At 41.4% G+C, this 71832-nt stretch overlaps 2 protein-coding genes and 1 long non-coding RNA gene across 3 annotated transcripts; 1 reads left to right on the forward strand and 2 right to left on the reverse strand.

Moving 5' to 3' along the window:
• Nucleotides 1–9383: 9383 nt before the first annotated feature.
• Nucleotides 9384–13908, reverse strand: LOC122904722. The gene is made up of 3 exons (XR_006384250.1): nucleotides 13494–13908; nucleotides 12130–12252; nucleotides 9384–9531 (listed from the first exon to the last, which is right to left on the reverse strand). It is a non-coding gene; the product is annotated as an uncharacterized LOC122904722 (long non-coding RNA).
• Nucleotides 12997–38925, forward strand: SYPL1 (synaptophysin like 1). The gene is made up of 5 exons (XM_044245823.1): nucleotides 12997–13177; nucleotides 28895–29016; nucleotides 30655–30862; nucleotides 35844–36029; nucleotides 37472–38925. Exons 1-5 carry the CDS (start codon nucleotides 13109–13111, stop codon nucleotides 37604–37606), a joined length of 720 nt encoding a protein of 239 aa, XP_044101758.1. The 5' UTR covers nucleotides 12997–13108; the 3' UTR covers nucleotides 37607–38925.
• Nucleotides 25205–25757, reverse strand: LOC122904720 (40S ribosomal protein S24-like). The gene is made up of 2 exons (XM_044245824.1): nucleotides 25337–25757; nucleotides 25205–25296 (listed from the first exon to the last, which is right to left on the reverse strand). The coding sequence occupies exons 1-2, from the start codon at nucleotides 25729–25731 to the stop codon at nucleotides 25290–25292; spliced, it is 402 nt and encodes a 133-aa protein (XP_044101759.1). The 5' UTR covers nucleotides 25732–25757; the 3' UTR covers nucleotides 25205–25289.
• Nucleotides 38926–71832: the final 32907 nt, after the last annotated feature.

Genomic DNA, 71832 nt, shown 5'->3' on the forward strand with positions numbered 1-71832 from the left:
CTAATTTGAAAGTTAAAAGCAGGAGCACCTCTGTTGGCAAGAGAGAGGGAATTTAATGTCAAAATATCACTAGCCACCTGTAAGTAGGCCCTGGATGGCTGCTATCAAAGTGGAAGCTCTCTTTGGGTCTTGAGCTACATAATTACAGCCTCTCTTCCTCCTCTGTCCTCCAGCTATCCTCAGCGCCTCTGCTGACACAAGCTGCTCCCCATTCACATTAAAGATAGAGATGACTCAGGACACCCTAAAATGCCAGTCTTCTAATACAGTGTTCTTTTAGGAACATTCAAAATGTAGCCAAAGGAAAGAAATTCTAATAGTAGAATTCCAGGCTTTGTTTTGGGGGGCCCAAGAGGTACTATGGGAGCAGGCAGAAGGTTATTTCCCCAGTAATACTTGCAGTCTGTGGTATCAAGTCTTTAGATGACTTCCTAATTCCTTGCCCACTGTCCACTAGAAAGAAGTTGGGACCAACTGGATCTGTGGACATTGGGGGAGGGGGAAAAAGAAAATTTGCAAAGAGGGCACAGGAATGCCACTCCTCCTGAATTGTTTACATATTTGTGGAGGACACAGGGATAACTCAAAGGGACGAGAGGCAATCTAGTGACAGGAATGTTCTCTGTCCTCAAAAGGGCTCCTATGGAGGAGTGTCTTAGAGTTGGGGGGTGTGTGTAAAATATGCACCACTGATAACAGGGCCCCTTTTGAGAGCTTTCTTCCAATCCCCATATAATTTCATTTTGTCCCCAAATTTGACAACAAATTAAGGTCAAGAAAAGAAAACTTCAAGTCCCTTGTTCAGATCTGCAAAACCGAAAGCCCTGCTTATGCAATACTACACTTCACCAGTCAAAACAGCAGTCTGCATTTATTTTAGGACTTGGCAAGAATTCAAGCATAGGAACCTGCGAGGTTAAAACTGGCACATAATTGGGTAAGGCAAAGAACCAGGAAATGGATGTTCTGAAAGGACAAAAAAGAAAGAGGATCTCGATTAAAAGGACAGCCACCAGCTACCAAGAGGCCTAGTCACCCTTTGAGGGGCTCTAGACGCGTAAAAGAAGGACCAGCTCGGCAGGTTGTAAGTCACCAGTGACCCAACACATCCCTGAAATGAATGGAAACCTGCATCTGTAATGTCCCATCCACAGGCCCAACGCCAGACACACTGGGAAATAGGGCCCTCTGTCCTGCCGGGGCCAGCTCTGCCCCAACCAAAGCAAATATTAGACAAATATTTGAAGAATATCATTGCAAGGGGGGTGGGGAATTATTTGCCTGCTCGAAGCACCCATCTTTGTTTGGGGTGCCTCTTCACTCCCCATAGCTGCACAAGCCAAGATCACAGGGGAGCGGTACAGGCCAGGACTATCAACATCAGAAAAGGGGTAAACATTGTCTTCTCTCTTTCATCCTCTAACATAGGTGCCTGGGGTCCGTGGGCTGCGCAGGGTCAGGACAAGGGTGAGGTGGGATGAGGAAAAGAGAAGGATAATGAAGCCAGGGCTGCTCCCCCATTGGGTGCTGTTTCACTTACGCTTCATGGCCTGGAGTGGCACAAAGGGGAATTCCATTTTTTTAAGGCCTTCTGAGGGGCCAAAGACTACTGGTTGCATTATAGACATCATCTCTTTCAAACCCTCACCACCCACGGTGGTAGCTTTGACCATTCACACATTCCCAGTGTGAGGCGAGGGAAATTACGAAATGTATCCCAACTCACACAGGGGTTCAAAGCTGGGTCTGACCTCCCAAGCCCCCCGCTCGTACAGGACACATTTGAGGCTCCTCTTCATTTCCCACGGTGTCCCCTCTAGCCTGGACTGTCAGCTCCCAGCCCTGGCTCTGTGACTTCTACAGTCCAGGAACTTTCTCCCTCTGGGGCCAGCTTGAGTCCTGCCTGGGAGAGTCAGGACCTTCCCCTTGCTGCTGTGGAGCAGCTAGGCCCATACCTTGACATTGTGGCTTCTCCTACTGCTTCTAGCCTCAGGTAGAAGGTCTCACACACACAGACTGTGAGATCTGATTTCCCCAGAAGTGGTGCCCAGGGGTAGCTATCTCTGTGCTGCAACGACCCAGCCCGACAATTGTCTTCGCCCTCCTCCCTTGCAAGGACGACTCCAAGGCACCATCTCTTGAAACATAACCCCTGAAGACCTGCCATGTGGCTGAGCAGACACACCTGCCCACCTACCAGCCCTGTGTCTTCAGAGCTCTCTGTGAAGCAAGCTAAGGCATCCCTAGCGTTATTCCCTGGAACGTTCCCTACCTCACTTCACTTTTCCCTCATCATCATGGCCCAAAGATTGCGCTTTCTAAATCAAGCAAGCCTGGGACCCAGGCTTTCCAGTTTTGTCTTGACTTATTAATTTTGTTGTTCTTAAACATGTGTTTGGTACCCACAATCCCAAACAAAAGCTAGAAACTTGACATAAACTTCATCTAACCATGTGGTCCCCCAGCCCACTCCCCTCATGTATCCACCCAAGAAAACCATCCTCCAGAATTCCTTTGTTTTTTTTAAATAGGTAGTTTTATTGCATCTATATGTATTTCTATAAAATATATTCTTTTTCTAAGTTATGCTTTTATTCGTGTATTTAATCCACTTAAATAACAAACAATTGTTGAACTCTATTTATTCATGTACCGTGCCAGGCTAGGGGGATATAAGGATAAATAACACACAATACCAGCCTTTAGAAAGTTCACGGTCTAGTTGTACTCTTGAAGTGTCATCTTTTTTTTTTTTTTAAGATTTTTTTTTTTTTTTTTTTTTTGACAGAGAGAGATCAGAAGTAGATGGAGAGGCAGGCAGAGAGAGAGGAGGAAGCAGCCTCCCTGCTGAGCAGAGAGCCCAATGCGGGACTCGATCCCAGGACCCTGAGATCATGACCTGAGCCGAAGGCAACGGTTTAACCCACTGAGCCACCCAGGCGCCCCTATAAAGTATATTCTTATATTAATTGTTTTCAACTTTATACAAATTATGATATTGTATACTTTAAGGACAGCTACTTTCTTCACCTAATGTTTTATTGTTTCATTTCTAGGATTTATCCACACTGTAGTGAATTAGCATAGTTCATTTGTTTTTATTGTTATGTGATAATGTTATGCAGCTGTATTACATTTCACTTATCCGCTCTCCTGGTGATGGGCATCTGGGCTGTTCTCAGGTTTTCACACTGCGAAACTATGAACATTCTTGCACATGTCTCCTGTTGCAAATCTGCATGAGTTTCCCTCGGGTGCATCCCTCAGAATGAATTGTTGGAGCATATCCACACAAATGTTCAACTTTAGGAGGGAGACCAAACTGTTCTCCAAATCAGTTAACCAAACTTGTGCTCTTTCTATCATACTTGGACTATTCTCTAAAATCCAGTGTTTGTGTTTCCTCTTGTTCTGATAGCTGCCAAAAATGAGAATTGCTGGGCTCCTCTTCATTAAGGGCAGTACCTTACGTTTCCTCTGAGTATTTGGATTTTTTAAGAGGATGCTTGGAGAGGCAACACTTCCATCCAAAGCAATGACTTTCTCAGGCTGAATACTACAGGGCCTCCATCTCTACAGCCCCTTCCAGATTCACTCAAGTTCACTGACATGCTTACTAAGTCCTGGGGCTGTGTAAGACCTTGACCATCCAGGAGTGGGAGACACAATCTTGCTTTCAAACATTCTAAAGACTGATGTCTGAGAAAGACAAGAAGATTAATTATGATGGGTTTGGATGCTATCTCAGTCTTGCTTTTTCTTCCTCACTCTTTTTCCCCTAGGTGAATGGTAAGGCAGGTTGATGGAAGGCAGTGGGTTTGAGATGAGAACAAGGATTGGTGGAGAGGGGAGTACAGTGCAAGGGAAGGCTTGAGAGAGCAGACAGGTATACACTAAACTAGGCTACCCCAAGGCAAATAACTTCAAATAGTCCCACCTCATTATTTGCTATCATCAGTCCCCTTCCACGATAAATGTCCTATGAGAAACTGTCCCCCTCTAACAAGGATAGCTGGTTCTACAGTGAGTCAGAGAGCAGGTTGCCCCATTCCTAGAGACTGGAAGAAACTTGTCCTTCTACTCAGCTTCACCCACACAAAGATCTTACAGAGTGGATACAGTATAGGTTAGGACCTCTCCGCCCTCACTCCCTATCCCGTTTGCCGCTGCTTGGTTTCACCTTCAAGCTGACTCCATGCGTCAGTCAGTTGGACTCTGGTTACCTCAGACCTCCAGAGTTCCTACAGCTTATGATCCTGGAAAAAGGGGTATTTTTTTTGGATAGCTGGTGAATAAACACAGAGACTTCTGGGTAACTACTCTTTCAGGAACTAATCACTGTGACTAGAATGGCTGATTGACTGAGTCTGGACCACATACCCAACCTTAGGCCAAACCACCTGACCAGGAATACTTTGGAATGTGGGTGGGGGACGTGTTCCCCCAGAAAGGATGCCGGGCAGATTAAAAAAAAAGGGGGGGGTGTGCTTGAAGGCTCAAGAAGGTAGCAGTTTTACTTGATTACTCCAGTTCATATTCCTCTTATTACCTCTTTCACTAGGGAGAGGTAAGGCATAACTATATTTTACATTCTATCTCGGCATTCTATCGACTGTAGCACAATGATCCTTGTAACAGATAACTTAAGCCCTCTGCTTGACTTCTCCTTGCAGTGGCTTTAGTAATCACATGCATAAAAGAATGTTTAAGACTGCACAGGCAGCCTGGCGTAATACAGATTTATAGTCCCCTCTAACAGTTGAGCAAGCAGGGACTTCAAATGGCTCCCCACTTTGCCTTTAAAGTTTAGGATGAATTCTGTTCCCCACTCTACTCTTGACCGGGGTTTCTGATCTGGAAGTGTCGTGAGTTTACTCTCCTACATGAAGCATTTTCCATCAGTTTTCTCAATACCTTTTTTCCTGGGGCTCTGGGTATATTCCTTAAGCCTCTCTCTTCTTATCACTAGCAGCTCCATAACTTAACCACCTTTCCCTTTGTTCTTGTCCTTAGGCCAGTCTATTAGAATTCTCAACCCTGGAATTTCTGAAGATGCAGCTGAAGGTGGACACTGTGTTAGGGTGGGGAGAGCAGACAGCAGCTAAATCCTAAAGTCGAACCTCACAGACAGCAGTTCATCTCACCTACTTAATGATCATAGTTGGCTCTGGGGAGCCCCTCAGTGCTTAGAATGTTAAGTTTAAAGAATTTCCGAGGGTTCTGAGAGTGCCATAAGATTATCCCTAGAAGTCCTCCATGGGATTTCTTACATGGGACCTAAGTCAATAATAGTTGATGTTGTAAATTATGAAGATTGTAGTCATTGCCAACTTATCTCTGTTGTACCACAGATTTTGCAAGGTACTCAAATTATAGAGTGGAACACAAAAAAATACAATAGTGTAGGTTTTGTATTCTTCATTGTACATATCACAACTTGAAAGTACATTTTCCTTAGTTTTTTATGCTTTTGGCCCTTCCTTTTAGAATATAAATTCTCTGAAGACAAAAATACCTGGTTCTCTTCTGTGTGATGAGCACTTAGCAAAGTGCCTGGTCCATATGGGTGATCGATAAATATTGGAAAGAAGTCTCTATTCAGGTCTCTCTTTCTTCTCAAATGGTTGGCAACTACTGAAATTAAATGTGTTGAGAAAATCCAGTCTTCCTTAAATTCAGTTGTGCAGGAATCCAAGTTTACTTTAGTTCTGCTTCCCATTTTCCTTTTCTTCGATACTGAACAGCTTCTCTAGCATACTTCCCAGGCATGCTAGAACTTTTTGGCAGCTTGGAACTTTTTCCTTTGGTTAAGCCTGTCTTTCTAGATGGTGCCCCAGATTCCAAGATTACCCTTTTGTCCCCCCTGCACTCCCACTAAAATTCCTAGGTTTCTCACTGCCAGGAGAAAAATAATCAGATAATTTTCCATTAGAGTGTTATACTGTAAAGATCATTTAATGCAGTAAATCTCCAGGGTGTTGGTATTTTAAAATGTGAAGCTGTAGGGGTGCCTGGCTGGCTCAGTAAGTGGAGGGTGAGACTCTTGATCTCGGGGTTGTGGGTTCAAACCCCATGTTGGATGTAGAGATTACTTAAAAATAAAACCTTTTTAAAAAATAAAACAAAATGTGACATTGTTAACATAAGTATTAGGGTGGCATTTCAAGATCCCTGTGACAAGGCAGCAGGATGCATATATATTTCTATAGGCAGGTGGTAGGGTGATTGGGGCTGTCCTCTTCTCAGGGTTTTGCCTTGATTAAAAAAAAGTCAAAGTCAATAAATTCTCAGATTTCTTATCATATGGTCATTCTGGGAAATGAAAAAATAATAATAATAAATCAGGGGATTTTAACCACAAACAAAACACCTTACTTTTATCTAAAAAAAGGGGAAAAAAAGAAAAGACCAACGAAATTGTTTCAGAAAGCCAAGACCAATTTATTTAGCTTGTAAGACAATTACAATTAATCGTCGCTTTAGAAAAATGGGATGGGCAAAGAGTACAAAAAATACAAACTTATGAAGAATAAAGAATGATCACAGGGAGGTTCTCCAAAAGAATCCTTTAAATGGCTAACTCCTGAAGTGCATTTAAAGTAAAATTCCACTTGCAAAAATAACATGTACAGTTAACTTTCTAGAAACCATGCTACTGTATAAAATACTTTCTTCTGCCTCCAAGAGAAATTGTAAACAAACTTCCATTGCCAAAAGTTCGTGGTTCGTCAGCATCAGAATTTCCCTGGCCAGCTTTTACTCAGGGATTTCTCTATTTACCCTCTTCATATGATGTTAGAAATTGATTTTTTTGCTGATAAGATTACAGACCTCCTGGGTGTGTGACTGATCAGCTTTGAAAGCCATCCCCTGTGGTAGCCTGTTCTCTCTTAATAAATGCTCAGAAGATCATGGTGGTCCTGACCCAAAGTCCACAGGCCCAGAATCAGGAGGGAAGGGCATTTCTTTGGGTTTCCTATGTTAGATACAAAAAGTTCAGGTCCTGGGGTGATCCTGTCCAGCATGCTAAAAACAAAGCACTTCATCTGCTCAGTTTACTGTCCCAGATCTATCACACCCTGTTCTCTCTCTGGCAGAAAGTCAGTTCTCTGGACTTGCAAACAGAATAAACAAACCATCCATACAGAACTAGTGGACATTTGTTTTGTTTCCTGGCAGGTTTCAAGAGAGACCCCTGGGTGTAATACAGTATTAAACTTGAAATCTCTGTATCCCTTTCTGGGGCCACTCTACTTTCCAGGGAGACAATAAAACGTGGAGGTCCTTTGAATCATTACTTATAGCAGCGGCGCAAAACGGGATACTAAACTCTCCATAGCCACCCTGCTGCATAGCTCAGGCCGCCTGCTGAACCCTCCAGCCTGGGTAGGATTGGGGGACCAGCCTGAGACATTTTCACATTTGTCTTCATCCCCCAGTCCTGATTTGTTGTTGGAAGTACTCCACCCATGTTAATTGACATACTTCAGTTGATGCTCTACAAATACTACACTCTCATTACCAGAGAGGTAAGCAAACGGAAATTAAATGGCAATGCTTCGGGAAAATTTGTAAGTCTGATAAAGCCAGAGCAGGACCGAGTGGTTTCTGCACCTAAATCTCATGCTTTTGTATCAGGCAGTGCTCTGCTGCTGGTGCTGCTTCTGCTCATTGTCACCCGTCTGGGACCTGAGATCCCATGACCAGCGGGTTTAGAAAATCTCAGCTCTCAGGGTCGCCTGGGTGGCTCAGTCAGTTCAGCTTCTGTCTTTGGTTCAAGTCATGATCCCAGGGTTCTGGGATCAAGTCCTACATCAGGCTCCCCCCTCAATGGAGAGCCTGCTTCTCCTTCTCCCTCCCACTCTGCCTACTTGGTGCGCTCTCTCTCTCTCTATCCTTCTGTCAAAAAAAAAAAAAAAAAAAAGGAAAGAAAAAAGAAAATTCACCTCTCTTGAACCTACCCACTAACTATCTTTTGAGCTTATCTTTTATTCTACCCGCCATAGTGATATTCCTAAACTGAAACCTGATCATGTTATCGTCCTCTGTCTCAAAGCAACTCACTGCCAGAGAATCATGTCTGAACTCTTAGGCGGGCACACAAAGACCAGCTTCTACACTGGTCCCCTTAGTCAAAGCATCAGATATATTGAGATATTTGGTCCCATAAAAGAACTCCCCTCTCCATTCTCATCACTCCCTACCTTCTTCTGCACCTCTATCTCGATGCCCCTCCCATCTTCCTGGAGAAGCTCCTTCACCTCCCTCAAGCTTTGGTGCTGTGTCACTTCTGCTGTGAGGTCCTTTCCAATATGCTTTCATCCCTCTGAGCCTCTGTCTCTACAAAATGTATATCGTAATTCCAACACCCTCCCTTAGTTCAAGAGTCACACGAAAAAGGGAGTACAAAAGGTCTCTGAAAAATGCCAAACGCCATGCAAATTCTGAGTTATGTTATTATAAAAGTTATATGCTTTTTTTCTTTAGAAACCTAATTGAAGTGCTCATGATGGTCACTATAAAATTAACCTCTACAAATTAGGGCATCTTTCCTGTTTATTTTGCTTAAATTTGAGCTAAGCTTAAGATGGTGATGAGAACTGTGCTCACTTCAGCCACAAATATATTAAAATTGGACCCACACAAAGAGGATTAGTGTGACCTTTGCCCCGCATGATTTACAGTAGTGAACATTTTCATTTTCTTTGCTTTCTAGAATCCTATTACCAAGTTTCATATTTCTTTCCTTTTACCAATGGAATGGTCTTCCTTACAACTCTCATCCTCTTGTGGACAATAAATAAAAGTTTGACTTCCTTATGCTTTTGCTCTACCATTGAGTCTTGGTTATTTCTTGACCACCCAGTTGGAGACTGAGCCACCCACGGTTTCTGAAACACAGTGATAATAACAGGTAACATTTACTAAACGCTTACTCTGTACCGGGCCCTTTTCCCTGTGATGTCTGACAATTATAAAATGTAAACCTCACTACAGCACTCATTTCCTCTCTGCAAAATGGGAATGAGAAAAGGGAAACTTAAAGGTGAAAGCCTTTGCTGAAATTCCCAAAGTAGAGGCAGGTTTAAACCCAGGAATCTGACAACACAGCCCTGCTTTTGACCACCAAATTGTAACCACTGCTCTAATGGACTTGGGAGCAGCAAGAGGGCTCCCCTGCGCTCAAGAAACTCACATTTAGTGCAACAGGTGTGGGGCCCATGGCTATGAGAGCAGACACCAGGCTTTAGGTGTACAGCTGGATCAATCATATGCCACAGTGGGTCACTGCCACCTGCTGGGAAATGGACAGTGAAGGGAGACAACCAAGGGGAAGCAGGTGCTAACACCAGATAGTTAATGAGCAGGACCAAAAGGGATCAAAGACATTTGTCATTTACCGAATCCTCGTGCATTTTGTTCAGTCTTCAAGAGAAAGGAAAATGATTTTGTCTTTTTCATTTCCCTCCATTCCTGAAAATCCCTTCAATAAAGATCTCACTAGTTTAAAGTGGTATCCCAGATTGGGTCCTGGAGTGGTTAAAAAAAAAAATAGTGGACAAGTGGTGAGGTTTGAAAAATTCTGTAGCTTAGTTAATATTAATACACCAATGTTAATTTCCTTGTTTTAACACATGTCTCTTGGTAATAGAAGATATTAGTAGAAGCTGGGTGAAGTGTATATAGCAACTTTTCTATAAATCGAAAATTATTTTTAAAATTAAAATTTAATTTTAAAAAAGTTCAGTTTAATTATTTTGAGATTAATTTACCGGGCTCTCTGAGTTAATCTATTGCACAAATTAATAAATGTAGAGTGATTTTTACATTTTTCTAAAACAGTTTAAAAGATTTTTTATTTACTTATGTGAGAGAGAGCACAAGCAGGGGAGAGGAGCAGAGAGAGAGGTACAAGTAGACTCCCCACTGAGCAGGGAACCCAATGTGGAGCTCAATCCTAAGACCCCAAGATCATGACCCGAGCCAAAAGCCAAGATCATGACCGCAGCCACTACCAGCTTAACTGACTGAGCCATGCGAGGACCCCAATTTTTACATCTTCCTAATATGATTGTTGACTACATCAGTGAAAAGAAAAGAACTGTGTTTACTAACGAAGTTCAGTTTTGAATTCAGCAGTAATAAACACTTTCTTTTCAGGAGAAAGACAATATTGAATGAGAATGAGTTCGAAGTCTCATCTTTCTAGTAAAATGACCAGCACTTGGTATTACCATGGAGAAACACAAAGGAAGTTAGCCAACAATATGATTTCCCTAACACGGGTTCCTTCTCACCTCTTGACATTCTTAAAGCCCAAGTATCAGAACCTGGCACATGTTTTATAAAGAGCAAAGAGAAAGTAAAATAATGACAAGTTAGGCAGACAAATCAGCCATAATTATACTACCACGGATAGGACTCAATAATACTACCTCAGGGGGCACCTGGGTGGCTCAGTTGGTTAGGCAACTGCCTTTGGCTCAGATTGTGGTCTCAGGGTCCTGGGATTGAGCCCCACGTCGGTCCGGCTCCCTGCTCAGTGGGGAGCCTGCTTCTCTCTCTCCCTCTGCTACTCTGCCTCCTTGTGCTCTCTCGCTCTGTCAAATGGATAAATGAAATCTTAAAAAAAATAATGATAATACTACCTCAGACAGGACAATTTTGCCTTACAAGTACTATTTTCCGTAACAGCCCCAGTAGAGAGTAGAACACGCTGTTCCTAGGGCTACTGGCTCTTAGCTCAGATTTGAAGAACAAATCAGAAAATGACCAGTGTTGCAGTCAATGTGATAGTCATCTGAACATTCTTCCCAGATTTTGAACAGTTGTGCCTTCAGTGAAGACGCTATTGTTTAAACACTCTTGTTTTTCCAGGATCAAAAAAATTTACAACTATCTGGTTGCCTAATTAGATCTCACTTGCTCTGCCAGCCACTACCAGCTCCTTCTCAGGAAAGTGGGCATTCCTCTGAACTGAGATGATTGGCAAAAGTGGTGCTAAGCTCTACATAACGCAAAGTAACTGTAGTAATTCACTCCTGCGTTATGTGGCCCAGTCAGATCCTGCGAATTAGTCCCGACAAGTGACCAGATACTGCTCTTCTGCTCACCTTGAGTGGTCTCTATCTTTTCAGAACCAGTGGCACATAGCTAAGGATGAGAATTTCTTAAAGTTCAAGGTGCAAACTCTAGCACTAAAGGCTTTCTGGACAGAAATAACCGTACCTTCCACTTCTGGGACCAGAAGCAAGAGAGAAAGCAAGGAGGAGCACAAAAGTGAAAACACAAAATCAATCTTCTCAGAAGCCGAGAAAGCGTCTGGCCAATTCTCATTTCTTAGACCTTCAAAAAATGAAAAACTAAATGCCAAAGCTGAGTCACTAAATTACAAATATTTTAGATTTTTAAAGGTAATAAATAAAACTGCAAATTGAACAGCGCTCAGATCTGGCAGTGTATAGCTCATTCAGAAATGTTAAAGTCTAGGGGCGCCTGGGTGGCTCAGTGGGTTAAGCCGCTGCCTTCGGCTCAGGTCATGATCTCGGGGTCATGGGATCGAGTCCCGCATCCGGCTCTCTGCTCAGCAGGGAGCCTGCTTCCTCCTCTTTCTCTCTCTCTGCCTGCCTCTCTGCCTACTTGTGATCTCTCTCTGTCAAATAAATAAATAAAATCTTTAAAAAAAAAAAAAAAGAAAGAAATGTTAAAGTCTAATCTAACACTGAATCTTTGTGACCATGAAACCCGAAAGAGCACTACTATCCATAACCCACTCCCAGGTCTCAGCAAAACAGGATTAAAAGTTTGGAAAAAATGGACTGAAGAGAATACAAAGAGTAGAGCATCAGGAGAAGCAGAAAGGAGATCCATTACATTGGAGCTCCGGTGAGTGCCAGGAGAAAAAGTGCAGAAACGGAAAAGAGAAACAATAAAGGAAGCAGCGGAAGACTTGGACTACCACTTAACAGTGGTCTCAGGTGCACTCAGAAAGATGCCCAGTAACAGCTGTCAAACCCTCCTACAACGGCAAGGAACCTAATTCATAGGCAAGTGCTTGCAAGGTGGTACTGGGAACCTACTGTGCTAATTCCTTACTTACTAAGTGTTAAACGGTGCTAACCATCTTACCATACACGGCAACAGGCCACCACTCCAGCTCTCCAAGGACCCCAAAATATTGGGGAAGCCGCTAAGGAGGTCACAACAAGGAGTCCGATAACTGGGTGCCCAGAAGCGTCACCTAAGCCGAATCTTGAAAAGGAGCAGGAATTAGCCTTCTGTAGAAAGACACCTAGAGCCCCCCAAGTTGAGGACACGCCGGATAGGGTAGGAAGTAGGTAGGTGAGTCAGGAGGAGGCGGTCCGCCCACGCGTTTTTCTATTCGATATACATCCTTCAACCCTGCCTCCAATGATGATAATTTTCGCAATGAACTCAATTTCTGTAAGTATGTGTGATGCATAACGCTTTCGACTTGTTCTGTTAACAACTTTCCATTTTGGCAAAAGGCCCCTAACACCAGCGTTGAAAAGTGGCTTCATCTATAATAATATTTTATAAGTCCGTCTACAAGTTGGGAACTGCGAACGCAAGCGGCTGGAAGAAAGCCGCGCCCGGGGACGGACCGCGCGGGACTAGCCCCGAGCGAAGGTTTTGCGCGCGGCGGCGCCCGTGCTGCGCAGGTGCGGGGTGGGCGCGCACATGCGCGGGAGGAGACGGAGCGCCGGGGGGCTGGACCTCAGGGAAGGGGGCGCGGCGCACGCAGCATGGCGTCCAACATCTACTTGGTTCGCCAGCGGATCAGCCGGCTCGGCCAGGTGCGGCCCGGGGAGGCGCCTCCCCTTTCCAGCCCCTGCCCAACCCTCGCCTTCCGCCGCCGCCCCTCTCGCGTCCCCGCCTCAGCGCCTCCTCGAGCGGCCCAACCGCCGCCCCGCCCCGAGGCCTCCCGGGCCCACCTCCCCGAGCCGCCCCGCCCCACGGTCTCCCGGGCCCACCTCCCAGAGCCCGCCCCGCTTGGCCTTCCTCGCGGCCCTGCTGCTCGGTCTCGTCGGTCCCCCTCCTTCTCCACCCCGCAGTCCTGACTCTCTCTCCCTCCTTCCCTCAGAGGATGTCCTCCTTCCAGCTCAACATTAACCCGCTCAAGGAGCCGCTGGGCTTCATCAAGGTCCTCGAGTGGGTGAGTGCAGCCCGCACCAGCGAGGCCTGGAATCGCGCCGCCGTGACCGTGACCGCGCCCGCGCCCGCTCCGGCCAGGCCGGCGCCCTCGGCTGGGAGGCCGGGGGCCCCGGCGGGAGCGAGAGCAGGGACGTCCGACCCCGCGCGGGTCCCTGAGACCGCCGCTGCCGCCCTCGGGAGGGTCGGGACAGCGGGGAGGGGACGGGAGGCCGCGGGCTGGGCCTGCGCGGGGCGGGGACGCCGCGGTCCGCGTCGAATCACGAGTCCCTCAGCCGCCTCGGTCCCGGCCGAGGCCCCCCTCCCACACGCAGGCTCACCTCTGGGTGCTCCCGCGGGAGTGGGAGTTCAAGTTTCTCTTTGGTTGCACGGCTTCCCGCAAGGGAAGAGAAAACTTCCTGTTGCGGTCTAACCGAAACCTGGGGGCCCGCGCTGCCGCCGCTGGTCCTACGGAAAGGGCCAGCCGGTGCCTTCTGCCCGGTGCTGACTGCAGGCCGCGCTCCGTCGAGAGCTGGTTGTGCCTTCTCCAAGTGAGCTGCCGAGCAGTCCGTTCGTGGCTTGCTTTTGAGACGGCTCCAGGTTAAAAACAGACAAAAATAAACTGCGGGTCAGGCAAGCGGCTGGGGGGAGGGGGGCGTCTTTTACAAAACGCGTCTAAGTCGGTCCCGTCCGCTCAAACACAGGCTAGGAGTCGCCATCAAGTTCGTTTAGGTATTTCCAAACAGTGTCCTGCAGTCAGCTTTCCGTCCTTTCCGGGGAACCTCTCAATCATTAACATCAAAGGAGACTTATTAATTCGACCTTGGCAGAATCAGTCACTTGGAGGAGTTAAGCGAATACATCAGGCACTGCACATTTGCTTCAGATTTCGTGGCCTCGTACATGTTTCAGGGCTCATTATCAGGCCCGGATTAGTAGGCAGCTGGCATCTGTCCACTGTGCCAGCAGGTTGTTTTTATAGCCAGCGACATGTACATCCGTAACTCTTTAACCCTATATTTTAGTGATCGAGTGGTGACGAGGAAGAACTTCCAGTTGCCTGTGTTAAAAGACTGAGGCTGTTTTTTTAAAGTCACACAGAAACTGAAATTCCCACATGGGTACTCAAGAAGCTGATTTTCAGAAAGAAAATCAGAGTTTTACTTGTTCTCTGAAAACTGAAGTAGTGCTGATTTCACACAAATGTTTACCTTAAAGACACATAAATATATGTTATATATATGTGTGTATATATATATGTATTACGCACACGCACTCACTCTTAGGGTTCTATAAACCCATTTTCAAATATAAAGAAAAATTTTTGAGTATATAGAAATACGGAATTGCAGGAGGAAAATCATGTTTAATTGGGCTTATCAAATATAAAGGTTAAGAAGAAGTCTTTGAGGGTTTTAATTACATCTGTAATTAAAGTTTTCACTTAATAAATGATGCCATTTATGTTTGTGCTTACATTATTTGTCAGTTTTTTGTTAAAACACAGACATAAGTTTTTTCCTTTATATTTTAAAACAGGATAAGTTTATTGGTGATCGTAGATAGGTCTGATGTATTTTGAAAAATATCCTGTTTAAGCTTTTTGAAAAAATACTACTTTCAGTGTGAACAACATACCATTACATAAGAGATCCCAATAAATACTTTAATAAAAATATAAGCAAAATGTATTGGGTGAAAGAGAGGAGAAATCAGATGCTTGCAGGAACTAGGGAGGATTTCATAGATGAAAGAACATTTGAGGGATGAGTATTTGTTCACTTAGGGCAGATGTAGGGCGTGGCTTTCCAGGGAAAGAGAAACTTGGGTTCAACATTGTGAAAAGTTGAAGCAGCATAGCCCTGTTTGAGAACTTAAAATAGTTGGGGTTGGCTTAAACTTATACTGGAAAGGAAGCTATAGTTTGAGATGATTCTGAAAGGTTTCATAGGGCTTATAGAGAGTTAGGAGTTTATACTCTGGGGTTAATCTTTGATAGCTTGGGTTCTTTCTTTAGGAAAATACACATTTTGTAGGTACAGAATTTGGAGTTATTGGATAGTTTCTTCTTAAGCCCAGAATTCCTACCATTTGGAGTGGGAACTCATTTAAGGTTTTTAAACAAGTAAATAATATAATTAGATTTACTTTTTAGAAATTTTCATTTTGTCAGTGTAGAGGATGGATTAGAAAGGTCATAATTGAAGGAAGGGAGATATGTTGCTTGAGAAATTATGAGGGCCTAAAGTTAATTGCAGTGGGAATGGAGAAGAGAGGCATAGAAATTAGAATGTACTTGGACGGTGAAGAAGCTGGAGGACTCCATATTTGAGTTGACATATTTAAGATGACTGCCATATTTCCGACAGGTTGGTAGTGGTATCTCTGTCAAGATACATCACTAAGGAGAAAAGCAAATTTTTGGTTGAAGCTCAGTACAGTTTTGAGTGTATTGAGTTTGTGGTCTCTAGGTCACGGAAAGGAGGTATCTTTAGGCAGTTAGCTGTATGGCTATAGAGGTTAATAAAAAGGCAAGAATGGGCTGGAAATTCAGCAGATCTCTGCCAGCAAGGGAGAGAAGAAATGGTTAAGAAGATGCAAAAAAATAAATAACATCTTGGCATCACTGTTAGAATTTAAAGAAAAGAGTAATTGAACAATATCAAGAAGTGCAAGAGAGAGGTTAAGTAAAATAAGGACTAAAATGCACACCTTGGTTTTGGTAATCCAGAGACTATTGGTGGCTTTTTAAGAGCAGCGTCAATAAATTCAGAAACCAGATGGTAATAGGCTAGGTAATAGGATGTATGGTAAGAAAGTGAAGACAGTGAGAGTAAAGCACTATTTGACCTTGAAGGTGGGAGGGATTTGGGTGGTAACCCATCTGAAAGATGGGAAAAACTGAATGTGTTTGTGGGCTGGAAAGAAGAGGCGGCCAGTAGAATTGTTGGAGGTTGAAAACAGGGGGAGAGAGGGAATGAATAATAAAACAAGGTTCTAGAGGAGAAGGGCCCATCATAGGAATTTTTAAATCTGTTTTGAATGAATTGGTCAAGTTTCATAACGCATTGAGGTGTGGCAGGTTGCTTCTAAAAACAGTTAATAAATAAGTTTATAAACAAATCTAAAATCTAGATAATGGCTGTTTACCGTCTGTGTAACTAAAAAAGTAATTCCCTCAATCAGCTCATCTCTAGCAAGTTTCTAGAATATGTTAGATTAAGATATAACCTGATGATATAGAACTTTCAAGGGATTAGATGCCAGTAAATATTTATTGACAGACTAAAACTGTAATTGCCAGAGCAGAAGTATTTGCATTTTGCTTCTAAACTGTAGCCGCCATCTTATGCGAGTTGTATTCCTTCTCTTTTCTTTCTTTCTTTCTTTTTTTTTTTTTCTTTGAACTACCCTGGCACCTAGTTGCAGTGCCTGGCAATGACATTGTCTTATTTCTCTATGTGTTGTAAGTACTCAGTAAAGTTTGAATTTTTGTTGTAGTTGTATGGGAATAACAATACTTCGTAGGGCTATTGGAATGATTGAGTTAATATTTAATTATGTGAATGATTATAATGTACTTGTGTAGTTCTTAGTAGGTTCTTCAGGACTGAGATGCTGTGTTTGTAAGACTAGACCCAAACAGTGGATAGACAACTATGAGCTCCATATGACTAACTACGTATCTCCTGGTCCTTTTAAGATTGCTCAGTTCCCTATCACATATTTTAAACTTTAGAAAAGATAAATTGTATGCTTTTCATTTGTCTGATAGGCCTTTAGAAGTCTGTCAAGGTGACAGTATAAAATTTAGGTAAGAATAAATGCTCCATGTATAGAAGTAGAGCATAGAAGTAAAAGTCAAAGATTAATTTTATCAAAGCAGCTTTTTAATGTATTCAATATTTCTGTGGTAAATTTTAACTTGGTTCTTACTTTTAGTCAAATATCTTTAATATTTAGGTAAATTTTTTCATTGAAATGATTTTATCCTTTTTTTTTTTTTAAAGATTTTATATATTTATTTGACAGAGATCACAAGTAGGCAGATAGGCAGGCAGAGGGGTGAGGGAAGCAGGCTCCATGCTGAGCAGAGAGCCCGATGCGGGGCTCCATCGATCCCAGGACCCTGAGATCATGACCTGAGCGAAAGGCAGAGGCTTTAACCCACTGAGTCACCTAGGCACCCCAAAATGATTTTATCTTTTTAAAATATTAAACACTGTGTGGGGCACCTGGGTGGCTCAGTGTTAAGGTTAAAGCCTCTGCCTTCCACTCAGGTCATAATCCCAAAGTCCTGGGATTGAGCCCCATTGGGCTCTCCACTCATCGGGGAGCCTGCTTCCCTTCCTCTCTCTCTCTCTGCCTGCCTCTCTACTTACTTGTGATCTCTGTCAAATAAATAAAATATTTTAAAAATATATATATTAAACACTGTGTTTTGGACTTTCTTGTTGCTGTCTTGCATCGGTGGATGCTGAACAAATATTTAGCCCTTAATGAATCTAAGTAATATGCTTCCTCATTCCACAGACATGGAATTGTGGAAGAGATACTGTTTGAGGAGTATAGAAGGAATTACAAACTAAGTTGAATTTTTAGGATTATTAACCATCTTTTAGTATTTTTGTCTGTGCTAGTCAAATGTGTTAACATATTTATTGAGTAGACATGTATGTGCTAGGGCTTTATTTGTGTTTTCTCCTTTAATCCTCTGACAACCTATGAGTGTTGTTATCTTCATGTTAGAGAAATGTAGTAACTTACCAGTGTCCATGGTTTATGATTACTACATTCAGGACTCTTAACGCTCTCTTCTTAGTCATTTTGATAACTACCTTTGTGTTTCTAATTGTCTTTTAATACATTAATAAAAAAGAGTATCAAAGGCTTAAAAAACAAAAGCTGAAGGTATCTGAAATGATTTTTTTTTCCTTGTTTGTTAGATACTATTTATAATAAGATCCTAGGAGTTAAAAACAAGTAGGATGTTCTTGATTCTTTTATTAAGTTTGAATGTTTTTTCTAATTTTATATTTACAATTAATGAACAGATTCAGAAGACACCAAGACATTCCTTTGGGGCAAATTATTATCCAAGAAAATTATGTGAAAAAGAGGAAATAAAACATGTAATTCTTTGAGTATTGCATATATCAATATGTTTAAACAACAGACTTTCAAATATACACAATAGTTTTTTAAAAAATACTTAAAAATTTAGTCATCACAAGTAACATAAAGTTATTGCAAATAGAGACCATGTTTTATCCTAATTTTATCATTCAAAAATAGCACAGAGGAGCACGCTAGAAAATACAAATTATTTGTATTGCACAGTGGGTGGGACAGGGCATATACAGACTGATGTTTTGTCCATTTGCTTTATTTTTACATTTTTAGGCTATCAGTCTATAAGAGCCTGCTCTTTAGGAAGCTTACCTTTCTTTCCGCCCTGCCATTTGGGTACACTTCCTCTTCCCACCCCTACTCTGCTCCCATAATGGAAAAGATTTCAAATGGCATTTTATGCCTAGTAGGACTCTCTGTACTTTGAGCTTATTGATAGACTTACAGACTCACTTCTATGCCTTTACTCTCTGGCTTTTCTACCTGATTCTCAATTATTTATCACTCTTTATTTAGCACTCTGGTAGGTACATCAGATATAATTTTCATAGACAACATATATGTGTTGTTAAGTGCTTTGAGAACACACACACACTCATAAACACTCACCCCACACATACAAATAGCAATCCCTGATAAAATATAAAAGGGAAATTTAAGGGGAAATTAAGCTAACAGAGCAGGGTCTAATACAATGGTTCTCAAACACTTTGGTCTCAGAACCCTTTTATGCTCTTAAATATTGAGGACCTCAAAGAGCTTTTTGTTTGTGTGGGTTGTATCTACTGATACTTACCACATCAGAAATTTAAACAGAGGCTTTTAAGGGAACATTTATTTATTTTAAAACACAGTAATAATTCACTTAAAAACTTCAGTTGCACCAATGCAACAAATGCTACCTGTTTTCCGAATCTGCCAGATATCCACATCTGAATAACTACTTTTTGTGTATTATTCTTTCAAGTAAAAAATGGTGTTTCATGAAAAAAAAAACCAAAAAACAAAAACTAGTTCAGTGTATAACTCAGTTATTTTAAATGCTTTCCCTGGAGACGACCATTATGTGCGGTTAACGTATTTGTACCTCCTGTTTCATCATACAGAATATTAAGGCTCAAGGGTCAGGATTTCATAAAAATTATAATTTTTGCTGCTTCATCAAAGACACTGTCAAGTAAAACTTGCCTTTTTTTAACTGTAAGGGCAGGACAGTGAAATAACCCTGATGCTATTGTTTATTCTTTCTAAAGCCCAACAGTTTCACCCATGAATGCTTTTGCTCAAATCAGTGCAAATGTCAACATGTGTAAAAGGCAAATAATATCTTAATAATACAAAAATATTTTTGACCTCATGGACTTTCTGAAAGAGTCTTGGGTACTCCCAAGGCACCACAGACCACACATTGAGAATTGAGAACCATCACTGGGAACCAGAAATGAAACAAAATATGGGTAGAAGAAGGAGTGTCCATGATCTTGGTAATATATTCGGAAAAAAGCTTCAACGTATTGTTTGGATTTATAACTTATAGAGAGCCAGTTACTTAAGTATGTGGAAAGAGAGAGATACAGCCTTCTAACTTAAGACCTGAATCAACCTAACCACTAGCTGGAGATCTGAAAGTGAACACTTCAGTATTCTCACATGTTGGTAGTTTGGAGGTCCCATTGTTAAGATGTGGTATATGCAGCCATGTAGAAATGACTGTAAAACTATTAGACAGGGACAGAAAAAGGGGGGGAAACTGTAACTTCGAGCCTACATCAGATATTTTAAAACACATGAAGAAAACTAGTTTTCACTTAAAAGTTCAAAAATCAGTGGCACAGATGCACTTCAGGACAGTCAGCCAGGTCAACAATCAAGATACAGATTTACTCCAAAAAAACGTAAAAGTAGTACAGTCTGAAATGATTTTAAAATAAATATATTTAAGTTCCTCAGAGATTTCTAGTTCCTTATTCACTAGCTTAACAATTATTTAAGGGTGAGAGTGCCATAACGGTACCCGCAACAGGATCACCTGCCTGGCTCAGTGGGTAGAGCGTGCATCTCTTGATCTCGGGGTTGTGATTTTTGAGCCCCACATTGGGCATAGAGATTATTTAAAAATAAAATTTTAGAAAAGATATTTTCAACATGTAATAGTTAGGAGTTAGCAAAAAAAACCTTCCGTTTCCTCCAGCAGGAACAGTTAATTTCTCATGATACAAATTCTTAAGGGTTATGGAACCATACTAGCAGGCTATTTAGAACTTTCTAGGATTGTACTTTACAAGCAGAGGGAGATCATAGAAGAATGAAGCTGAAGCAGTTTGTACCGGACTTAAGTACTTGGTTCATAGTGGGAATAAATTGAAATAGCAGCATCGATAACAAAACATTTTTAAGAATAAATGTCTTTTGGGGCTCCTAGGTGGCTCAATCAGTTAAGAATCTGTCATCCACTCAGGTCATGATCCAGGTTCTGGGTTAAGGTTAAGAGCCCCTCATCAACCTCTCTGCTTAGCAAGGAACCTGCTTCCACTCCCTGCTGCTCCCCCTGATTGTGCATGAGTGCGTGCATGCTCTGTCAAATAAATCTTTTTTACAATTTTTTTAAAAAATAAAAATGATTGGGGGCGCCTGGGTGACTCTGTGGGTTAAGCTTCTGCCTTTGGCTCAGGTCATGGTCTCAGGGTCCTGAGATCAAGCCCCCACACTGGGCTCTCTGCTTGGCAGCGAGCCTGCTTCCCCCTCTCTCTAACTGCCTCTCTGCCTACTTGTGATCTCTCTCTGTCAAATAAATAAAATCTTTAATAAATAAATAAATAAAATGAGTGTCTTTAGTAAATGCATGAGGACTTTAACTCATAAAAATCAGTGCTTTGGTTCTAAGCATCTAAGCTTACTGATTGTAAAGGCAAACATGCCATGATAGTTCATTTTCATCACTGAGTGGTTCATTTAGTAAAAGAGCATACATTTGATTTGCATATAAACACTCCAATACAATGTACTTTTAGGCCTATTTCTGAAGATGTCAATTATGTCAGTTTCTAGACTAAACCTTGGGCAGAAATTTAAATAAATGACATCATATTAATGATAAAACCCAATAGCAGTCAGAAACTTGTAAAAGATACCCATATATAGAGGAGTGCTAGTGTTGTCTGAAGAAGCATTAGTGAGTTGAACAGGGTCTAGAAATAGGATTGAGGACTTGAACTCTGACTATAGGCTAAATAACTCACTGAAAATACCAGGGGTCTCCAAACTTCTTTTTATCATGAATCCCTATCTGTAAAATTTTATGCATAGAGCCCCAATATGCATCCATAACTTAGATGGATATTTTACTGTGATAGTATCTTTTTTTTTTTTTAAGTGAGCTGAGGGCTTGAACTCATGACCCTGAGCTAAGATCAAGACCTGAGCTGAGTTGGACATTTAACTGACTGAGCCACCCAGGCACCCCAGTATGTCAGTATCTTAAAGGCGTATTATATGCTTCGGGTAAATTTCATTCGTATTTTTAAATCCTTATTTCAACACTCACCTGATATATAAATATGTAGATATATATGCCATCTTCTTGTGATCTGCTTAAGTAGAATCTGTTTTTCCTTGGAATGTGGCTAATGAATATAGCACATATAGGGGTTTAATGCTTCTATTTTCTCTTTTGGGTGTGAGTTTTTGTATTATTAGTCTGTAGTTTCTTTGAAGACATTTTAAAGCCATTGGTCTGGCCTGGTCTGGTTAAAATTAGATAACTTACTCCATAAACTCACTTAGGCACATTCACATTATAATACATGAACACTAAAAGGGAAAGAATAAGTGAAGGTATCACTGTTCTTGCATGTCATGGGACTTCTCCTGCCTTCGAGATATCAGTGTGTGGTACTGACATGTGACTCGGACCCGCAGATCCAGCATGGGTTGCAGTGATGTATTAACTTTAATAAGACTTTAATTCCTTAAGTCTAATGTAAATAGAAGTTCAAATATTTTCTTCTCATATACCAGTTAATTGACTACTACCGTTTATTTTGGAGAGTAAGTAGTGTTCTAGAGAACCAAGCTGAAATGTTAACTTCAAAGTTACAAACCTCAGAATTCTAGTGTCTGTGTCTGGTATTGGTCTGGTGGGTAGTGTTAAGTGGCGCTGTTTCTTGGGCAGCTTGAGGCTGTCATAATGAAATATGGAACCGTTTGACCGGAGTAGACGCTTGCTGTCATTCTGTCCTTAGATACTTATTAGTTACTCTACATAGAGAATTTCATGCTAGCAGTTTTAGCCATTCTTCATGGGATGGAGAGGAATGGGAAAATGCATTTCATAAGTGGTGAGGCAGTAGAAATGAGCATGCCAGTACTCCCTTGTTTGGACGAGGAATACAAACTGAAGCGTGCATAGGAACCAGCCACATAAAGTAAGTGAGTGAAATAAGCTGCTTGGAAGAAAAACAATAGTATAAGCTCATTGATTCCTGGTAACTAACATGCATCCTGAGGATTGTTGAGACCATAGAGTGGCAACAGTCTGGAAAAAGCACATGCCCCGTCTTACATGTCATCTGTCACTCAGTTCCACGTGGTTGTTGCTTATGGGAATATGGGTCTGATGGTGCTGTATTTTTAGTTTCCCCACAGTAAGGGTAAGCAGTAAATCAAAATTTTATGTGCGGTGTGCTGGTATTAAAATAGACAATAAATTCCTTTTTTTTTTTTTTTTTTAATGAATTCTGGGAAGATCACACAAATACTATCTGTAGGCCAGGTTTTACCCTGGGCCGCCAGTATATAACTTCAAATTTAAATCAAAACAGCAGTAGAGAAGAGGGAGAAATGAGACAGATCCTTTACCCTTAGGTTGTTTTGTATTCATATAGTAAAAAGTGTGTATCTTTTCCCTTTTTCCCATGAGATAAAGACCAGAATTGCAAAGATGACATTTATTTATCCTTGTAACAAAAAGATAGCTTTGAAGTGACCTGAAATACAATTTTATTTGTATAATATTGGAATTTGGTTTTTTCTTTAATTAAGCAGTTATTTAATGAGCATTTGCTACGTGCCAGACCTCCTTCTAGGTAGGCACTGAAAATCTTGAGTAAGACCAAGTGCAAAGACATGACAGTCTGCCAAGGGACAGGGAAAGGCATTGTGCTTAAGAGCAGTAAGTACAGTATGCCATTTATTTACTAATTTTTTAAAAAGATTTTATTCATTTATTTGACAGAGAGAGATCACAAGTGGGCAGAGAGGCAGGCAGGCGGGGGGCGGGGGGGGGCAGGCTCCCTGCCAATCAGGGAGCCCGATGCAGCACTGGATCCCAGGACCCTGAGAACATGACCTGAGCTGAAGGCGGAGGCTTAACCCACGGAGCCACCCAGGTGCCCCTACTAATTTTTTTGTATTTAGTTAGAAACTAGTTTTAATTTTTATTTTGGGTTTTGTTTTTGTTTGTTTTTTTAAATAAGGCAGGACACCAGAAAAATGCCTATAGTGGAGTTAATGAACCCAAGTCTATGGCAGCCCAGGAGACAGAATAGTTCTACCATAAGAAACTGGGTAGGGCCTTTAAGGTGAGCTTGTCAGAGAATAATTGAGGGTGTTGGGGGGGACAAATCCTGGCAGAAGAAATAAATACACTGTAAATACAGGATGTGTTTGAGGGGCAGTAGTAAGTAGTAGTACAGTGCGACAGAGTTGTACAGTACCTTGGCCGGGAGTATAGTGCGTAATAAATCTGGAAGGATAAGGTTGAGTGTACCTAAGCCATGCCTGTTAGGCCAAATGAAGAAGTTTGAGCTTTTTTTCTTTTCTTAAATTTAGTTCTGGAAAGTCACTGAGGAAATCCTTTTAAACAGGGGAGTAATGTGACCAGATCTTCATTTCAGATCAATGTGACATCACTCTAAAGCACCTGTTCAATAGAAACAATGCAAACTACAAATGCAAGCCACATAATAATTTTAAGTGTGCTGGCCACACTGAAAACATGAGAAGAAATAGGTGAAATTATCTTTAATATTATATTTCATTTATAAATCCAAATACTGTTTTAACAGGTAGTCAATATCAACAGTTACCAATGAGATATTTTACATTTTATATACTAAATCTTTATAATTCATTGTCTTCTTGACACTTACAGGTATCTTAATTCAGGCAAGCCATTTTTATTTTATTTTTTGAAAGATTTATATATTTTATTTTAGAGAGGGAGAAGGAGCATGGGGAGGTTTGTGGTTTGCAGAGGTGGAGGGAAAATCCTAGGCAAATTTGCCGCGGAACACAGAACCCTGCACAGGGCTCAGTCTCACGACCCTGAGATCTTGACCTGAGCCAAAATCAAGAGTCAGATGCTTAAAGAACTGAGCTACCCAGGTGCCATAAGACAATCCATTTTCAAAATGCTCTACAGCCACATGAGCCCATGCTACGGAAGAGATTAGAAATGAGAGGAAGAGTCTGTTGGTTAGTCCCTGTGAAAAATGGTGAGGGCCTAAACAAAAATAGTGTAGTGGCAGGGGTGGTGTAACCAAAGCTTTTTAAAGAATGGCATCATACTGTATGAAACGTAAGCAACTTTTTTTTTTTTCCACTCAACATTAGGTTTCTAGGTTTTATCCACATTGATGTGGGCAGCTGTAGTTCCTGTATCTTTATTGCTTTAAAACTTCCCGTTGTAAGTGTATACTATTATGTTTTATCCATTTTCCTTTTGCTCCACTTCTTCTCTATTTTGATACTATAAACCATGTCACTGTGAACATTCTTGTGCATGTTCTGTAGTACACATGGGTGAGAATTGCTCTCAGATCTATATACTAGTAGATACTGATCCTTCGTGACATTATGCAGATACTTTGACCTGGTTTGTAGCTTGTTTTATGTTCAAAAGCTGACTTGGTTTCTAAAGTTCTTTTTTTTTTTTTAACATTCTTAGTTTATTAATCCTCTCATGAAAAATCTGCACAATCACCACAGATAAAGCCACTGCAGCATCTTTACTCCTTCTGTTGTCCAATCTCCAGCTCACTGCTAGACACTTCATTTCTTCTTTTTGCCAGCACCAACATTGGCTTTTGCAGTCCCCCTGACTTTCTTCATTCTGTTCTTGCGTTCTTTTCGCTGTTTTCTTGAGGTCTTTTTCTTCTCATACAGACCATGTCTTGCAAGTCTATGTTTGGGTTCATTTTTCTTTGCATAATCCAAGGAATCATAAATCATGCCAAAGCCAGTTGTCTTGCCACCACCAAAATGGGTTCTGAATCCAAATACAAATATGACATCTGGTGTGGTCTTGTACATTTTGGCTAGTTTTTCCCGAATTTCTGTCTTAGGTACTGTTGCCTTTCCAGGATGAAGGACATCAATAACCATTTGTTTGCGCTGAAGTAGTCGGTTGGTCATGAACTTCCTGGTCCGGATAGTTACTGTGTCGTTCATGATGGCGGCCAAACCTAAAGTTCTTTTTTTTTTGGTTGAATTTAACCATCTTTTTATTTTTAATTATAAGAAATTTTTCCTTTCTCTGTGGTCACAAATTTTCTTTTACATTAAAATTTTTTTAAGACTCGCATTTTGCATTTGTCTTTAGCCCATCTGGACCCCTTTTCTTCCCCCCCCCCACCCCCATTGTGTTTTGTTTATTAGAGAAAGAGCAGGAGCAGAGGGGAGAGGGAGGAGTGGGCACGCAGAGCAGGGAGCTCAGCATGGGGCTTGATCCCAGGACCTCATGACCTGAGCAGAAGATACTTAACCAACTGAGGCACCCTGGCGCCCCTGGACCATTTATTGAAGTCCTTCTTTGTATTAGTTATCTATTGCCACATAATAAATTACCCCAACCTTAGCTCTTAAGACAGTGGATCAGGAATCTGGGAGCGGTTTAGCCTGAGGGGTTTCAGCCCAGAGTCTCCCTGTTTGCAGTCTAGCTGTTGGCTGGGCTTGAGTCATCTCTAGCACCCAGCTCACTCACAGGGCCTTTGGCAAGCCTGGGATGATACACTTGCAGACTCACTCACATGGTTGCTCATCACAGGAGTCTCACTGTAAGTTGCCTAAGTATCCTCCCAGCATGGCAGCTGGCATCCCCCAGAGCCAGTGATTTCAGAAGAGAAAGGAAGACAAATTGTATTCCCTTTATCACCTAGTCTTGGAAAGGATGGATGTCTCCCATTCCTTAGACCATATTCAATTTACTAGAAGCCATCCACACTTAAAGGGAGGAAAATTAATCTTTGCCTCTTGCAGGGAGGAGTATCAGAGTTTGTGGACATATCTTTAAAAACCACCAAACTCCTTTTCTTGGTGATCTGCAGTGCCAGCTTTGTTAGAATTTCTCTGGTTACACATAGGTCTCTTTCTGGCCTCCTTATTGTCCCATTGGTTAAATTTGTATAACCTGTTTCTGTTTTCTAATCCTAAATGGGTATATGCCCAATTTTGTGGCCTCTGTTTTCATTCATGAACATTTCTATGTAGAGAGTATCCATTCTTCTGTCTTTACCTATGAACGCTTAACTGAAGATTCCAAACTGTGTAGTGGACATTACCTCAGACTCTTCGTATCTGTAACCAGACTCCTTTTCATGTATCTCTGCTCTACAGAAAAAAAAATCTTGATAATTGTGATCCTGGTTATGGCCTGATTCAAGGCCCTGTATTAATCCGTGAGAGGCATTGTATCAGTGTTTAACAGTATAGGCTTTGGAATCAGACCTGCACTGAATTTTATCTGTTTGCTAGATAAATGTGACCCTGAGCAAAACAAAGTCCCTGCCTTTGAGTTTGTGTTCTAGTGAAAAACGGACAAATACTTGAGTACTAATAAACAGTGGTAATTACAGTGGCGGAAAAATAAAGCAGCATGAATTAAGGGAGCAAATACTATGGGTTAGGGCATTATTACTTAATGTAGTGTGGTTAGGAAAGGCCTCTCTGATAAAGTTCTTTTGGAACAGGGAGCTATGAAGTAGGAAGTATTCCAGTCAGAAAGAGTAGCCAGTGCAAAGGCTCTGTAGGAGAAGTTTACCCCTTATCTTTAAGGAATAGCAAGGAGACCCTTTCTTTTTTTTTTTTTTTTTTTTAAGATTTTATTTATTTATTTATTTGACAGGCGGAGATCACAAGTAGGCAGAGAAGCGGGCACAGAGAGAGGAGGAAGCAGGCTCCCTGCTGAGCAGAGAGCCCAATGTGGGGCTCGATCCCAGGACCCTGGGATCATGACCTGAGCTGAAGGCAGAGGCTTTAACCTGCTGAGCCACCCAGGAGCCCCAAGGAGACCCTTTTATATAGAGAAATTTGATAAGGGGAGAAGTAGCAGTCTGATCAGAATTAATAAGGGAAGAAAGGATCTGGTAAACCATTATATGAACTTTGATTTTTATGCAGAGAGAACTCAGAAGCCATTAGAGAATTTTGAGCGGAGGATGTAAAGTTTTCTGCCTTGTATTTTTAAAAGATCACCCTGGTTGATATAGTGACAGTAGACTGAAGGAGGGACAAGGACAGAAGTGGGATTATTTAGAAAGCTGTTGGAATATAATTCAGGCAAGAGGTAATAATGGTGGTTTACATCAGTATGTTGCGATGATGTTGATCAGATTCCAAATATGTTTTTTAAATAGCACCATCAGAATTTGCTGAATGATTGAGCTTTTGGCCACTACACTGTATATTGGTTTTTTTGTTTTGTTTTGTAGAAAATTTAGAAGATTCAAATAGAAAAAGAAATTATTTTTATTTTCTGTTGAGAGCTGACCACTGTTGAAATTTTGATACATTTTTGCCGTGTACATCATATGCCTAGGCATAGACACAATGCGCAATGCATGTGTAAATAAACTTTTTAAAATTAAGCTCTACCCCCAATGTGGGGCTCGAATTCACAACCCTGAGATCAAGAGTTGCATGGTCTACCAGCTGAGCCAGCCAGGCACCCCATAAACAAACTTGATTTGTAATGAATGCTTTTCAGTATCATTAAATATTTGCCAACTTTTTGAAGACTGCATAATGTTCCATCCTATGAATGAATTACATTTTATTTGATTTCATATCAACATTTAGGAAGCTTCCAGTTTTTTCCTGTTATGTATAGCATTTACAAGAACATTGCATTCTTTTAAGTATATGCATGATCAGGAGAACAAATTTCCAAGTACTTTTTGAGACCTGAAAATACTGAAATACTCAAATGTGAAATTGTACAAACTCTTGAAATAGCGTCTCCTCTTTGCTTAAGAGTCTCTTGCCTTAAACAGTTACCATTAAAAATAGTTCTGAATCACCCCCTTTTGATTTTGATACTAATAATACTTCAAGTGAATTTCATACTAATTTAGTAGGTACACTGCAGTATGAACAGAAGTATTATTATATGGGCTCTTATACTAGCTTCTGTATTATATACTCAGGGGAAAAGGAAATCATTTGTTGACAGTTGGAAGTGAAATTTTAAGTGTTTTTCAGCATCTGCATTTAATTTGTAATAAAGAATTTCTAGAACGTTAGTGAGCCTGTTTTTAGTACTATATTTAGGTTTTAATGACCCATGTTTTGGGTACAATAATGCTTCCTCCCCCCTTTTTGGTCTCACTTTGTTTAGATTGCTTCTATCTTTGCTTTTGCCACCTGTGGAGGTTTTAAGGGCAAAACAGAAATTCTGGTGACTTGCTCTAAACTTCATGAAAATAAAACGATTACAGCTGCTTTTGGTTATCCATTCAGGTAAGATATTTGTTTGTTTTTATAGTTGAAAATATTTACTTTCATATTGACTTCTTGAGATTTCCAGCAGTTTGTGTGGGGGGAGAAAATTTTAAATTGCACATATGCTCATTTGGAAGTGGTGATCATTGCTCTTCAAAATGTGGCATGTGGACCAGTGTCTGTCTGCAGACTGTGTCCCTGGCCTGTGAGGAATTAAGTACAGAAAACAAGAGGAAGCATTTAGAAACTTTCATATGACCTTGCCTTGACATTTTTATTCTGTCATCCCACAGTGAATTGAAAATTTAAAAACAAACAGTGACTGCTCCATCACCTTAGCATGAGAGGCCATGATGTGGAAGCAGTCACAGCTTAAGAAAATTTAAATTTCTCGTGTATTTGCAATTACTAAAAAAATAAGTATCCTTTATATAATTTTAAGACATGTATTTAAAGCAAGGAGTTTGTGTTTCTTTATTTTCTTACTCAGGCGAAAATGAGTATTTTGTGAATTCTTCTGTTTAACTTAAGTGTTTATTGAAAAGCTTATTGAGTATGTCCTGTGTTTAAGCCATGGTGTAAATCTTCTTCCATGTACTACTTACCTGACCTCTCTAGGACTCGAAATCTCTAGCCATTGAGTGAGAACTTTTACCTTTTTTTTTTTTTTTTAGATTGTATTTATTTATTTGACAGAGATCACAAGTAGGCAGAGAAGCAGACAGAGAGGGGGGGGAAGCGGGCTCACCGCTGAGCAGAGAGCCTGATGCGGCTCGATCCCAGGACCCTGAGATCATGACCTGAGCCAAAGGCAGAGGCTTTAACCCACTGAGCCACCCAGGCGCCCCAGAACTTTTACCTTTTAAGGTTGTTTTGATGATTAAATATACCCTTAAAGTAAAAATACATCAGATAGTAAGGGCCTGGTAATGAGTCATTGCCACTCCATTTCCCAGCTCTTCACTTAAAAAGTTCCTGTATGAGGAACTGTTATGGCACATTTAGTGATAAGTGTTTTTGCAGTTTATAGATAAGGAAATTTGAAAACAATCTCAAGTTAGCAGCTAATTAATCTAGGGTTAAAATGTGAATCATAGGGGCGCCTGGGTGGCTCAGTGGGTTAAGCCACTGCCTTCGGCTCAGGTCATGATCTCAGGGTCCTGGGATCGAGTCCCACATCGGGCTCTCTGCTCAGCAGGGGGCCTGCTTCCCTTCCTCTCTCTCTGTCTGCTTCTCTGCCTACTTGTGATCTCTCTCTGTCAAATAAATAAATAAAATCTTTAAAAAAAAAATGTGAATCATAATTGACTCTCCTGGTGCTAGTCACATAGACTCTGCCTCCTAGAACAGAATATCATGTCTCAAATTGCAGATTTTTGTATCAGCTCTCTTAATCTGCTAAATTCTTATTGCAGAAAGATAGTTTCTGGGTGTGAAAGTGTTTAATGGAATCTATAGTCTGTCTATCATAAACCAGTTGTAAGGCATAGTTTATGTATATTTCTTAGGAAATTTTAAATTTAAATATTTGAATTTTCTCCTTTTTCTCCCCAAAGGAAAATGTCTGTGATATATTTTGGGAGTGTTTTTTGAAATGTCGTTTTAGTATTCTAGTCCCAAGTCCTTCACAAATTTATTTGAGCCTTTTCTTAATAGGTTGAATGAAGCATCATTTCAGGCATATCCAGATGCAAATGTGTGTGATGTAAATTGGAAAATTTATGTGCTTATCGGAGATTACTCTTCCTCCGCACAATTCTATGTGACATTTGCAGTCTTTGTCTTCCTTTACTGCATTGCTGCTCTTCTGCTCTATCTCGGTTATACGAGCATGTATCGGGATAGTCGAAAACTTCCCATGATTGTAAGTAAACACTTTCTTTTTATTCAAAACTTGTATGTAAGTTATATTTGGAGTTGATGTAGATTTTCTTAGGCTGGAAATGAAAGTCTGTGACATAAACCAGGTAAACGTGTTTTGATCTGTGTTTACCATGAGGTTGAGCTTTCGCTGGTTGTCACGTTGCGCCTGATTCTTTGCACCAGTTTGCAACACCTTCTCTGTACTCTAGGACATTCCGAGGTCTGTTTGTTTCTCAGTCTCACTTTAACCTGGAAAGATCTCAAATATACAGAGTATATTACGTTGCAGGTAGAGAAATTAAGTGGAAATTAATGCCTTTAATTTGGGGAATTGCTGACCATAGTAGTAGTCTCATGATGGTGTTCTACTTTTTTCTCTTTTCTCAAAGACCTCCTTTATGTCTATGCAATGTTTTATTGAGCTTAATAGTCAACATCAGAAATCAGCAAACTGGCTCACAGCCAAATCTGATTCATCGTGGGTTTTATTTATTTTTTTTTTAGTTAATGAAGTTGTTTTTTTGTCATATAACACAGCCATACCTAAACATTTCCATGCTGTCTATAACTGCTTTTATAATACAGTGGCAGAGATAAGTAGTTGTGAGAGAGACCAAATGTATTTACTGTCTGGCCCATTTCAGGAAATGTTTGCTGACTCCTGATCTATATCCCTAAATTCTTTAATTTAAAATCTGACTCAGATAATTATATAAGAATTAGAGAATGCTCACTAGTGATGTTCATGAGCTAATTTCGAATCTTGGAGATGGAAACAAAGGATTCGGAATTGAAATCCTCTAACATCTTTCTTGGCTTCAGGGTCTTCTGAGCTAGAAATAAAAATAATCTCCGAGATTTAAGTAGTAGAATTTCCTCTGGATTATTGGTGCAAATACACATAAGCCGTTCTTTTAAGCTAGAAGTCCATAACAATAGAATAACTACAAAGTCAGTATCAAGTGTTATTGACTTGAAGGGAGAATAGGGGTGCTTTTGAGATACCAGTCATTTATATCTTGAGAAAACTCTGTCATCTGATTATTTGTGAAGTTACTTTAAAGGGAAGGCTAGTTGGGTATGAAAAAATTATTAAATAAGATAACGGGTTTTATTTCTTATTTATTTTTAATTTTTGCTGCCTGGATCATAAGAATACAAATGGTAAGTAAGGAATAAAACAATCTGCTAAAATTATTATTTATTTTGTTTCTTGTAACTGAGAAAAGATTCTTAAACCTGACGTTTTAATAAAATATTTTCTTGGACGTCTTTCAAAAAGATGGGCATCAACTATTTTAATTTGCAGTGCTTAACCAACAGAAATTACATATGAAGAATCTGTAACCTCTGTAGACTTTCCAAGACTTACTTAAAAAGGAAAGGTAGAGGGGCACCAGGGTGGCCCAGTCAGTTAAGCCTCAGCCTTCAGCTTGGGTCATGATGATCTCAGGGTCCTAGAATCAAGTCCCATCTCAGACTCCCCACTTAACCAGGAGTCTGCTTCTCCCTCTCCCTCTGCCCCTTTGCACCATTTGTGCTTTCTCCCTCTCTTTCTGTCAAGTAATTAAAATTTTTTTAAAAAGTGTGGGGGGTGGGTGGAACTGTGGAGCACCTGGGTGGCTCAGTCATCTAACTCTTGATTCAACTCTTGTGCTGATCCAACTCAGCATCCAGCTATTGATCTCAGTTCCGGTCTTGATCTCAGGGTCCTGAGTTCATGTCCTACACTGGAGGGGTATTCAAGCTCCCTGTGGAGCCTACTTTGAGAAGTAGAAAAAAAAGGAATTGTGATTATCATATAGATACTATCTCCTGTTAAAATTCTTTATAATTTAAATACTAAATGAAGACAGTATTTAACTGTATTTAATGACAGTATTCTTGCCATTTTGTCATTATCCCGGAAACTTTCAAGTAACTCTAGAATGAGCCTTTTATTTTTCATATTTTGTTTAGTGAGCTTTTAAAATCACACTTTCTAAGGCAGCACCTGAATCTATTTTTGTAGAGGGTTTTTCTATTAAAACTGTAAAACTGATCTAGGTGCATCATTCAGAAAATCAAAAGAAATTTTCCATCTTGGAGTGATCAGTTAGTGGTTATAGATAATCCAGAACTAGCCCTTTAAGTATTTTTGTTGTTGTTGATACAGTATATAAAGGATGCTTGTCTGTAAAAATTCAAGCTTCTAAATTAAATTTTGAATTCTACTTTTAATTTAACCATATAAATGTAAAACAAATTTTCTTGAGAAACCAAATTTAAAATATAGCCAAATAGGACATTTTTTTAAAAAGTACACTTTGTTAATGAGGACATGCCTTTTTCGCAATGTTCTCAATTCTCTACTAAAGGTATTTCTAGGAGCATTTCAATTGTGGCATTTTAACTTCCCTTTTTAAGTAAATATAGCTTTTTTTTTTTTTTTTTAAATAGCAGGAACTTAAGGGTGCTAGGCCATGTGGAGAATCAGAAATATCCAAAAACCTGAAACCAAACAAAGATAAAGTATCCCAAATCCTAAACACCTGTCATGAATCCTATCCCACCTCGTTGGTGGGACCAAGGCAGCTACCGTTGGTGCATTGCAGAACTGTGGCTGGGCCGCATCCTAAAAAGAGAATCCTGAGTAGGACAGAGATGATCTTCAGAGGCCTTCATTTCTCCCACCTCTCCCTCACCCTAAGGTGACTGTGTGCATCATTTTCAGAAAAGTTCCCCTGCTTTTGAAGTATAAGAATGTCATGCGAGCAGCAGAGAAGGTTTTTTGTTTTTTTATTTTTATTTATTTATTTTATTTTAAAGATTTTGTTTATTTATTTGTCAGAGAGAGAGTGCTCAAGTACACAGGCAGACATAGTGGCAGAGGGAGAAGCAGGCTCCCCGCTGAGCAAGGAGCCCTATGTGGGCCTCAATCCCAGGACGCTGGGATCATGACCTGAGCCAAAGGCAGTCCCTTAACCTACTGAGCCACCCAGGCGTACCGCAGCAAAGAAGGTTTAAAGAGCATTGTCAGAAAAACATCAAGAGTGTTTTTTAATTAGGAAGTTGGAAGAAAGAAACCTGGAAATTAAAAGGACTTGACATACATGGGCCAAAGCTATGAACTTCAGCCCAGAGGGAACTTGTTTAAGGTGTGATAATTCTATACTATTTATCAGTTTTCCAAAAGGCACTGTGTTTCCAGCACAATTTCTGTTTCTAGAAAATACCTACCTGCAGCGAAAGTACAGCTGGGTGCAGAAGTGAAAAGCAGAGTACTCCGACAGTGCAAAACATGGAAGTCACATTTCTGTCCTTTTTTCTTTGATCTACATGGGTTTTTTTTTTTTTAGATTTTATTTATTTATTTGACAGAGAGAGAGAGATCACAAGTAGGCAGAGAGGCAGGCAGAGAGAGAGAGGAAGGGAAACAGGCTCCCCGCTGAGCAGAGAGCCCGATGCAGGGCTCCATCCCAGAACCCTGAGATCATGACCTGAGCCGAAGGCAGAGGCTTAACCCACTGAGCCACCCAGGCGCCCCTGATCTACATTTTTTTTAAAAGAGTATCGGGAGCAGTGGAAAGCTCAAATGCAAAACGCAAATACCTCCTTGTAAAATTAGTCATTGTTTTGGTTTTCTGATCACAAGCCATTTATTCATTGCCATCTTGACCTGGTGGACAAGCTATATATAGTAGAGTTTCTGTATGTCATAAGTGGTTACTCGTGTTTAGTCTCAATAAATGACTAAAAGCTGGTTGGAAAAAGTAATTAAAAACCAATCAGATTTATTTGGGATGGGGGTAGGGAACCACTTTTCTGATAAGCTCCAAAACCCATTTCTGAGATTTTTGCTGCAGATGTATAAGAACTTGTAGCTCTGGGTGTACCTGAATGCTAAGAATATGTAACATTAAAAGATAGCAATTTTACATTATTCCCACTTTGGTGGTTCATTTAAAGGAAGTATTATATTATACAAATGCATTATTTAAAAAGTCTTTAGATTTTTGTAACCAATGCTGGTCAACAAAATTTTAGTTCCCCAGCAAAATAGATTGAGTAAAGAGAAAACATTTTTTTCTTTCTTCATCTTATTCAATAAGAAATTGTCCAGAATATTTAGAACTTTAGTCCTGTTCTTGAAAATGTAATAAATAGCAAAGACTTTAGAAGGAAATTACTAGTGAGAAGATGCCTTGAGAGATTATTTTTTGTGTCCTTAATATAATGAGTATTCTTAAAATTTTAGGGTCATGAATTTCAAAAGAAATAAGTCATCCTAGATTCGTGCTTTTCACCATTTCATTATCCAGCTCATAGACAGTTGGGTTTTTTTTTTTAATTTTTTTATTTGAATTCCTTCCAGTCATGGGGAATTGGATTTAACTGAAGTTAGAGTTTTGCCAGAAAAGTACGAGAAAGCAGGAGAAGTTGAGGGAGTTGAGTGTGTGCAGGGGGTTGTAAGATGGACCTTAGAATAGAAATTAAACGGGAAATGAGAGCCTGAGTGAGGTTGAGAGACAGTAAAGTGGTAAAATAAGATTGTAGTCCCAGCGGAGTCCAAGGATTTTTGAAGTTGGGGTGCCTAAAGGAGCATGCGCTGGAAAGAGAGATGAGACTAGGAAGTGGGTGAGGTGAAACTGGGATTATGAGGGGAGAGAGTTCTTGGTGATAACAGGGTGTGCGGTGTGATCCTGGCAGTGAGTGGCTTAGTCAAGGCTGTGGTAACGGCTACGTGAAACTAAGTTCTAGTGTCAAAATCTGAGACTGCTGAGTAGATGACTGAGTTTTGTTCACTGCTCAGGCAGTATGCTAGTCATGCTAAACAGCGATGTGTCCAATGCTGACTATGACCTTTTTTTATAAAGTATGTCATGTAGACCATTTCTCAGTACCATAGAGTTCACTGTGATCTCAGTTCCATCATGAATTTGAAGTATAGTATTTTTAAATTAACTCTTCATCATTAACTCATACTTTTTTTTTTACTTTAGGACTTTGTTGTTACTCTTGTTGCCACTTTTCTGTGGTTGGTGAGCACTTCAGCCTGGGCTAAAGCTCTTACAGATATTAAAATAGCTACTGGTCATGGCATTGTAAAGGAACTTAAGCCTTGCGTTGGAGAAGTGATGTGTTATTTTGGCTCTGTGACTAGTATGGGATCCTTAAATGTATCTGTGGTATGTATGTGGTTTTTATAAGATACTTTATTTCACTTAGAAAAACCAAAAACCTTACTAGTGGTAAAGGAAAGCAATAGATTTTAATCTGTCTCTCGATGAATGTATTGTTTGCATGTTTGCTAAGATATCAGAACCCTAGCTACCAGATAGTTGTTACCTTTATAACAATGGAGAAAAGTTTTTCAGGAAAATTATTACTTGTTAACAGGTTTGAACAAGATCGTGATTGAGTCTTTCTTTTCATTAAAATTGACTAGGCAAGCCTGAAAGGCACTAATAGTCATCACTAACATTTATAAAGACTACGTGTCAGGCATTGTGCTAAGGGCATTACATTACACTCATCTTGTTTAACTTATCCAGTAACCCAAAGAGAAATGTGGGAGATAGGATTATTATCTTCATTTTCCAATTGGGAAAAAAATGTAGGTCATGTATTAATTTGCTGAAGGTAACACAGCTGGTAAGTTGGCAAGTAGGGTGGGGACCAGATCCAACTTAGTGCTGGTTCTCTGGTCTGACCTGCTCTAGGTCTATGAAAGTAGTACTTTTATGGTTTCTTAAGTGATCTAAAAAAAAATCGGTATATATAAATTTAAATAATATTTAATCTGTTTTGCCAAAATACAGATAAATGTATTGCTAAATATGTTCTTAATAATACAGCATATTTTATGTTTAAGGAAGTCCTCTATCTTTTCAAGAAAATGTTTTTCCATGGATAAAGCCAGCATACCTTGTAATGCAATTTGGTCAGATTTTTGTGTTACCACTTTGTGATTTAAGTGTCTTTTTTTTGCATTTATATTGACCGTGATCTGAGATCGACAGTTTCAGAAATGTCAGCTTTGTAACTGGGAAAAATAATTCCTTTTACGTTGATTAATGCAGGATGTGATGTAAAGATCTTGTGTGACTCCTTTTCTCTTCTGGCTGCAGCTGTTGGGGTAGGAGAGATAGTAAGCGGTAGGGAAAAAAGAAAGGATATAGGAAAAGATACCCAGTGGCAGGTTATAACCATTCAGATGGAGAAAAGTGAAAGCCCCCAAAGAAGGCAGCATGGATTCCTGTTCCTCTTCACCTGAAAGCACTAAAGTCTAATTGCAAAGTAATAATAGGGTTTTGCTTATTTTTCTCAGATTTAATCCCATTTTCTTGGTAATGTTGAGCATGCAAAGATAAGCTTTCTTTTAGTCGTAATTTTATATGTTACAGATTTAGAGATGTTAGCTTTATTTCATTGGGAGTAGTCATTATCTATACAAACTCAGCATTGAAATGGAAAGTCTTCTTTTTTTATTCTACTTTACATGTAGTTTACATTTTAATTGAAATAATGCTATACTGCCTGGAAATGTTAAATATTCAAAGGAAAACTAAGATGGGTATAAATTTTTAAGTAGATAATAGATTTTCATGTTTACTTTTCTCTTCCTTAGATCTTCGGCTTTCTGAATCTGATACTTTGGGGAGGAAATGCGTGGTTTGTGTACAAAGAGACCAGTTTACACAGTCCATCAAGCACTTCGGCTTCCCACAGCCAAGGAGGTATTCCACCTCCTTCTGGAATGTAATTAAAAGGAGAAGTACACTGTGTGAAATATACGTCTATATTATGACCTGTTGCCAACATCTTGAGAAGCATTATTTGTTTCTAATAAAAGTAATGGCTTTTTCAATAAATTGGTGGGTTTAAAATTTTGCTGCTTTTTTATATAAAGCCTATGCCTTTCCTAGAGATTTAAGATGTAAATGTATTCTCACATGTAAATTTGAAAATTCAGGGGCCTATTATGAGATGATACACATTTTTAAATGACTGGTTTATTTCTTTACTAAGTTGTTTGCCTTCCAAAGTGTTTACACCTTAAGCCTTAACATATATCTTCACTCAGAAAAGAGTTACATTTTCATATCATAATAGGAAGAAAATCTCTATTTGGAATAGACACTACTGCAAGTTTGTACAGATCATATACCTAAAACCTGTCTTTGTTTAAGAAAGCCTTGATTACGTAAATCATATTTAGAAAAACATTTAGTTCAGAATTTGTATCTGAACATTGTTTATATGGTATGAAAAATTTTTAATTGCAAAGACTGGTTGTATGTTTTATTTCTGTTTTCCTAAGCGACCTACAGTACTTAATAGGTGTACTAAAACTGTTTTGGGGAACGGGGTTTGGAAATTTCTAACAGATGTATAGTTAATTTAGTGATTCTGTCGCGTGAGGCATAAGCTTCCATTATGCTGGTTGTTTAATAGACTTGCTGTATAAGTAGAAAGAACACAGTTCAGCTAGATATTTTCATACGTACGGGCATTACTCTCAGTGGTATTTGTTTGCTGTCCTTCGTTGCTCATCCTACTTAAGTGCAGGCTGAGACATGGTCTCCTTGCAGGTGGAGTAAGATAAGCCACCTGTTTTTGCAGACCCTTTCACAGGGTTAAAAAAAAATTAAGATTTGCCTTTTACTTTGGAAACATTTAACATTTAGATTCAATGAAGTTGCTATTTTGAGTGTAGCATTGATATTTGTGAAAATAAATGCAATTTGGAGTTCATGTTTCTTAATGTTCGTTCTTATTTCATAAATAGATCATTAAGGAATTATGCATCATAAAGAGAAATTTAAGTGAGCTGTATTATGGGTGCACTGTCTTTGTACACACATTTGGGTATATTCTGAATACAGGGATTATTCACATTTTGCTTCCTAATCTTTTTGTTGTACAGGGAGGGATTTCTTGTTCTTACCACATGATTGTTTATATGTGAAGCACACCTTGCTGTTGCCTTTTTTTTGTTGTTGCGTTTGTTCATGACAAGAATTGTCAATATGAGAATGTATATCTTTGATGCAACAAACTTAATAAAGAAGTTAAAAGAAAGAGTGCACTGATTGTTATATTACAAAGAAGCTTTCATCTTAAAGGCAGGAACAATGCAAAATGGAACTCATTTCCAAAGTAGAAATAATTCTTTTAAATGTTCGGCAGGAAATAAAAGAGACAAAAAAATGCTTTGGAGACCCTGGTTCTATCCTTTTTTCTTTCAGTCTTGTTTTAAAAATGCTTATGTGTAAATTTCAGGTTAAGTTTTTCTGATGAACTTTCTCATTGATTGTCCACAAAGGTTCTGGATTAAGAGTGTATTCTCTGGAACCAAACTGCCTGAATTTGAATCTTGGCTTCCCCATGTACTAGCTGTTAACTTTAGGCAAATTACTTACCTTTCATGTGCCTCAATTTGCTTATCTGAAAAATAGGATTAAGTATTGACCTCAAAGACTGTTCTTGAGAATGAATTGAGTTAGTAAGTATTAAGTCCTTAGAACAGTATTCAGCAGTAGGTCCTTTATAAATGTTGGCTATGATTACTAATGTTTGATAGATTCTGATACAGAGATTCTTAACCTGGAGTCTCTAGAGCTGGAGAAGGGAATGTGGTGGTCTTGGGCAGAAAGGCAAGGTAAGCTTCAGGATTTTATAGATCTCCCTTTCTGTTCCTCAGAGTCCTGGATGTTTTTAGCATTTATTTTTCTGTTGGTGGTAGTTGTACATAAAGTTAATGATATTGAAACTTAATAGCTATTGAGATTACAGCAAATTCGGGAAGGAGTCCATTCCGTTGCTTTTTCACTTTCCAATTTTGATTGTGATTTTGCATCAACATCACAGGGTTAAGCAGTTTATAGGATAATTTCCAGAACAGAAGAATAAAATGCTTTGGGATGCCTGGCTGACTCTTAATCTCAGGGTTGTGAGTTGGAGCCCCACGTTGTGTATAGAAAGTACTTAAAATAAATCTTTTTTTTTTCTTTAAAGTAAAAGCTTTGACTTACTAGGTGATAGGTTGCAGAGAATTATTTATAAACATCATTACTAATGTTTTTGTGAATTCAGGTCATTTGGATAAGGATACTTAGAGTAATTTTTAACCTGCTATAAATGTTAAGGGCAGTGGTGCTTGTTATGTCCTTTATGTTTCACACTTAATTTAAATTTTTTTAATTATATAATATTTCAGATAGATAAGTATGACCAAGTCCCCCTACCACTAGATCGAACAAATTACAACATTTTGTTTTATTTGTGTCAGATTTGGTTTTGACTTTTTAAGGAAATCAAACATTATAGATACAGCCTTTTCCTTACTGAAATATAAATTTTTTGTACTTTCACTATTACAAGATAATACTGAAATAAACATTTTTGTGAGATGTGTAAAGGCTTCTGTAGGACATACCACTAGGAGTAGAACTGTTGGAATGTGAAATAATTCACATTTTCAGATATAACTTAGATATTACAACTTGGTCAGTAAAGTGCCTGTACCAGTTCAGTTCTCCCACCAACAATACGTAAGAATTCCTGTTGCCCATATTCTTACCAATGTGGCATAACCTTGCAACTTGATGTTGTTGGACTGTTGCCAATCTGATGGGTTTGAAATAGTGTTTCTGGTGTGTTTTTAATCTGTATTTCTCTAATGACTATAGAGGTTCATGATCTTTCTGTATTTAATGGACATTTAGTTTTCTCCTACTCGGAATTGCATATTCATATCTTTTGCCAGTTTTTCTATTGTGGTGTTTCTTTCTCCTATAGATTTGAGGTGTTCTTTATTCTGGATACTAATTCCTTGACATTTATATAGATTGCAGCTGTCCTCTCCTTGCCCATGGCTTGTGTTTTCACTTTATGATTTTTTGTCATAGAAGTTTTTTGGTTTTGGGGGGGGATTATTAATGATTTTATTTGTTTATTTGACAGAGAAAGACACAGCGAGAGAGGGAACACAAGCAGGGGGAGTGGGAGAGGGAGAAGCAGGCTTCCCGCCAAGCAGGGAGCCTGATGCGGGGCTCGATCCTCGGACCCTGGGATCATGACCTGAGCCGAAGGCAGACACCCAACAACTGAGACACCCAGGCACCCCTGTCATACAAAAGGTTATTTTAACTCTGATTTAACTTCCTTCATGATTTGTGCTTACTGTGTCTTAAGAAATTTTCAATATGTTTTCTGAATGTTAGATTTGTTTTTACTTTTAGATCTTTAAGCCATTGGCAGTGTATTTTTGTATATAGTTTGAGATAGGGATCTAATTTTTGTATTTTTCAATACTCATACCCAATTTTCATACTACCCTGTATTTAAAAGTTCATCTTCTAGGGGGCGCCTGGGTGACTCAGTCAGTTAAGCAGCCAGCTCTTGGTTTTGGCTTAGGTCATGATCTCAGTCAGGGTCCTGGGATCAAGCCCTGCCTTGGGCTCCGTGCTCAGGGGGGAATCTACTTAGGGATACTTTCTCTCCCTTCCTCTCCCTCTCCCTTCTCCCACTACCTTGCCCCCTTCATTTGTGCTCTCGCTCTCTAAAGTAAATAAATAAATCTTAAAAATAATAAGTAAAAAATAAGGGACACCTGAGTGGTGCAGTTGATTAAGTGTCTGACTCTTGGTTTCTGCTCAGTTGGTGATCTCAGGGTCCTCAGGTGGAGCCCCCACATTGGGCTCCAGGCTCAGCACAGAGTCTGCTTGAGATTCTCTCTTTTTCTGTCCCCAGTCCCTGTGTACACACGATTCTTCTCTCTCAAATAAGTAAATCTTTTTTTTAAAAAAGATTTTATTTATTTATTTGACAGAGAGAAATCACAAGTAGATGGAGAGGCAGGCAGAGAGAGAGAGAGAAGCAGGCTCCCTGCTGAGCAGAGAGCCCGATGCGGAACTCGATCCCAGGACCCTGAGATCATGACCTGAGCCGAAGGCAGCGGCTTAACCCACTGAGCCACCCAGGTGCCCCTCAAATAAGTAAATCTTTAAAAAAAATAAAATAAAAGTTCATCTTTTAGTCACCTCTGTCATATATCAAGTTTTCGTATTAATTGTAACTCTCTGTGTGCTCTAGACCAGCACCATATCTAGCCCTAGATATGAATTAATAAGAATTACTGTCTGATAGGGTAAGTACCAGAGCACCATCATTATTTTTACTCAGTTGTCTCAGCTATTGTGAGCCCTGTACTCTTTTGTATAAATTTTAGGATCAGCTGGTCAAGTTCCCAAAAACCTTTGTGGGACCTCAGTTGAAAAGAGTTGCATTCAATTAATAGATCAACTTAGGGAGATGATCACATTTATAATACTGAGGCTTTGTATTTATGAACACAGTGTATCTCTCCATTTAGGTCTTTCATATCTATCAATTGTAATTTTCTACATAAGGATTTAGACTTACATCTATGTGTCTTATAGTCTTATTATACATCATAACAGTTAAGTTATAGTCTATATTATCATTTTCATTGCTGTTCTACAGGGCTTCTGACTTACCTATTGACTTTCTACAAGGTAACCTTTCTAAGCCTAGTTAATTTTAATAATTTGTAGATTCTCCTACTTTTTATGTGGAAAATATTGACATACAAAAATAATTTCTTCATTTTGTTTGGAAACTAAACCTTTTTTCTCCTATTATCTTTCTCTGATTATAGTTGCATAGTGATTATTATTGAAATCTGTGAAAAATAGGAACTATATGTTCATTTGAAAATATAATAGCATTTTGTTTCAGAATAGCAAACATAATACAAATTTATACCATCTTGTATCTTGGTCATCCTAGTAATATACAAAATTTGATCAATATCAACAATTCTTGCATTGTGGAATAAATGAAAGTACCAGTTAAGGGGCGCCTGTGTGGCTCAGTCAGTTAAGTTTCTGCCTTTGGCTCAGGTCATGCTCTCAGGACTCTGGGATCGAGCCCTGCATTGGGTCCCCTGCTCAGCAGGGAGCCTGCTTCTCCCTCTCTACCCTTTTTCCTGCTCCCCACCCCCAGCTCGTACTTGCTCTCACTCTCTCTGTCAAATAAATCTTCAAAAAAAAAAAAAAGTTGAATTGACCAAAATAAGATAATAATTACATGTTATATTTTGCAACACAGCCATCAGAGTGAATTTCTTATTACTATAATTTGGATTTTGCTTGTACAAAATGGAACCTTGCTTGCTAGTCAAATTTGAAAAATATAGTTAATACAGTTTATTAAAAACAGTTTCATTCAGGTATAACTGACATATCATAATTTACAAATCCAGAGCATACAATTTAACAAATCTTTATGTATCTGTGAAACTGTCACCACATCAAGATAATAAATCTATAGAAGTCAAACCCAGCATGTTCTCATCACCCTTGGTAAGCCCTTTCACCCATCCATCCCACTTATTTCCCAGCAGCCGTGGATCTTTGTCACTGTTAGTTTGCATTTTCTAGAGTTGTATATAAATGTTGGATTTATATACAGTATTTATTTTAAATGTTGGATTCATACAGTATTTATTCTTTTTGCGGGACTTCTTTCACCCAGCAGAATTAGAGATCCATGTTGTGTATCAACAACCCATTCCTTTTTGGTGCTGAGTGTTGTTCCATTATACACCATTGGTGTACATGTTCACCTGGTAGATATTAGGGCTCTTTCCAGTTTGAGGCTAATACAAGTAAAGTTGCTAAGAATGTCGACATAAACGGCTTTTTATGGACATATGTCACCCTCAGGGGTCAATAGCTAGGAGTGGGATAGCTGAATTACACGTTATGTTTAACCTTTTAAGAAATGCCATGGTGGTTTTAGCATTCTGAATTCCCACCAGCAATGTGTGAGAGTTGAGTTCTTTCACATCTCCGTCAACACTTAGCATGGTCAGTCTTTTCATTTAGCCATTCTAATGGGCATGGATCTCATTGTGGTTCTCGCTTGCATTTCTGTGATGGCTAATGATGTGGAGCATGTTTTCATGTGCTCATGGGCCATTTGCATATCTTTAAGTAATCTGTTCAAAACTTTTGCCCGCGGATTGTGTTTTGTTTACTGAGTTTTGAGGCTTCTTAGATAGTCCATTGTTGAACTTGTCATTTCATTCTGAGTTTTTCAGAGAGCACAGGTTTTTAATGTTTTTTAAAGATTTGTTTTGTTGTTGTTAACTAATCTCTACACCCAGCACAGGGATCAGACTCATAACCCTGCAGTCAGAAGGCACATGCTCTACTGACCCAGGCAGCCACGTACCCCACAGGTTTTTAATTTTGATGAATTCAAATGTATTGTGTTTTCCTTACAGATTTTGCTTTTGGCGTTGCATCTGTAAAATCTTTGTTTAACCCAAGGTCAAAAATATTTTTTTCTCTAGAAGTTTTATAGGTTGGGGTTTTACATTTTGGACTACGGCGCATTTTGAGTTTAGTTTTATGAGTGCATAGTATTGATCAAAGTTACTTTTTTTTTTTGGCCGGTGGTTACAGCACCACTTGCTGAAAAACTGTCCTTCCTCCAGCAAATTTTTTTTACACCTTTGTTTAAAAAAAAAAAAGTCCATATATGTGTGTCAATTGCACTGTATTCTGTTTCACTGACCCATTTGTCTGTGTTGACTGTTGGAACTTTGTAAGTGTTGGAATCAGGTAGCGTGAGTCCTGCAACTTTTTTTTTTCTAAGTTGTCTCTGCTGATAGAGGTCTTGTATTTCCATGTGAATGTTAGAATCAGCTCAGTTTCTACAAAAATGCCTGTTGGGGTTTTGACTGGAATTGTGTTGAGCCTATGGATAATTCAGAAAGAACTGACATATTGAGGCTTCGACTTGTGAACATGGTGTAACTCTCCATTTATATAAGTGTTTAATTTCTCTCAGCAGTGTTTTGTAGTTTTTAGTGTACAGAGTCTTACATGGTTTTTCAGATTTATCCCTCATAGTTAATATTTTTATGCCATTGTAATCATATTTTTATATAGAAACATAATTTTTCTGCATATTAATCTTATATGCTAAACTGACTTATACTAGTAGATGCAAACTACCTCGTGTTTCCATCCAAGGTGCAGTCTGAGTCCCTGTCACAGTCCCATTAGCCATCATCATAATCCCGGGACATCAAAATGACATATTCCTCATTGGTTCTGCAGAAGCTTCTTAGGAAGATTTTTCATCTGACTCATCCACTGATTAGCAGCTGTCAGGGTCACTTTGGAGCCAGAAGAAATGCAGAATCTCAGGCCTCCCTCCAGAGCTGCTGAACCTGACTCTGCGCTGGAACATTTCTCTGATGTTTTCATGTATAGTAAAGGTGAAGTAGCATTGCTTCCTGTCAACAGAAGGCAACACGGCAGATCCTATACTCCTGGGCCAATCTGCAAAACCGGTTTTGTGTGTAATTTATCGAAAGGAGTCTCAAGCCATTATCCCGTATAAGAACTATAAAGACTTTTATGCCCGATGCTAGGTTGTTTGAAGAAATGCAGAAATTGATTTACATACGTTTCAGTCTTTTTACAGGATGTATTGATTCATCATCAGAGCTGAGAAGGCAGTTATTAGACCCAGATAGAGGTCTCAAATAAGTGAATAGGACCTTAGTCACAATACCATCCTCAAGAACCAGGATCTCCCCCATTACACTTCATTCCCTCACCTCCTTAACCCAACCCTTCTGCCAATATTCTTGACTTCCTCACCTAGCAGATTGCCAACCACATATCACTCTGTCAGCTTTCTCTAGTCCTACCTTCAGACTGGCGAGTTCTGCTGGAAAAATCAGCCAGCTGTGCAGACTGATACAACTTTGTCTAGCATTCGGCTGGGTCTCCTTAGCAGTCCTTCCCAGGCAGCTCTCTCCCACCCCGTTTGTATGCAATTTCTGAGGCTGCTGGAAGAAATCGTGGCAAACCTGATGGCTTGACAGACAGAAATTTGTTCTCTCTGGTCTGGAGGCCAGAAGGCCAAAATCTGTTTTCATCTGTGAAATTGTGGTGTCCACAGAGCTGCACTCCCTCCAGAGGCTCTCAGGGAGAATCCACTCATGGTGGTAATAGCTTCCCTGAGTGGGGTTCCATCTCTTAGTTGTTGCTTTCGGAGTCACATTGCCTTTTCTTATGTGTCTGTGGACTCTTTGTGCCTCTCCTAAGGATAATTATGACAGCATTTGGGGCACACTGGATAATCCAAATTGATCACATCTCAAGATTCTTAATCACAGCCACAAAGACCCTTTTACCAAGGTAACGTTTAATGAACTCCGAGGATTAGGATTTGATATTTTGGGGTGGCCATTATTCAATCTACTATACCATTCAAAGATAATTCTGTTATGAAAAAGAGCCCATATAAAAATATATGAAAATGCACAGCTGTCCAACCAAGAAACAATGTTACCAATGCCTCTCAGATTCCTTTCACTTCCCCTCCCTGGTTGGATCTTCAATTCCAAATGTTATAGTAATTCTTCCTTTTTTTTTTTTTTTTTGGTAGTTTTTACATCCTAAATAATCTGTGGTTTTGATTACTGCTTTTGAATTTTATAAAAACAAAATGGTTTGGGGTTTTTATTTTGGGTTTGTTTGTTTGTTTTTCTTACTTTCTTGGACTTTTTTTTTTTTTTTTTTGAAATTTATCCCTGCCGATGAATTTAGCTGTAGTTTATTAGTACTCACTGGTATAGTTTCATTGTATAAAAATACCAAATGGAGGGGCGCCTGGGTGGCTCAGTGGGTTAAAGCCTCTGCCTTCGGCTCAGGTCATGATCCCGGGGTCCTGGGATCAAGCCCCGCATCGGCTCTCTGCTCCGCAGGGAGTCTGCTTCCTCCTCTCTCTCTGCCTCTCTGCCTAGTTTCTCTCTGTCAAATAAATAAAATAAAATAAAATTATAAAAAAAAAATACCGAATGAATACATGTTTGGATTGTTTGGAGCTTTTGTTGTTATGAGTGATACGGTGAATTGTTGAATTGTAGGGTAGATGCCTGTTCAACTTAGGTAATGTAAACCGTTTCTCAAAATGGTTATACCAATTTACATTTCCTCTGGTAGTGGATGAGGGAGCCCATTGCTTCATAGTCTTACAGACACTTGAGGTTGTTTCAAATGTTCAATTTTTAATAATTCAGTGAGTATGAAATATTTCATACTGGATTTAATACCCCTGATTATGAATGAGATTGAGCACCCCTTCTTTTTTTTTTTTTAAGATTTTATTTATTTATCTGACAGAGAGAGATCACAAGTAGGTAGAGAGGCAGGCAGAGAGAGAAAGGAGGAAGCAGGCTCCCTGCTGAGCAGAGATATCCATGTGGGGCTTGATCCCAGGACCCTGAGATGATGAGCTGAGCTGAAGGCAGGGGCTTAACCCACTGAGCTGCCCAGGTGTCCCTAGGGGAAGATAATTTTTAAATCACTGTCTCAGGGGCGCATGGGGCGCATGCTCAGCAGGGAGCCTGCTTCCCCCTCTCTCTTTGCCTGCCTCTTGGCATACTTGTGATCTCTCTGTCAAATAAATAAGTAAAATCTTAAAAAAAAATTAATAAATCACTGTCACAGTCTTATTTATGATTATAGGACTAGTCAGATTTAAGTCTTTCTTGAATCAATAATATTTTGAGAATTTTTCCATTATATCTCAGTTTTCAAATTTATTAGCATGAAATAAGATCCATATTTTTAAAGGATCAATTTTATTGATCCTTATTAGTTTGTTCTCTTTCTTTAATTTCTGCTCTTCCCTTCATTAGCCCTTTCCTTCTACTTTCTCTGGATTTGTTTTGCTGTGCTCTGTTATTTTCACCCTTGTTTGAAATGGTCACTTAACTCATTAATTTTTCAAGCTTTTTTCCTAATACACACATTTGTGATTTTATATTTTCTACTTTGTAACTGTTTCAGCTTTATCACATAAGTTGTCCATGTCTGGTATTTTTATCATTTTGGTTCTAAATGTATTCACATTTTACATTACAGTTCTTCTTTGTTCTATTGGTAATTTGGTAACGTATTTTGCAAAATGGCGTTTTCTAACTCTTTTTTTATTGGCTTCTAAGGTGACTGCATTGAGGTCTCTGCAATGATCAATCCTCTTTGAAATTTGCTTTGACTTGCTTTTTGACCTAGTTTATGATCAAAAATTTTATTTCATGTGCTTGAAAGAACATATATTCTATTGAATGTGGGGTTCTATAGTTTGCCTTATATATTAGGTTATTAATTTTACTATTTAAATTTATATGTTAAGCTCATGTAAATAGGATACAATACATTAAAAATAAAACAATGATAAAAAAAAAGAGATCAGGCAAAACAAGTTTTATCTGTTTGGGATTTGCTCAACTTCTTAAATCTATAGATTTATATCCTTTGCCAGATTTGGGAGTTTTCAGCCATTACTTCTTCCAGGCCTTTTTCAGCTCTGCCCCCTTTCTCCTCTTCTAGGACAATAATGACATAAATGTTAGATTTTTTTGTTGTTGCAGTTCTGCAGGTCTCAGAGATCTCCTCTTATTTTGCTTTTTATAGTCTTTTTTCTCTCCAGAAGTTGTGTAACATCTGTCTTCTAATTCATTGATTTCTTTCTTCTGTGTCTTTGATTCTATCCATCCATTGTTCAGGTATTATATTTTTCAGTTCTAAAATTTCCATTGGGGGGCACTCCTCATGACTCAGAAGGGTATGTGACTCTTGATCTTTTTTTTTTTTTTTTTTAAGATTTTTTTATTTATTTATTTGACAGGTCACAAGTAGGCAGAGAGAGGGGGGAAGCAGGCTCCCTGCTGAGCAGAGAGCCCGCGTGGGCCTTGATCCCAGGACCCTGAGATCATGACCTGAGCTGAAGGCAGAGGCTTAAGCCACTGAGCCACCCAGGCACCCATGATTCTTGATCTTGGGGTTGTGAGTTTGAGCCCCACGTTGGGTATAAATATTACTTAAACTTCAAAAGAATAAAATTTCCATTCAGTTCTTTATTTACTGAGACTTACTACTTCTTTGCTATTTTTTCATTTGCTTCAAGAACGTTTATAATTGGGGTGCCTGGGTGGCTCAGTGGGTTAGGCCTCTGCCTTCGGTCCTGGGATCTAGCCCTGCATCCTGCATCGGGCTCCCTGCTCAGCGGGGAGCCTGCTTCTCCCTGTTTGTGTTCCCTCTCTCGCTGTGTCTCTGTCAACTAAATAAAATCTTTAAAAAAAAAAAAAAAAGACTGCTTATAAATGCTTATTGAAGCATTTGTATTAGAACTGCTTCAGAATTGTAATTCTAACGCATCACTTCAGTGTTCTCATTGTCTTTTCTCATTCAGCTGGTTCTTGGTATGATGAGTGATTTTTACTTGAAACCTAGACATTTTGGGCATCACGTTATGAGACTCTGGTGCTTACATCAACTTTCTGTTTTAGCAGGCCTCCTTTGACTGTTCCAGCAGAGAGAGGTCGGGCCACCTCTTGATTACCTCACATGGAAACAACTATAGGCTCCTCATTGTACTTTGTGGGTATTGGCAGGGCCACAGTTTTTTCCTGTGCTGTTTGGCTGGAGTAGAGTGGGTTTATTGTCTAAACATTTCTTACTAGACTGCCCTTTCTCTTATTCTTTGACTAGAGAGAGTCGCCTTTTGCCAGGACTTTGTGTGTGTGTGTGTGTATGTGCGCGCGCACGTGCACGTGCGCACACACACGCACTTATTGGTGTTTCCAGATCACCAGCTTCTTCAGCTCCAAGTCTGATATGTATGAGGTAAATAGAAAATCCAGGGAATCACCACTGCATTGTGTATTCCTTGGGTCCCAAGGTCCCTGGCTACTGTTCCATCATCTCTCCATCTTTCAGAAACTTATGATTGTTTTATATATGATGTTCCAGGTTTTTAGTTGTTCTTCACTAGAGAAATAGGGAAAAGTACATCTCTATTCCATCTTATGGAAAGCAGAAATTCTCATTTTCTTATTTGTTGAACTACATATTTAGTGAGAGGAGGGCAGATGAGTAGAGAAAATGACTGTTCTCCCTAAGTAATTGTTTTCTTCTTGCTTAGCACAGTGACCAGACGTGATGGAGCAATCATCAAGGTATGGAAATCGTTTTGACATAGTTTTCCTTTTTCCAGGAATTCAAACGAAATCGTGTATAATTTCATTTTAAATCAGTTTTAAATCAGAGGTTGTGTGTATGCTCCTGATTTTACCCATGATCTGAGAAGAGATAATTTAAAAAACCATTGCTTTAGAGATACAACTTAGTCACTTTATAAGTGGGACGTGAAGTATAGCAGGCTTGAAGATGGAAATAACATCCACTCTAGTCCCAAAGGGAAAGTAAATCTGGACTCTCAATTCAGTTTTTCCTCCCACTGTACTATTTGCGTCTAATAAGCTTCTAATAACTGTTTGCTCCTAGGGTTCCTTTTATAGGAATTTTAAAGAAAACTATATAAATCAGCAAGGAATACATCTGGTTGCAAATAACAGAAACCATCCTTTAGTGGTTTAAATAGAGGTGTATCTGTATCATACAGCCAAATGCTTTACCTCTTTGAAAAAGTAAATTGTGAGTAAGTGACTAAATACACAAACACCATGTATTTACACCTACGCGTGCACACACACACACACACCCCTGACAGCTGGTAAGATCAGCTGTCAAATGCTGAGAGATTAAGTAAGATGAGGACTGAGATTCAACCTTTACATTTGACAATGTGGAGTGTATTGTCTTTGACTAAGGCCATTTCAGTGGAGTTCTGGGAACAGCCCGAGTATTCCAACAGAATGATTTGTGGTGAGAGTGGAAACTAGCAAGTGTAGATAACTCTTGAGGTGTTTTGCGATAAAGTTGGGCAGAGAACTGGAAAAGCTGAAGGTGGATGTGGGGCATTTTTAAGATTTATTTATTTCAGAGAGACAGAGCACACCAGGGGGAGGGACAGAGGGAGAGGGAGAAAGAATCTCAAGCAGACTCCCTGCCAAGTGCAGAGCGGGGACATAGGGCTCAGTCCCACAACCCTAACATCATGTTCTGAGCCAAAATCAAGAGTTGCTCCTTCAAATGACTGAGCCACGCAGGTACCCCTACAGCATGTTTTTAAGCTGAGAAGATTGATTCACTTTAGGTCTAAAAAAAAAAATTGATGATGCAAGGAGAGGAGAGATGATTGCAGAGCTGAGTCCTTGAGAATGTGTGAGAAGGGATCTGATACCCAAAGGAAAGGCTGATATTGGTGAAAGCAAACGCAGTTCATCCATTATATTAGGAGAGAAAAACAGAATTTTAAATTTTAAAGGTGATTAGACAGAAGAATTTCTCTTTGCACCTGTTTCTTTTCTTTCTTTCTTTCTTTTCTTTTTTTTTTTTTAAGTTGGCTGCACACCCAGCCTGGAGCCCAGTGTGGGGCTTAAGCTCATGACCATGAGATTAAGTCCTGAGCTGAGATCAAGAGTTGGAGGCTTAACTGACTGAGCCACCCAGGCGCCCCTGCACCTGTTTCTGAACATGAACTAAAAAGCAAGGTCGCCAACTGAGAATGAGGAGAGGAGGTATAGAGGCTTGAATGGAGAGGAGAACATAGGACATAGAGTACATAAAAATGAGCTGGTATTGTACTGGGGATCCTAGCCAATGCAGTAAGACAAGGAAAAAAGTACATATAAGAAAGCAAAAAATTTTAAAAAAAGAAGAAAGCAAGAAACTAAGCTGTTATTAATACATAACATGTATCCACATAGATACCCAAAATGATCTACCAACTAAGTACTAGAATTAATGAGTTTAGGAAATAACTGAATATAAGATCAGTATACAAAAACTGCATTTCTTTTTTTTTTCCCAATTTATTTATTTTCAGAAAAACTATTCATAAAAACTGCATTTCTAGGGCGCCTGGGTGGCTCAGTGGGTTAAGCCTCTGCCTTCAGCTCAGGTCATGATCTCAGGGTCCTGGGATCGAGCCCCACATCAGGCTCTCTGCTTGGCGGGGAGCCTGCTTCCTCCTCTCTCTGCCTGCCCCTGTGCCTACTTGTGATCTCTGTCTGTCAAATAAATAAATAAAATCTTTTTTTTAAAAAAAAACTGCTTTTCTATGCAGAGCATCAGTTATAAACCGTAATTTATGAAAATATATAATCTAAAGTAACAAAGGCTTATGAAGTGAGAGATAAAGCTAATATGCAAAATTATTAGTAAGAAAACTATAAAACTTCTCTGTTTAGTAAATAAACATCATTCAATTACAATAAAAATTTCAAATTTTCTGGAAAATCTTGACAAATGGATTCCTATGGAAGAGCAAAAGCCCTCAGATAATCAAGACACTCCTAGAGAAGATTAAGTAGTAACACTTAGTATGAACCTATTATAATTGATATGGTAATAATGTGAAGGAAAGACAAAACTCACCAATAGAAGAAATATTTAAGAAAGAAACTATTCAAATATGTAAATTTGATACATGATGTGGAAGATATCGCAGATTCAGTGTTTACAAAATGCCTAGCACATAATCAGTATATATTTGTTGAATTAATGTTTAGGTAAATGAGTAGAAAAAGAATGAGCTCTTTAATATTTGATGCTGGGACAATTGGTTATCCATATTTTTAAAAAATTGATTCCTCTCTCAGACCATAATTAAGATAAGTTTCAGATCTGTTAAAAACTGGAATGAGAGAGAACCTGGCTGATTCAGTTGAAAAAGCTTGTGACTCTTGATCTCGGAGTCATGAGCTGGAGCCCCACATGGGATGTAGAGATGACTTAAATATATTAAACTTTATTTAAAAAAAAAAAAAAACCCTAGATGTGAAAGGTAAAACTTTAAAAATTTTATAACAATATTAAAGTTTTGGGACTTCGCTGCTATGAAAATGAATAAATTACATCTATATACAACAAATGAGTATCTTAGAAACAATGGAAAGTAAAAATAGCAAATCATAGAAGACTTTGTGATACTATTTTTATATTAAGCTCAGAATGAAACAATGCAAACTATTGTGTAGGTATACAGTGATACATGGTTAAACATTTTCTTTCTAAAAAAGCAAGAGAATGATAAACATAAGATTGAAAACATGATTACCTTGGAGGGAGAAAAGGGGGTTGGCATCCTGGAGGAGCACTTGGGGGTTTCAAAGGCACTAACAATATTCTAGTATAAATTGGGTGGTGGGTTCATGTGTGTTTGTTGTATTATTATACTTCATAACGAAGAGTGTTGATACACTTTCAAATGTATCAAATACTACATAATAAAAACATTTAAGGGAGAAAAAAAAATACATGGTAACGTGCCTAGTAAGACTTGTGACAATGGCTGTGAGTGGAGGCACCCATGGCTCTTCTCAGTTTGACTCATTGTTTACTGTCTAATCATCAGCATCCCACTCTGCTCCCTGTCTGTGTCCACCATCTTGTTCAAGGCAGGGTATCAGCCGTCCTCCTACAGGCTTCCTGCCTCTGTCTGTCCCACCTTCATCTCAGACTCCTCATTGCTATCAAAACCACTCTGGTCGCTGGCAGTAGGGTTGAGTTAGTGTTTTTCTCTAGCTGCACTAGTGGCCGTGGGAAGTTAGTTCTGCCTTCTCTTCCTTCACATGCACATGTAGCAAGTCCTTCTCTGCAGGGGGGATTCTTCCCCGAGGAGCAGAGCCTCACGATCACTCTCCCCCTGGCAAGAAACAAAAACAAAAAGCCGTATGTAATTTACTTTGGAGAAAAAAGGAAGATTACTTATACATATGTGTGAGGTTTTAGTCACAGTTAATTATGCTACCTGGTGGCAAAATCACATGATTTACCAACATAGAGGAGAAAGTCCTGTATTGGTTTTTTGACCAGTTATTGCCTTCTTTAAGGTGTCATGGCATTTGTTTTGTTTTGTTTTTTAAGTAAAAGACATGTTTTTATGTCTCCCATAATTACTTAAAAATACAAACATAATGCTGTAACAATTCATATATTTAACAAATGTTTATTAAGTATTACTTTGCACCAGGGATGGGTTGGTGAGGCAAACAAAGTGCCTCATGGTGCTTACATTTTAGAGGAAAGGACAAACAACAAAGGTTACAACATAAGCTCGGTAAATAAAAAAAGATGTGTTACCAACCAATTAGGTAAAATTTTGTGACAGAAACAAAAGAGAAAAGAGAAAGCTGATTCAAAACTTTGAGGGAGATTTGGAGACTACAGACTAAAGGTTTTTTCTTTGCAAATGTGGAGGGAATGCTTGAAGGAAGCAAGGGTGTTGATCCTGAGGTTTTCAGGGAACAGCATCCAGAGGCACAGCTCGGGCAAAGGTACTGAGGTAGAAACACATCTCACGTGTGCAAATGTATCAGAGTTCAAAGGGATCTGTTCAAAGGGTTGGGCCTCACGAAATCCGGGGAGCTGGTGACAAAGCCTGGTGGCCTCTGCATCTGATGGTATGAGGAAGTCATGGTAGACCAGGAGCACCAGTAGTCAGGAAGGAAAGCTGAGTGGGAATCAGGGAAGAATAGGAAACAGAAAAACAACCAGAATCTGTGAAACCAGAGCCACCTCAACTGCAGAGGTGAGCTGCAGAGGTGCACACACCTGACTCAGAACTGGGAGAAGACGAAGATCCAGCAGGAGCTGGCAGAGCTGCCCGACATGAACAGAGCCCGCAGATCGGAGACAGCACGCGTGCACTGGCACTGGGCCCCCTGTCCCCACCTTCGCAGCACAGTGGCTGCTGCTCCACTGCTGCCTTCCAGGCCTTACACCGGATTCTCCTGAGGCCATTGCAAACAGGAAGGAGAAGTGCATTCTGAGACATCTATTTCCTGCTTAGCAAAGATGACACACTTTAAAATTCTGAGGAACCGCAAGGAGGCCAAGGTCGCCAGACTGGGCTGAGCATGGACGGGGCAAACTAGTAAGGGATGAGGACAGAGACGTGTACTGGGGTCCAGGTCATCAGGGGTCTTATAGGCCTTTATAAGGACGTGGGCTTTTACTCTCAGTGAAACGAGGACCCTTTGCTGGGCTTTGAACTGAGGAGTAATCATAACTTTTAAAAGGAATAACTAAGCAGTTTATTAATAATGTAGCTGTACAATAGTTAACCCTGAAGTATACCATCTTACAAATAATGATTTAGACAAAAAGGAAATGTCAAAAACCAATGGATGATAGAAACATCATTCTATAACTGACACTGAGAAAATTAGACATTTAGGGGAAAAGCAAGTTAGATTCTGTTATTCCTCCAGATAGATTTCAGATTGATTAAATAAGTAGATGCATACCATTTATATAAATGGCTAATAATAACCTTTCTGGAAAATGATTTCATCTAACAGATATTGATTAAGTATCCGGTAAGTGCTAGGCAGCTCCGCTAGGTACAGGGGAGAAAAATATAATGAATCTATCATTCAGGCAGCTGAGGAGCCCATATTCTGCTGGGCTATTTTGCAATACATCCCTAGAGTCCTGAAATTGCAAAAGGTAAAATATTTTCTCACTACACAGGTATTTAAAAATGTAACCTGTTTATTTTTTATAGCTTATGTCCATTTTGAGGCTTTATTAATATAATCTTAGATAATTTCTGATAAACTCCTTAAACTCGGTTAATTCAACTTTTAAATTCCCCCCTCCTCCCCTCCAAGATGGCGTTTTGATTCTGGGGAGCTTACATATTATGATAGCCCTAAAAGGCACCATCTGCCCCTCATGCCCTGGTCCCCCATCTGCTCTAGGGTGAAGCCATGCCCACCCCCATAACAAATACACTGAGATGCTCCAGGAGCCAGCAGCTGGTCCTGGGAGCTGGGTCTTCCTCAGTCTCACCCCCACGGCCCCTTCAGATCTGCCTGCTTGCTCTCAGTCACTTTCTCACCACTTCCCTCTGGGTGTTCCTGTACTGCTCAGAAGCCTGAGAGTCTGAAAATGATCCCAAGCTCCCTCAGTCCACACACACTTTACCATGATTTCCAACCCACTCCCCCACCCAGGAAGCAGACATGGATGCTCTCTGACCTCAGATCCTCAAAACCGTCTGGCGTTCTGTCATCTCTTACCCAATATGTCTGTATCCAGGGCTATGGTCAACTAGCTCCAGCCTACTGGACACTCCCAGGATCATCTGACTTTCTTTTCTCCTCTCCCTTAGCCCTAGAAATCTCGCTCTGATTTATTGTTCTATATCTTTTTTTTTTTTAATGTCATGATCTTGACCCCGTATGCTCTTTCAGCCTTTACGAAAGACTGCAACAAATATTTTTTGAATATACAGTACCTGTGCATTAACTCATTTGATTCCCACTACATTTCTTCGGGAACAACCTACCAAGTGTAGTGTCTTAGCTTCCTGGGCTGGTAGAGTACATTTCAAAGTTTAAGGAAGCCAGGGTAGTTAGGGTAACAAGTGGCCCTGGGAATGAAAACTGGTTAAGACTTCAAAGTTTCATTCTACCATGAAGATTTTCCTTTGGCCCCAGTAATTCCACTTTGAACATTTTACTTTTATTTTTTTTATTTTTACTTTTTCAAGTTAGCTCTATGCCCAACATGGGGCTTGAACTCATGACCCTGAGATCAAGAATCATACGTTCCACCAACTGAGCCAGCTAGGCACTCCCACTTTGAGCATTTTAAAATAAATGAACAGTAAAAATTAAAAAATAAGTAAGTCAATAAATAATAAAAAATAAATAAATGAGCAGTGATAGGCTTTCTATTCTTCCCTTTCTGACAAGAAAAGAATCTTGGGTTTGCCCCAGATTGGAGCTCTGAAATCAGGAAGTAGATTAGGTTGACCCATGGATTAAAGAAATAGCTTGCAGCTTTTTTGTAGTGTTGTTATTTTGTTTTTATAATTTCATGGAAAGACATTTCTAGAAGACTTTTATTTAGAAGACTTTTTTTGTCTTGCAAAATATCCATGTGATACTAGCCTAACTGCCCACCTTGGTTTCTGGACAGCATCCCCAAGATGTGGTAAAGACCAAATATCCATTCCTTCCTTTCTATGTTAAATTAACAGAAATCCATTTGCTCCATGCCACCCAACTAAAAGACCATATCCCAGCCTCTGTTGCAGCCATATGTAGTTTGATGGCTACATTCTGGCCAATGGAATGAAAACAGAATGTTATATGAGACTTCAAGAGTCTCATTAAAGTCTGATCTTTGGGGCACATGGTGGCTCAGTCGGTTAAGCTTCCTACTCTTGGTTTCAGCTCAGGTCATGATCTCATGGGTTGTGAGATGGAGCCCTACGTTGGGCTCCATGCTCAGTGGGGAGTCTGGTTGGAGATTCTCTTTCTCTGCATCTCCCTGTACTCTCCCTCTCTCTCTAAAATAAAGAAATCTTCCTTAAAAACAAAACAAAAAAGCTTTTAAAACATCCAATCTTAAATTAAACCCTTACAATAAAAAATCATGCTAAGTAGGAAAACATTGGAAATTTTCCTTTGAAAGTCAGGAAAGAACTAAATTGCCTGCTTTTATCTCTTTAGTTCATCTATAGAGATCCTATGCAACACAAAAGGTCACAAAAAGAAATTAAACGCGTAAGGATTGAGGGTGAAATAAAACTTATTATTTGCAAATGATATGATTGTCTAGGTAAAAATACCCTAAAAAATTTAAAAAATAAATTATTAGACATAATAGAAAACTTTGATATGATAACAAATTCAATTTCATTTCCATATACCAGACACAATTTAAAAATTTGTTTTAAAATATCAATATTATTGGGGCGCCTGGGTGGCTCAGTGGGTTAAAGCCTCTGCCTTTGGCTCAGGTCATGATCTCAGAGTCCTGGGATGGAGCCCCACATTGGGCTCTCTGCTCATCAGGGAGCCTGCTTCCTCCTCTCTCTCTGCCTGCCTCTCTGCCTACTTGTAATCTCTGTCGGGTAAGTGGATAAAATCTTTTTTTAAAAAAATTTTAAAAAATCAATATTATTGATTTATAATACTATAAAACTATAAAAATTTCTAGGGGGAAAATTAACAAAAGATGTGCAAGATCTATACATAGAAAATTAGAAAATTTTGGCAAAAGAACATGAAAGAGTACCTAAATGGAGAAATATCGCATCTCTATGGATAGGAAGATTTTTATCATAAATATGCCAGTTCTCTCCAAATTGATCTCCACATGTACTGCATATCAATTACAGTCAAAAATCTCAACAAGGTTTTTCATAGAACATGAGAAGTTGATTCTAATATATGTGAAGGAGCAAAAGGCCAAGGATAGATTTTTTTAATATAATATTTTATTTTTTTATTAACATATAATGTATTATTGGCCCCAGGGATACAGGTCTGTGAATCACCAGGCTTATACACTTCACAGCACTCACCATAGCACATTAGACAAGATACTTTTGAAGGAGAAAAATAATGGAGAGAATTATCCTGCAGATATAATGATTTATTGTAATGTTATAATAATGAAGGCAGTGTGTTAATGAGGTAGGAAGAAACGAACTCACCAATGGGTAGAATAGAGAGCCCACAATCAGAGCCATGCATATTTGAATTTTTAAGACATGTTGGAAGTAGAAAGTGGGAAAAAGAAACACTGAATCACAAATGGAGCCAAAAAAATGAAAGCTGAGCTTATTTCACATCTTATACAAAAATCAAACCTAGAAGCATTAAAAGCTTAAATGTCAAAAGGGAACTTGAGCCCTTAGAAGAAAATGTAGGTGAAAATCTTGCCGATCTTAAGATAGGGAAGAGTTTTCTAAACAAGTGACAAAAGCACACTACTATGAAAGGTGTTATTAACAAATCCAGACACATTAAAATGAATCATCAAAACATGTCATCAGCATACTGTAAAGAAACCAAAATTTACAAGTAGAAGAATTAGCATGCAGAATATATAAAGATTCCTACCAACAACTAAGAAAAAGAAGAGTAACCTGATAGAAAACTGTGCTGTAAATTCAAACAGGCCTTCCTTTCACCAAAGAGGAAACAGACATAGTGGAGAAACGTGAAACACTCTTGACCTCGTTACTGGGGAAATGTAAGTCAAAACCACTTAGAGGTAACGTTGTCCAAGTGCAGATAAGAATGACAAAGTCTGGCAACACCACGTTTGAAGGGAGTGTGAACCAATGTGATCACACTGCTGGTAGAAATGTAAATTTAATACAACACTTGGAAAATTAGTTTGTCATTTGGTAGAGTTGTTTGTGCTTTAAGACCCAGTAATTCCACGTCTGGGTATTTGCCCCCACACAAAATGAGCACCTGTGTGATGTAACATAGAAAGAAGGTTCATAGACAGAAAGTTTGTATTAAAAAAAGAAATTTAGAGGCACCTGGGTGGCTCAGCAGGTTAAAGCCTCTGCCTTCAGCTCAGGTCATGATCCCAGGGTCCTGGGATGGAGCCCCGCATCGGGCTCTCTGCTCAGCGGTGGGGAAGCCTGCTTCCTCCTCTCTCTCTCTGCCTACTTGGGATCTCTGTCAAATAAATAAACAAAATCTTTTTTAAAAAAAAAATAGAAAAAGAAATAGAAACAACCCAATTCTCTATTGGCAGGAGAAAACATAAATACAATTTGGCAGAGTCACGCAATGAATGATAATACGGAGGTGAAAATGCACTGCGGTTTGATGACTAACCACGTGGACGTCTCAGAAACACCATTAAGTAAAAATAGGCTAGAGAAGAGTAAATACAGTGCGATACTAATTTTATTAACCAAGCAAGCCCAATTATGTCTTTATTTCAGATGTAGGAGCATATTTGGTAAAATTTCCTTTTCAAAAGGCAAAGAAATGGCACACACCGAATTTAGGAGAGGAATAACCTGAGTAAGAAGCAGAGAAAGAAGAGAGGAGGGTCGCCCTTACTTAAGTCAAGGGGAAATGCTGGTGATAGGCTAATTCTTGGTTGGCATTAGTTCCAGCAGGTGTAGATTAGCAGAGAAAAATACCATGAAGCAAAATAGGGTCATGCCTGCTCCCATGATGAGAGCGTGCCATGAATCAAGAATTTTAATTGCATTCTGCACATTGGAAACCCATGTCTTAAATCCTTTTTTTTATGAAGGCCATGAAAACTGTACAAGAAATTTTCCTTAATCCCACTACCCAAATGCTACAAGCAACTCCTCTTAAAAGTCTCAGTTAATGACCTGGAACATGCTTTTATGGCTTTCCAATGAAGTGTGAAGTGTTGCTGTTCTTGTCAACAAACTGTCAAACTGCATTTCCAGCAGCTCAAAGGTCAGGGGACTGATTTTGAAAACCTTGGCTGGGAACTTCAGGAAAGAAACAAAAAAAGGTGTCAGCGAAGGCTCCCTAGGGATAGTTTACTGTTTATTTTAAAAATCTGGTTCCAAAAGCCTCATTTAAATTCTAGAAAAAACAAATAGGAGTATTGCAAAGTAAATGTTTATTTTAAATGTCACTTTCAGATCACATTTATAGTGTAACATGCCTTGCACTTTCCTTCTGTGTGAGTCATTATTAAAAGTATCTCTATAACTTTATATAGCCCTCGGTTTCCTCATAAAAACATAGAAAGGCGTTTTGATTTAGAAGTAGCAACTAGGGGCGCCTGGCTAGCTCCATTTGCAGAATATGGGACTTGATCTCGGGGTCATGAGTTCAAGCCCCACGCTGGGCATAAAGCTTACTTAAAAACAAAAACGGAGTTTGGGGGGGCTAGAACAGGGTTCTAGCATTTAAAACAGCATCCCGCTCCCCAAGAGGGCAAAGAAGCAAATACACACTGTCCACCCTCTCTCAGAGCTCTATGCTATGGTTCAAAATGACTACACTTAGGAAAAGAAAGGAACCCCTTATGGTCTGTAAGTCCCTGCTGTGGTTCTGACCAGCTGCGCGTTTAGAATCCAATTTCCCCATCTGTTGAACTCAAGAACCAATACCTGCCTTCCATACCTCACGGTCAGTGTGACGATGTCCTGCACGGTTGTACACGGTTCTACGCGCTGACAGTCAGTAGTCAAGGAGGAATAACGGGAGACCCCCGGGACGCATATAATCCCTTTACACCCACTTTATCGTGCGTGGAGCATGATGGTATTAGGTATAATGACCACGGAGTGCAAAGTTAATTTATTTTTGCATTTCCAACAGAACTCATCAAATCCTATCTGATGTGTTTGATGTCAAGTCCCTAAGCAGGAATGTAGCTCCGCGTTTATAACCTGGGTCCTGTGGTAAAAAGTAGAATCCACTCTGCAGAAACCTGTTTCGCGATGATCCCGTTTATGTGGTGGCTTCTGGAAAAGTGTTTTGGGGACCACCAAGGGTTGCCAGTCACAGAAATATGAATTATATAGTCAATGTAGACCAATATGTGCGGGCTTCCCTTGACACTGTGGAGGGTAGATGAGTGCCTTGCATACAAACGCTTGTCCCCATGACTTTACATTATCATTTCAAAAGCACTTTATCTTTCTTTCTGCTTGATCGCTCTTTGAGAGCCACACTCCCAAAATGTCACTTCCAAATTTCTCTGCCCTTCAGCTTCCCCGACAAGTAAGTTAACGATCTGTAAATAAATCCTTAAATATCCTCGTGGATCCGCTGCCCGGTGAAGGAATCCTATCAGAAACCCAAGAATCCTCCTGAAATGCAAATACCTTCCTAGTTCCTGAGCTGGCCTGGAGTTTTATACAAGGGGCTCTCGGGGGCTCTGGGAGGCAGCAAACCCCTCACAGTCTCCTACCCCCCCCCCGGCCCCCGCTTTCTTTTAGTTGATCTCATTGTCCTTCGGGGAAGACAAGGGAAGAAGCATCCTAGAAAATCTTTATCTCTTACTTTTTTCAAGAGGAGTGGGAGGAAGATCGAAAATAGTTAGGTCTGGCAGCTTAATCTGGGTTGGCTGTTTTTTGCCAACAATCTGTAAAATGTGTTTTTCAAGGATAAGAAGTTTGGGCCCCAGGCCAAAGCTCATGTCTGTCAGCGGCAGGAAGAGAAAAGATCCCTTTAACCCACTGCTGTGTTCTGTTTACCTTTGTGCTTGACCGTGAGCACCAGGTCTGCACTCCGCCTGGAGCTGCTCAGGGGTGACCCTCTCCTCGCTCCAAACAGAGCCTTCGTGCCCTCCAGTGCCGTGAGCAGGGCCGACCTTTGGCTGGGGAGACCAAACCAGCACCTGTTCCTGGATTGTTCTTTAGTTTTTCATGCTGCTCAAGAGGCTCCGAAAGGGGGAGCGGGGGTGGGGGGGGCGACGCCTGGGTGGCTCAGTCCTTGAGCCCCTGCCTTGGATTCAGGTCATGATCCCCGGAGGAGTCATGGGATGGGGTTTTGGGATTTGAGCCCCACACCGGGCTCTCTGCTCAGAGGGGTGCCCGCTTCTCACTCTCCCACCCCACCCTGCCTGTGTTCCCTCTCTGTGTTCTGTCAAATAAATATAAAATCTCTTAAAAATTTGAAAAAAAAAAAAAAGAGGCTCAAAAAGGGAACTTGAGGTACTCTTGCTTTTTTAATGCCCCCAAAGGGCATTTCCTAAGAAGTCAGAGGAGCGTACACGTGCGCTCGGGATACCAGGGCTGCCAACCACCGAGAGGCTCTGGCGCAAGAACTCTCCGGTGGAACCCAGTGTTCATTCATTATGCAAAACTTCATTCTAGCCCGTAGCTAACGGCACACCCCGCTACTCCCGGGGGCTTGAGGGGATGGCTGCTAAACCGGGTTTCCTGTTTCCTGCAGAACCCACCACAGCAGTGCGGAAGGCGCCTCAGAGCCAGGCAGGCTCAGGCTCCAAAAAGAGAGAAAAGACTGGCAGCACAGCAGGGGCTCGACCCCTCCCTCCTCGGCCTCCCTCCTTTCCCGGGAAAGCTGCCGCCTCAGGGACGGAAAGGGGGATGCGGGTCCCAGTTCCTTGGGGAGCTGTTCAAGGCCATGTTTCCCAGGAGACCAGACACAGGTGGATTTCCCTCCCTCTTGTTCCCCACCTGGCTCCGGAGCTTCTTTTTTTTTTTTTTTTTTTTTTAAGATTTTATTTATTTATTTGACAGACAGAGATCACAAGTAGACGGAGAGGCAGGCAGAGAGAGAGAGGAGGAAGCAGGCTCCTTGCTGGGCACAGAGCCTGATGCGGGGCTTGATCCCAGGACCCTGAGATCATGACCTGAGCCAAAGGTAGAGACCTTAACCCACTGAGCCACCCAGGTGCCCCTGGCCCCTGAGCTTCTTACTCCCCTCTTCCTTTCCCTGGAAGGCCAAGTGGACCAGCCCCACAGAGAATGGATAGAGAGAGAGGTTCTGACCAACAGGCAGTGAAAAAATGGTGGAGTGAGTAGGTCCCCTGAGCAGCCTGGCTTCCCCACACCTGCTCCTCCAGCTGGGGTACTGGGTAGCGAGGAGACTGTGGGGCTGGAGGACGAGGTGGGGTGGGAAGGATGAAGTAGCATAACCTTGTTTTTTTTCCTGAAGTTGGGTCCAGCGAAAGCCCCCAACGTCTGCATTGAAGAAGCAATGACCCAGTGACAGCGCTGGCCCTTTCTGGGCCACTTTGTAGCGTCCAGCCTTCTCCAGGCCCTTTCTTCAGGCTCTCACGGAGCTCCTCCTTGCACTGGGTGAGAAAGCTGGGGTCCTCCGCTCAGGGAGCTCACAGTGTAGCTAGGAGGAGGCAAGTTCCCAGGGTCTTTCCATGGGAAAGGCTGAGGCTCCGGCTGGGGTCTGCAGGGACCTCCGGAAGAGCTGGAAAGAGGGAGCAGAGCGTGGCATTGGAGAGGCAGGAGAGAGCTTGCTCACTAAGCAGTTACACCACCCTGGTCGGGCACCCTGCCCTCCCTGGGACTCCGTTCCTTCACTGCCAGGTAAAGGACTTAGAGGCTCTGGGGATCTCAGGACTCCAAGCCTTTGCCGTCTTGCCATGTGGCCCTTTTCCCCACCCCTGTGCAGGGCTGTTTGCTCTCAGAGGACAGAGCCCAGCCCCCGTGCAGTTCGGGATGAGCCCGGCCCTCCTGACTCTCTAGGAATCCCTACAGCCCCCGCTGGCCTCAGAAGATCCGAGATTGCCTTGCACGGAGGGGGTTGGGTGGCGGTAGTCTGCAGGCAGCACTGATGCTGAAATCCTGCCAACCAGGGCGGTGAGCAGTCCTGGTGGAATTCGGGGCATGTTCTCACCAGAAAAACCAGAGTTGATTCTTTCTGTGCCAAAGGTGCTAAAGATGTGTCCCGGGGGTGGTGAGCACAACAGCCAAAGCCAGCCTAGAGAGCAGGCCCCCCGCTGCCCCCAGCCCCACCGCCCTCTCTTCCCATTCCTTGCTAGGCAGTCCCAGGACAGAGTGTCACCTCATCTGGGCAGCTAGAAGTGGACACATGACACCCTGGCCCCCCCCCAAAACACATGCACTGTTTTGCGTAGATGTGAAACGTAAGGGACTCGGGCTTCAGAAACGCACCTTTCCTCCTCCCGCAGGCAATGCCATTTTCAAGGCCAGTATTCAAGTCCTGAGGAGTTCCTGGCCATCTGCTCAAGATTTCACCTCAGTGGCTTCCTCCTATCCAACCTGTGGGCTTTCAGAATCCTCTGTGCAGATCTCCACTGAGCTTGAGAGCTCAGCCTGGCCCTGTCCTTTTCCCTACCACATCCCTGAGCATGTTCTCAATCAAGGGCAGGAACAGTTCAATGCAGGGCGTCCATCACCTAATACCGAGGCCTCTACCAATACCCAAGTACTGGGAATGTTGTAATCAATTCCAAGTATTCTGTTCTCAACTATTCTCATATTACTTTGTATGATCTCAATTCCTTCCACAGCCGTGGACTGACTTATGTAGACCTCATCTATCTTATTAAATGGTGATGTTAGGTCATCTGGGGTGAGAAAGCTGGCGGGGAAAGGCTGAGACTCTGGCTACTACTATTTCTAGGAGTAATAACCTTGCATAGGTTATTTTTTTCTGTGGCCCAGGAGTCTCATGTCTTCCACCAACATCCATGACATTGTGGCACACTGATTTATTAGTGTGGGCATTGCAGGTAGAAGAAGCAGTATATGCAAAGGCCCTGAGGCCAAGGGACCACGGCTTATTCTAGGAATTGCCAGATCAGAATGACTATGGCATAAACTTGGGGTGTGGAGTGACAAGTAATTTCTTCCTTCAAGTGTGTGCTCAATTATCACCTCAGTAGAGTGATCTTCCTTAACTAACCTATCTATGACCATCCTATCCATCCGGCAGCCAAGATCCTTTAAAGTATTTTGTGTTTGCATTTTAGAGTAATGAGGTAGCAGAAACGTAGCAGTGTGAGGAGTTCATTGAAAGAGAGCAAGACCACTGGAGGCTGAAAGACCAGATAGGAGTTTGGTGTGTATTCTAGAAGGATGATGCTGATTTGGATTGAGGACATTCGGAGTGGAGAGAAATGGACAAGAGTGAAAGCTATGAGAGATGTAGAATTCACAGGACTTGGTGATTCACTGAGAATGGAGTGCAGGTGAGCGAAGGTCACGGGTGGCCATTATGGTAATGAAGTGATTGGTTCAGGGAGCTCAGGGGAAATGTGGCGCACCTCAGCGGAGAGTTTCAAAGTGCAAAATTTTGGCTTAATATTATCTGCAAAACTGTGGGGAAAGCCTGAAAACATTGCTTGAGGTAAATCTAATGGCTAGTGGTTTGTTGCTGGCTCCAGGGTCAGAATGTGACTCCACTGGGGAAACCCTAAGGAGAAGCAAGTTACAGGGCTTTCTGGAAACTGAGGCCAGCACCAAGTCAGACAGTCCCCATTTAACTTGACCTTCTCACACATTCTCCAATTACTCTTTTTCTTTTCAATACTTTCATTGATGGGGAGTCTGGGTGTCTCAGTCAGTTAACCATCAGCCTTCAGCTCAGGTTATGATCACAAGGTCCTGGGATCGAGCCCTGCATCAGGCTCCCTGCTCAGTGGGGTGCCTGCTTCTCCCTATTCTACTGCTCCACCTGCTTGTGCTCTCTGGCTCTCTCTATCTCTTCATCAGATAAATAAATAAAATACTTAAAAAACATTTTCCTTGGCTTATAAAAATTTTAAACTTTTATTTATATGCACTAAAATGCCCAGTTCTTGAGTACATGCCTCCATGAATTATTAGCTATGCATATACTCAAGTAACCACCCCTCAAACCAAGATACAGAATGTCCCATCTCCCCAGAAAGTTTTCTGTGCCTCTTCCAAATCCAAGGTCAAATCCACCCCAAGGTCAGCATATTTCAGAAATTTGTTCTTTTTTTATAGCTGTGTGATATTCCATTATGTAAATATACCACAATTTGTTTTCCATTCTCCTGTTGGGGGGCATTTGGGTTATTTGGAATAAAGCTATAAGAACTTTCTTGTTCACGTCTTTTTGTGCCCATTCTCACGTGACCATTTCAGGGAAGCCCATCTCCTGTGTATGAGTGGGTGTTGTCAAAGGAAACCCTTCCTAACAAGGCTTTGAACTTGCTGTGGATCTCTGCTTAGGATAGCCTTAGGGATCAGCAGGTCCAAGAAACACTGGACAGGAACTCAATTCTCCAGGCAGAGGGTAACGTCATTTTACCTAAACCGTTTATTTCATCAAAGATCAAGAGGTTTGAAGGGAAACAAACAAGTAGTCTTGAGCAACGATTTTCATGTGCTTAGGAAACTTTTACAAGGACTAGAGCTGGGGAAGGAGATGGAATCAGGATACAGCATGGGCCCTATGGACCTGGCACTGAGCTACCTACAGCCTGTGGCCCTATGTCAAGGAGATGGTTTTCCCATATCATCAATGGAAAATGCTTTCACTTCTGTGTACATCACACTCATCATGTAAGCAGCCATCACAAGGATTCAGACAGAAGAGGTAACCTCATTTCTGCTAAAGGACTTCTCACACCCCTGATTCTTGGTGGCAACATGACCTTCTCATGGATCCCATTTTCTTTCTAAGCCACTTCCCAAACACTTCTGATTTCCCAGACAGCTCCTCCAGTAAATGCTGAGATTTCTAATGCTAGACTCCTTCTCAGGCATCCCAGATTTTAGAAGAGAAAGGGAATTCTCCTTGACCCAGCCTGGCTGTGTGCCAGATACTGGCGGGGGGGCGGTGGGGGAAAAGAGCAGTTGAAATCCCTTTTCTTATTCAATCTTCACAGCAACACAGGGAGATGGGGGTTATGGTTTCCCTTTGACAGATGAGGAAACAGAAGTACAGAGAAGCTAATTAACTTGTCCAAAGTCACACACTAGAGCCGGGATTGATCTCAGACATGTTTGCCTCTTTCTTGTCCAACACATGGCCCCTTAGGGACTGTGTGTGTCTGATCAGATCTCTTAACCGGCTCACACTGTTTCTGGGTCTAAAAAAAATGCCGTTCTTTCAAATGACTCTGTGGAATTCCACTGTCTTTTTATAACTTTATTACATGGAAAATGATCATAGGTCTTGAGGTTAAAGTAACGCCAACCCAGAATCACATGTGGCCCAATGTTTAAAAGCTTAAGGTGACACCAGTTGCATGAGGGGGACTTCCACAAATCTGCAGGCCAAAGGGGGTTCCCTTTGGGGGAATTCTGTTCAAAGCATAGAATTGCCCAGAGGTGGCTTCTCCGGCCTTCTTCTCACACTTCTTAACCCTCAGAGGGGCCTAGGGCACGAGCTAGTGCCTGTTTACAGCAAGGCAAACCTGCATTCTGGGGGTGGGCCAGGGTGGGGGAGATTCAAGGGGTCTGCCCAGCAGCCAGGAAGGTGTGGAAGGGGCCCGTCCCTCTCGAGCCTGACCCCACGGACTGCTGACAGCCCCACAGGGCTGTGATTAGTGCCTCCCACACACCCCAGGAGCCCTGCAGTAGCAGAGCCTGCATAATTTCATGCTTCCTAATTTCTAAGGTTAGTGAATCCATCTCTCTTCCTGTCTGGGTAGAACAAGAGCTTATGTAGATAAAAGCCTCCTGGGAAAGTCGGAGAAAGTCACTCAAGAAAACAAAAGACTTGTAAATGAACACTTGAACGTTCTGTGTAGTCTGCATGAGACACTCTAAAGTTGTGAGAAGCCTTCCAGAGGCGTGAACAAGTAGTCCCCAGATCATTCTAGAAAGGAAACCCAGGACACTGACTTCAAAGAGCAGCAGTGAGCCCTGGAGACGGAGGAGGAGGGTGCTTCAGAATCCGCTCTCAGACATACTTCAGAATGTGTCAGGTCAAGTCACCCACGTCACCATGGTCAGCAGGCCCTGTTGGGGACAGTCTACCAGGAGGCCCCATCCACTGGAGGTATCAGCCTGCTTGCTTTAAGGAACAAAGGACATGGGGGTTAGGACTGGGAAGAGAGAGCCCCATGAGTAGAGGCAGCCGAAGACAGTGGATTCCAGCTGCTGTAGGAGGGGAAGCCCCCACACAGCCAGACCCAGAGGGGAAGGGGCTTCCAAGAGACCTCGGCCCTCCAGTCCAGCCAAGAGGTGGGCAACGCACCCCGAGCAAGCTTGCTGCCTCTAGCAACCCTCAGCAGTTTTCCCTTTTCCAGAAAGGAAAAGGAGGGGAAAGGCTGTGAATGCTGGCCTGGCTCCCAGAAGCCAGGCTGCCGCGGAAGTGGAAAAAGCCGCTCACCCGGGCTAGTGGGCTTGGCAAAGCTCAGGTCAGTGCAGGGGCAAAAGCCAGAGGCCGAGCCCCCGGCCCTGGTCCCCTCCGGGCCTGTCCCTCAGTGGCCACAACCACGCCCACCACACCCCTCGAAGGCCCAGAAAGAGCACTGGCTGGGGAGTGGAATTCACAGCTGAAGGCCGCACCAGCTTCCTCCCACGAGCCCGCAGGAGGGGTCCGACTGGACTGCAGGCTTGCCCCCTCCCCGGGACGCCTGGCCAGGCTCCTTCGCAGTTCATGCCCTCAGCAATCCGGGGCCATCACGTCCTCGGAGGTATTCACCGCCTGGTTAATAAGGAGCCGCGTCAGAGCCCACGATGCGAAGGTGCAGCGCATCGGGCTTGCAGTGGCGCAGAGAAGGGGGAATGAACGCCTCCGCCGGTCCCAGGCTCAGCTTTCTCACCCCGAATGCGGCTCATAGTTCACATGGTGATGGGTACGTTCAACCAACTAACATATGGGAAGCAGGAGAGGGAGCCCACTAAATAAACGAACGCTCTCTTTTTCCAAGCAGCTGTAATCCGTGACCACTTCCTTCCCTCTAGAGAGGGGGTGAGAAGCCGGTGAGCCTGGTCGGAGCAAGGGCCTCGCTGGTTTCAGGGTCACATCTGTCACTCTGGAGAGCAGATGATACACGTCTGCCGCGCCCCCAGTTAGCGTGGGAAGAGGCCTCCCGCTGAGGCCGGGGCCCCACACCGGGGTGACATCAGCAGCAGGGCCCTGTTTAAACACAGCGGGGTGTGGGCACCGCCCCAAGACACCCCCCCCCAAGATACCCCCCCACGCCGCCCCGTGGAAGAGCCTCCTGCAACCCAATCCCCGAGACAGACCTCTGCCATCTCTGAAGCTCACTGATTCCTCCTACCTCCCCAGCCTCACACCTGCTGGCGGAGAGTGCGGAAGGAGAGGGACAGGTCTTCCGTAATGCTTCGCAGAGCTTACAGGGTTTCCAAACCTGGTGTTAACCCCTGATGGTCCTACCCCTAAACAAGCCTGCTGGTGCCTCCTGCTGCTGGCGGGGCTCCCTCTGTCCGTGGCTTCGAGGCTGATGGCTGTGCCTGTCACTTTCCCAGTGTGATGACAAAGCACGCTCAGTCCACGATCTCCTGTGCTTCTCACTATGGGCAGGAAAAGAGTTCTCTCTCCCCCTTTTATAGACAAGGCATCCCGTCCCAGAGAAGTCACAGGGCTTATTAGCAGGAGGACTGGAAAACGCGTTCCCCTGTGCAGACCTGGCCCGTGACGGCAGGGAGGAGGGAGCCCCGCTGTTCAGCCTCGTGTTCTGAGCTCTGGCAAGATGCTGGCAAGCACACACGCGCCATCGCGCACACACGTGCTCTGTTTCTTCCCAGGGTCCGCTTCCTGTCGCCAAAGGCAGGGAAGGGACCCTGAGACGACCCTCCCCGATACCGTACCCTCTGCTTCTGAGAAACAGAATGCAGGGGCTGTGGCTGTGGTAGCTTCTCTACAGTCAGAGACCACCGTTAGTCCCGCCCCAGGCATATTCTGGCTGTCCTCCCAGAGCCAGGGTCTCCCTTAGACCCTTCTTGGTGAACTGCTGGCCGATGGGGCCACAGGAGACCCCTGTGACTGGTGCTCTGTGTCCAGCCAGTGCAAGCTGGGGCCCAAGCCACGCACCTGGCAGGGACCCCCCCCCCCCCGCACCTTCCCCCCCCCCCCCCCCCCCCCGGCAGCCACAGCTGGACCAGGCGAGGCCCCTTCTTTGCAGAAGGCAGAGAGCAGTCATTTCAGACCCTCCCAACTCTCATTGCCCACAGCCCCCTCCTCACTGTGGTGTGGTAGGCCCAGGGGCCACAGAGTATGGAGGAGGGTCAGGGCAGAGTGGAGAGGCATAAACACAGAGACATTGGAGTCCCGTGGTTTTAGATTCAAATCCTGACCCCTTTCTTCGCAGCATGGTGATCTTGGGAAGTCAGAGTCTCCTCTTTGCCAGTTTCCTTATTTGGAAAATTATCCCTTATTGGGATAATAACAGCACCATCCAGGGGAGCCTGGGTGGCTCAGTCGGTCAGGCATCTATTTTTGGCTCAGGTCACGATTTCAGGGTGCTGGGATCGAGCCCCACATCAGGGTCCCTGCCCAGCTGGGAGTCTGCTTCTCCCTCTCTCTCTGATCCTTTCCCTGCTCGTGCTCTCTCTCTCTCTCTCTCTCAAATAAATAAATCAATCTTCAAAAAAGTATAATGATAGCACCTAACCACACGAGCTGTTAAGCCATTTAAATGAGATAATGCCCCTGAGTCACCGGACGCGGTGCAGCTATGGCAATTGCTGAGTCCACGTTCATTGTCACTCAAAGGTCAGCGAAGTTAACTCTTTTCACAGCCATTGTGTGGTGCAAACAGAAGCGGTTCTCAGAGCGGCTCCTCACGGAATGTGTCCTAGGCTTCACCTTTTACTTTATGTCTGATCTCTCCCGCTGGAATAGCATTTCCATGAGGGCAGGGACTCGTGGCTGTTCACCGATGTATCCTCGGTGCCTACAAGACCATCTGGTACAAAATGAAAGCTCGATTTGTTGGCTGAGAGAAAGAAAAAAAGAGAGAGAGGGAGAGAAACTGAAAGAAATAAGTAAAATCTCTATAGGAATGCAGCTGACAAGGATGGTCCAGGAGAACCATTGCAGATCCAAGACGTACCCTGCCTGTTGGTTTTGTTTTCTGATTTGGGGGCTTTGTTATTTGGCTTGAAAAAAAAAAGTCGTTATTAGACAGAAGAACTAATGATGTATTTAGAAACATTTGCAGTTGGAATAAAAATCGGATGATCTGCCGCCTGTTTGCTCTGTTGCGATCCCGTTGGTAAAAATACTTGCCTCAAATGAAGCTGTCAAATTCTAGATTTTTTTGTTCTTTCTGCTTGAGGCTGAAGGTCATCTCACTTCCTCTTCACTACGGGATGCTGTCACCGTCCGCGTGCATCTTCTTCAAGTGACGTTATGTCGTGTTGCCCTGTGAGGGGCTTGCATTTGCAATCCTGGCCAAGCCAAAGCGGTCGGTCACTGGGGCTGTACTCCTGATGTTGAACTAGAGCTGACCTTCTCTGAGCTGCCTCCTGGATCACCAGTGTAGTATAAAGGGATAAAACTCAGGAATAGGTGGAGGGAAGAGATGCACTGGCCAAGCTATGGGGGAAGGGTGCGGAGCTCTGGTCCCCCTCCAGGGGCACCATTCTCCCCAAATCTCTATGCATTCACCAACTCCTCCCCACCAAAGCTCCCTGCCTGCTCTTTTTACAGAGGCCGTGACAGCCATGGTGGCCTGAGCTGGTTTGGCAACCCCATGGGGGTGGGAGCTGAGGAAGGCAAAGGAGCCATGACCTGAATTTCTGAGAGCACAGCAGCAAGGAAAGCAGAAGGTGACCAGAGCCGTCCCTCAGTCACACCGGACCAAA

Source organism: Neovison vison, chromosome 4, assembly GCF_020171115.1.
Source record: "Neovison vison isolate M4711 chromosome 4, ASM_NN_V1, whole genome shotgun sequence".
Lineage (NCBI taxonomy): Eukaryota > Metazoa > Chordata > Mammalia > Carnivora > Mustelidae > Neogale > Neogale vison.

Bases quoted from the DNA above. Each gene is read 5' to 3' on its own strand.
- LOC122904720 (XM_044245824.1), bottom strand. From the start codon at position 25,731: ATGAACGACACAGTAACTATCCGGACCAGGAAGTTCATGACCAACCGA.
- SYPL1 (XM_044245823.1), top strand. From the start codon at position 13,109: ATGTCCTCCTTCCAGCTCAACATTAACCCGCTCAAGGAGCCGCTGGGC. The intron at 13,178-28,894 runs GTGAGTGCAGCC...CACTTTGTTTAG, and splicing joins TCATCAAGGTCCTCGAGTGG to ATTGCTTCTATCTTTGCTTT. The intron at 36,030-37,471 runs GTATGTATGTGG...TCTCTTCCTTAG, and splicing joins GATCCTTAAATGTATCTGTG to ATCTTCGGCTTTCTGAATCT.